This window comes from Wolffia australiana, chromosome 8 (genome assembly GCF_029677425.1).
Source record: "Wolffia australiana isolate 7733 chromosome 8, ASM2967742v1".
Classification (NCBI taxonomy): Eukaryota; Viridiplantae; Streptophyta; class Magnoliopsida; order Alismatales; family Araceae; genus Wolffia; species Wolffia australiana.
The window spans coordinates 15,642,259-15,708,876 of NC_135842.1; the positions used below are offsets into that span (position 1 = coordinate 15,642,259).

Sequence of the window (66,618 nt, forward strand, 5' to 3'; positions counted from 1 at the left end):
GCGAACGGGCCCAATGCCCATATCCACCCATCTGTCATCCCCTCCATTGGCCTCCAGTTGCCCAATGTTTTCTGAAGGCTTAAGAAATCCTCCACCCGCTAATTAGATAAGATGGCCGCAAAAGTTGGACACCACACATCATCCCAACACTCTTCCACCAAAGCTTGTCGATGACGGGCTAGGGCATACAGGCGAGGGAAAAGGTCTCGAAAGCATCCATGCGATGTCCAATCATCCATCCAAAACCTAAAGCCGGCGCCATTCCCCAATTGGGCCCGGAAGAATTCCCTAACCAAGGAAAGACCTTCCTCATCCCTCTCCAAAAGGCCAACTCCCCCCTCACCTTATCCATCAAATTCTCCCAGCCCAAATTGGAGTTGTATCTGTCCCTCAAGACATCCTTAATCATGTCACCCTCCGGTCCCACGATACATTTAACCCATTTTGTCAATAGAGCCACATTCAGTGTATCTATGTGAGGTACTCCAAGTCCACCCTGTTTAGTTGGCGTGCAAATGTCATTCCATGAAACCAACGCCATGCCACACCCCTCCCCTGTATTGGAACCCTTCCAAAAGAATCTCTGCATGAGCCTGCTAGGCGTTTCTCAACACCCACCGGAATTTTAAACACGGATAGATAAAAGGTTGGTATTTCTAATAGTACTGACCGCAATAGCACTAGTCTCCCCCCTCGCGATAAAACTCTATGTTTCCATCCCTCCAAGCGTCTCTCCACCTTCTCCACCACTGGTTGCTAATCTGCTTTTTATAAGTTACCGGCAGAAAGGGGTAGCCCAGGTATCTCATAGTAAGTGATCCCACTAGCTTTCCAAGCGCACTAGCACATTGGGTCTCCTCCTCCGGCGATAGACCAAAACCCACAAATTCTGATTTTCCTCTATTGATGTGCAGTCCCAAGCAATCTGCGAACACCCCCAGGAGTGCCGCTGATAACTTGAAAATTAACAGGATTAATTGATGAATTTTACAATATATTTACGTGTTTTAATGACCATATTTGCATGTTATCATATTAAAATGAAGATAAATGACTTACACTTTAATTTTACTATTATTTCTAATTTTTATCATTTTTTATATGGTATTTAACCTCATTTCATCGAACAAATATTTTTTATAGGGGCTAAAGCTTGGTAAGGGTTTTCCTATTTTTCTAAAAAATTTCCCTTATTTCTATATAATTTTCTGACCATTCTATAGCCAAGAAATGATTTTTCTTATTTAAATAAAACATATTCTATTTATTTGGCATTTTATAATATGTTTATATATATAACAAGGGGCATCCATGTCATTCGCCCAGAATTCGGGCGAATAAGTGGATAAATATTATTAAAATAATATTAAGAGAAAGAGAAAGAGTATTATTGGCTTATTATGGCATCGCAAATCGTGATGCCATAATGAGCCAATCATTAGCTCAGAATTTACGACGTGGCGCGGTCAGCGAGAGAGAAAGGTATGATTTTTAATTTTTAATTTTTACTTTTCGTGCAACAAATGCACACGGATAATTAATCTCCGCATGCATTTATTAAGCATGAATATTCCTTCGGTTAGCCACGTGCATTAAATGCACGCGGCAACCAACACACGTGCATTTATATTTATAATTATTCTTAGTCGTTAGCGCGTACATTTAATGTACATGCTAACTGACACACATGATTCGATGTGCATGCAGCGTCAATTCGCCGTGTGCATTAAATGCACGTGGAAATCGATGATGCATGTGTCAAATATTGCGGCTGATTTTGTCATTTTCTGCCTATTTTACAAAAAAAGATAAAACGAAGGGCGACGTGGCATTTTTGGGCCATTTAAATCAAACATTGTTCTCCAATGATTGCCCCCTACGGACGCAAACAACTACGTGTCACAACGCAATCCGAGAAGGGGGAAAACGAGGAAAATTGTAGCAACCAATCAGAAAGTGCCATTTCCAAGCTTCTTGGAGGAGAGATAAATTAATCCAACGGCTAGGATTAATCCTCAGTAAAACGACGATATCTTGAGATCTAGATGTCCAATTGGGCTGAAATTTTGAGGGCATGTTTGTCTTTTCCCCTCTACAATCCAGACGGTTGGATCTTTAAATAGATTCTAGAAAAGGGCAAAATTCACTTTTGAAGCTCTCCCCTAGGATTTGGCCAGGAAGGACATAGTAGTTGCTTTGGAAGTTGACAGTTCTTAATTCTGCACTCAAATTTGTAAGTTTCTGATTTGTATTTTAGTCTTCTTCTTGAGAGATTCTAAAAGCCTTGGCATGGGCAAAATGTACATGGCCTAGAAGTTGTTTTGAATGAAATTAGCATTGCATTTTGAGTCTGATTCGAGATCTGATTGTTAATCTTTAGTTTTAAATAGATTTGGAACAATTCTGCATTTTTAGATTTTTAATTTAGGGTCGAATTTCACATTTTTCCCAAATTCTTCACTTTCTCTCTCTAGGTTAATTCGTCTAATTTATCTCTCTATATTTCAAATTTTATTGTTTGGAAATTTAACTCAGTATATAAAAACCCTAAATATAAAATTTCATCCATAAATTCGTCCATCTTGAACTCCAATTTCAAAATCCCTTTCTTGATTATTAAATTCCCAATTTTAATTCATAAAAATTTTCTTAAAATTTTATAATAATTGGGAAATTAGTAATCCGAATTAATCTGATCTTATAATTGAAATCATTCTATCTTGAGCTTTTTGACCGAAATATTTAAAATCAAAATTAAGTTTTTACTTGATTTTGATTAATTAAAAATATTAATAAGTATAATTAAGGTTTATTAATTACAAAATTAATTCATCCTTGAATTAATTCATTAAAAATTGGATAAAATTCTTGCTTGCTGCCTCCCTGTGGTTCGACTCCTTGCTTGCTCTATATTCTATTTTTAGTGATTAAGGGTATTTATAAATTTTATTGTATAAGTCTAAACCTCAAATCAACAACATATTTACACGCATTTGTAGGCTTATCAGCCACCAAATTTTTGGCCTCCTCCATCGATCCCTCGATGAAGAACAGTGTATCATCGGCATACTGTAACACATGGATGCCCAATGGATTGCTCGGCGTCTGGAACCCTCTAATACATCCCCTCCCACATACCAAGGATGTACTGATGGCTAATACATCAGTTGCTAGAACAAAAAGCATCGGTGCTAAAGGACACCCTCGTCTGATCCCTCTCTGCGGTCTAATCCACCCCCCTTCTGGGCGTCCATTTACCAACACCGCAAAAGACTGAGAGGTCACGCATCACTTCACCCATTTGATCCATTCCTCCGGGAAAGCCCTCCTTCGTAAAGATGCCCATAGGAATCGTCAATCTAGAGAGTCATATGCCTTCACAAAATCTACCTTCCACGTGAACCCCTTGGTCCCATTCTCCTTCCACGAAGCAATAATCTCCCCTGCCAAGACTGCACAATCAACTAGCTGTCTACCCGGAACAAAGGCAAATTGAAACGGACCAACCAAGTCCCCAAGCACTCCTTGTAGTCGATTGGCCAGTACCTTTCCAACTATAAGATATATGGAGCTGGATAGCGATATGGACCGGTAGTCGCCTACATTTTCTGCCCATTGCCGCTTCGGTAGTAAAAATAGGAAAGATTTATTAATCTTTTCTATATTTGCTTGAGGGTTTCTCAACTCCCCTGATGTGGCCATCACATCCTCTTTGACCTCATTCTTGAACTCCTTGTAGAAAAACACCGGTATGCCGTTCGGTCCCCGGGCGCCTTCGTCATTCAATCCTGCCATAGCTGCCCGAACCTCCGCCATATCAAAAGGCTGCACCAAATCATCTCTCTGGTCTTGGGTTATTTGTGACGCCCCTTGGCCCATCCACCGCCATCTGTTCGGGGCCCCCACCATGACATCGAAAGAAAATGCTCCGCCATTGCTCAACCCACTGCCTGCGTGCCGGTAAAGCTCTGTGATCTGACCTTCACTGATAGAATCTGATTCACTCTTGATTGTCCATTTGCTACAAGGTGGAAAACCCTCGTGTTGGCGTCACCCTCCTTTAGCCAGAGCTGCCGGGACCTTTGTCTCCAATCCATTTCCTCCTTCCTATCTTCCTCTGCCACTACACTTCTCCACCTCTTTCGTTCCTGAATCTCCTCAACCATTAATGCCCGAATGTCCTCCATATCGTCCAGTTCTCTAATCCTTGTGAGGGCCTCGATTCTCGCTCTACATCTCGCCTCCCTTATCCTCCTTCTGTAGCTCTTCAAGTGATCTCTCAGCCCATCTATGCGATTTTCCATTCTATTAGCCCCTGGCTCTTGCTCCGAATGTGTACGCCATATATCCTTTACCTCCTCTCTGAACCCCCTTGTAGCCATGACTTGTCAATTTTAAAATACATGGTCCGCCCATGGCCCTCATGAGACTGCTAAATGGTTGGTGTATGATCTGGTATAGGTTTGGACGGGGCGCATACATCTGGCCCCGGGAACCTCTCCATCAACTCCACTAAGCATAAGAACCTATCCAGTCGCGATTTATATGCCGTTCTCTCCAAACTCCGCCATGTATAACAACAATCATTGGGCCCCATCTCTTGCGACCCTGCTGACGCCAAGAAAGCCCAGAACTCCTCTGACCCCTGGTCACGGCCCCCCGCTCCATTGGGCCTATCATTGGTCTCCAGCGTCACATTGAAATCCCCACCAAGCAATAATGGCATCCCTTAAAATTTATCCACAAGTTCTGCCAGCTCCAACCATAGCCCCTCCCTCAGGCTGGCGTTCACGGGTCCATAAACTGAAGATACTACCACCGTAAATTGACCACGCCATGCCTCCTCCTTCCTAAAGATTGCCTCGTTCCAAGCAATCACCACCCCTCCTGATCGCCCATTTGCGTTCACCGAAATAAAACCCTCCAACAAACTCCCGCCAACCACACGCCAGTCCCCTACTCCACATTCCTCCAACAACCTCTCCTGCAAACACACCACCATGGCACCGTAAGTATTTACCCACGATCCCTCTCCTCTTGGCATCCCGGAGCCCCCGCACATTCCATGATATGCATCTCATGAAACCTGGCACAGCCCCCTCCCGTCCTTTTGAGTCTCCGCGAAGCCTCCAAGCACACCCATGATTGTGTCTTGTGTCGCATCGTCATCCTCGTTCACCACCGGCCCCCTCTCTGGCTCGAGTGACTCCTCGTTCTCTATCTCCTTCATTGCTCTGCTTCTCTATTTATTTGATTTCCTCTCCATCTTGTCGCGCCTTGTCTTTCCCACTCTTACTACCATCCAGTCCCGGGGGAAAGGCATCCTCCCACCTTTCCCAACATCCAGCCATATCTTCACTCCATCGACGTTCTTGATATAGAGTTGCTGCCTCTCATAATCAATGCAACGACCCAATAAGTATCCCTTCAATAATCACCTCCCTCTTGGCAACCGCACGTGCCCTTTCTCTTGGCCCCTTTCTACTCGGTCGTTCCCAAGCTATGTGATTCCATCATGCCATCGCTTGCATTCACATCCTCTGATACCTGCGAGCTCTCCTCTTCATTATTCCCCTTTGCCTCCACCGTCCTGGTCCTTGCCTCCGTCTCTTCCACCACACCACCGACCTTCGCATCCAGCGTCGTCTTCCCTTCCCTTGCAGGCAACCTCTCTCGCTTCCCGCCTTTGACCGTCTAAATATAGGGCTCATGACCCTCTGCAGCAGGTGGGGTTGGTGGCTGGCGCTCCATGACTCATACATTATATGCATCCTTCTTCACCTCCACATTCAACACTGACAGATCTGGGTCACCAGATTCTAGGCCCGATGTAACAATCCCTCGCAACCTCCCAAAAGATCAGACTAATGCCTCCATGTTCTAGGTGGATCGATACGCGGCTGGTACCCCCCTGACATCAAGAATAGCCGGCCTCGATGATCTATCCCTGACCTTATCAATCCAGATGATGCGCTGCCATTTAATTCGTGCTTCACCAATCACCTGCCTCCACCCGCACACTGCGATGCATTTAGTCGCAGGAACTTGTCGGACCAAAACCTCTCCCGTCTCTAGTCTCTTCACCTTCGAACCCTCCAGCTCAAGGAATTTCCTCACCAATGCCTCTCGTACTTCCTCCTCTCTCACTTCACCTGCTTCGATCTCCCCAACAATGCACGCGGCCTGGGTAAGACTTACTCGCCTCACAATCAGTAACTCATTTGCCTTCCTATGGTCTAAGTCTGTGTCTGGGCATTGCGCTTATCGATGGCCCACCCACCGACATCGCCTGCAAATGAGCAAATTTCGACAATCACGTGCATGATGCCCCCAACCAAGACACCTGAAGCATTCTTTCCTCGTCTCTCGTCTCCCCTCCGCCACCGCCTCATTCCTCCTTCGCCATGGCTGTCCACGGCCACCGCCATGCTCCTCCCATCTTGACAGTCTTCCCCCGCGCTTCCTCACCTCCGTCCACCCCTTCTCTTGCCCTGAAATGTCTATCTTGCCTTGCTTAAACTTCCTTCCACAGAACTAAGGTTCCCTGCAGGCTCTGCACCACCCTCTTTTTTGCAATCTTCCTCCGACGTCCCGATGCTCCTCCGACGATCCTTCGAGTCCCAAATCTTCAAGGAAGATCCAGAAGCCGGAACTGGGTAAGAAACGTCTTTGAGCTCCTCCGATCTCCTCCGATGCTCCTCCTTCAACGCCAATCCTCCTCCGGAGCTCCTCCTCCGACGTTGATCCTCCTCCTCCTCCTCGAGCTTCTAATTTTTCCTCCGATGCTCCTCCGACATTTCTTGAACTCCTCCCCCGACGCTCCTCCGATCTCCTCCGACGCTCCTCCGAGCTCCCAAATCTTCAAGGAAGATCCAGAAACCGGAACTGGGTAAGAACCGTCTTTGAGCTCCTCCAATCTCCTCCGATGCTCCGCCTTTGACGCCGATCCTCCTCTGGAGCTCCTCCTCCGACGCCGATCCTACTCCTCCTCCTCTATTTTTATAAATTAAAGTAAAATATTACCTTTATCTTTTATTTTGATTTAAAAGGGACCATAAATCAAATCAATGATCTAAAAGTTTGTTTTCTATTATTGATGTAATGTAATTTCATTAGATATACTTCAAAAAAGTTATATCGGATCATATTATACTGAAACTAAACATGCTATTTCTTTTTTTTGAAAGAAAATAGGGAAGAGCACCCGAACTCGGTGGTCAACCCAAAACTAAACATGTAATTAATTAATTAATATCATTAGTTAATGCTATAAATTAATTTAGTAAGTTCAGAAAATATCATATTTATACGTGGATTTGTGTTCTCCAAGATTTCCAACACATGATCAAGCCTTTTCTTAGCAAAGAAAATAGTCACTTTTAGGGTAGTTTCTTATGACTTATCTTTACAAATTGCTACTCTATTCTGAATTCAGTTTGGACTTTGGTGTATAAAAGTATAACAATATTAAACGCACTATACTTGAAAATACCATATTTCTGTATCACAAGAGAAACATTAAATGCAGCCCAAGGGTTCACTTGTTTATGTAAAATTCAGCAAGAACATAAATATAGACACTTCAAAACAAATTATTACACAAGTAAAGTTTCATATGTCTAAATTAATTATCTCATTTATATATTAAGCCAAGAGTATAATATGTTTCCTTCAATTTTATTGAGAACAAAAATATAATTCATGCAAAGTCTCACAAGTTTCACAATTTGCTGACGCTGATATATCTTCATTAATGAGAGATGCATCAAATTTGAGCGGAGAGTTTCCCTGGCTTTTTAAACTTCAGAGAGAGCATACTTATCGAATGAGAAAATAAATAATTGTTTTGATAAAAAACTATTGATGCCATTAATATTTGAACTCATTAAAATTAGTTTTGATATAATGACATATGCATCAAAGTTAAGCATAGAGTTTATCTGGTTCAAAAAACTTAAGGGAGTTTACATGTGTGTCAAAAGATAAAAACCCATAAAGAAAAGATAGGTCCAAAAGCTGCTCTCATTGCGATTTTAGAATAATGAGAGTATAGTGCACGGGTACGGACGGGATGGTTTTTTCGTCCCAGGGACAATAACCGTCCCGGGCCTTCGCCAAAGGGCAGAACATGGGACGAATATGCTAAAATTTTATTTTTATGATTTCTTAATCAAATTTTAAAAACTTTTATGAATTGGAATGTTTGTCATTTTTCATTCCGGAGATCATATGGAATTGGAAGACCAGGGGCGTGTCCATTTCGCAACTGGAATGTCACAGTCAGGATGGTCCCAAAAAAAGGGACATGGGACGGGGTGAAAAGCATACCTAAATGGCCATCTAGGACAATTACATAAGGTTAATGAGAGTTCACCTAATTCTTTGACCTCAAGGGAAGACATATGATTCATGTCATAAATTGATGTTGCATGTCTGAAAATAAAGTTCAATCATAGGCAGCAAAAAAATTGCTCTCATTGAGATTTGAACTCAAGACCTCCCGCTTACTAAACGGGTGCTCTAACCAACTGAGCTATGAGAGCTTATGTTAATAAACTGAGATTTAATATTATAATCATAATATAATGTTCATATACAAATGAAATCCTGTCGTCTGGAGGTTGAAGAAGACGAAGGAGATGGAGAGCGCTCTGGCGGCAGCGTCCGCCATTCCAGATCAGCGGCAGAAGGTGGAGCAGTACAAGGCGATTCTCTCCTCTGTAATCTCTTCTTCTTCCTCCGATGGCTCCCAAGCCAAGCGCTTCATCGATCACAGTAACCCCCCTTTCCGTTTTTCATTCTGTCGCTTTTACTGTGTTTTTTTCCCGGTTTTTGATTCCTGTAATGGGTTTGATTCAGTGGTCTCGGACGACGTTCCATTGGTTGTTTCGAGGCAGCTTCTGCAAGTATTCGCGCAGGAGCTGGATGGGCTCCAGCCGGATATCCAGAAGGAGATTTCGCACTATTTCCTGTCCCGGATTCAGCCCCGAGTTGTCTCTTTTGAAGAACAGGTTTTTCCTCCCATTTTCTTTCCGAAAAGAACGATGAGAATAATGTGAGAATAATCGCTTCTGAGCTTTGACGAGTTTGAGATGCACTGCGATGATCAGTGATTTTGGGGTTTATCTTTGTGAATTTATCCGTAGTTTGGCGGTATTATTGTTATTGATAACCGTGCTACTTCTCGGCTTCAATTTATGATTTTCTTTAGATTTTCCAAGACTTGAGGATCCCTTCTACTTAAGTTTCTCTTCACGAATCAAGCGTCGTGAGATCCTAATTTTTTTCTTGGTTGTGAACTATTTTCCTATTTCTCAACTTTGACGAGCAAGATTTGTACTTCAATTATCAGTAAATTTGGGGCCAATCTTTATGACTTTATCAGCTGCGCAGCTTCATTATTTTTCTCCATTGATATGTTACTTCTCTGCTGTATTGGGCGATATATATCGACTTTTCTTTTGGATGGTTTCAACAACTGAGGGTCTTTAATTTCTTTAATTTCTTTTTCGTGAAACAATTATCGGGTTGTTCTAAACTTTTCCAAAAATGTGGTACCATTTTCCTGTTTCTGTATTTTAACGGGTTTGAGATGTATTGCAATGATGAATAATTATCCGGCCAACCTACATTCCATCATTTTTTTTCTAGATATCGATCTTACTTCTCTGCTGTGTAGTGCAGTTTAATGAAAATTTTAAAGGTATTTTCTACAACTGAGGATCGCCTCTACTTTAATTCTCTTTATGAATCAATTATCGTATTATTTGGTAACGTTCCATGGCTGGGGAGCTAATTTTACCGTCGCCTTGTCATATATTTCCAGGTATTAGTGGTCAGGGAGAAACTTGCAGAGCTGTATGAATCCGAACAAGAGTGGTCTAAAGCGGCTCAGATGCTTAGTGGGATTGACTTGGACTCGGGAATAAGGTCTGGAGATTACCTTTAAAACTCTCTTGGAATTCATTCTCCGCTAACCCTCACAGTTTGCGACAGAGTGCTTGACGAAACTTACAGGCTATCAAAATGTGTCCAGATTGCTCGTCTCTATCTCGAAGTAAGTCTGTATCATTTTTTAGAGCGAAAAATAGTTTTTTAATCAAGAAAATGGTGTTTCTCAAAGGATGATGATGCCGCAAGTGCTGAAGCCTTCATCAACAAAGCTTCTTTTCTTGTGAGCAATAGTCAGCACGAAGTTTTAAACTTACATTATAAGGTGAAGTTGAAACAAATCATTTGGATTAATTCCAGTGGTTGATCTTATGCACTAATGCCCTTTGCTCAACTTTTTTACAGGTGTGTTACGCAAGGATTCTTGACTTGAAGCGAAAATTTCTTGAAGCTGCTCTCCGTTATTATGACATTTCCCAAATCGAGAAACGTCAATTCGGTGACGAGTGTGTCTTTGAACGAAAATCTTTTAACGGTTATCCATATAATTAGAATAATCCACGTTTCATTCGTTTTATGTTCATCCTAATTTATTAATATGCCTCAAACACTGTAGGGAAATTGACGTAGACGCTCTTGAGCAAGCACTCACTGCTGCTGTGACTTGCACGATACTGGCTGCTGCTGGTCCTCAACGTTCTCGTGTGCTGGCCACTCTGTACAAGGTATGAATATATTTGAGGTTTAATTAACCCAGTCCCATTTTTCAAGTTATGTGGAACGAGTAACATATTCATGGTATTCATGATTTGAATTACTAGATTTTAGCTTTGATTGTGCGTTAATTTTTGGACATAGAGACTCTGCAACCTTTCTAGCTGCATTACCTGGAAACCCTAGATTACGAATGGGGTTTGGACAAAAGAACTCACTTACTCAAAGCATGTAGGGTAATGTATGGCCTTTTTAGGGCACTTTCACAAATACACAAACATATAGGGTAAATAAAAAAAAGAATGAAAATAGACTTCCACGGGTGACATTAACCACTCGAACCACTGACATGTCTAAAACTCTACTCAGCGTCATCTTGTTTTTTCTGTTATGATTCCCTGTTCTCCTTCATTTTCAAGGATGGAAGGAAATAGACCAGCAACCAACTCGAGAGAGAGATCTGAATGTTGCAGCAAGGCTCCGCCAGACCTGTGCAAGAGCTTTAGATCTCCAAGGAGAGAGCTTCGGAAAAATGAGCAGCAGAGGAGAGGGAATGAGAAATAGAAGTGAAAAGCACATACATTGCTAGGGCAGAGAAGCCCTTACTTTATACAACGTTCAATTAAAAATCGAAATGGATTTTTTTGGGTACAACTGTAAAAGATGGGTAAATTAGTTTTGTTTTGTGTCTGAATTTATATTCGTCAACATCCTTCATTTTCAAGGACGAAAGTTGCTAGAAGATAAAGGTTTATTTTGCCAATGCTTTCATTAGCAATTTTAATTTCAATTTATATTTTGTTAGTCTCTCTAATAATTGGCATTTTCCAAATTTTCATCAACATTATCACTTTCTTTTTTTTTGAATTCATCGTTCTCCTTGCTGATTCTAAGGACGAAAGGTGCTCAAAGTTAAAGAGTTATTTTTCCTATTGTCTTTTTATTTTATTTTAAATTTCGCTTTATTTTCTGTTATTGACTTTAATAGTTGACATTTCCAAAACTCTGCTTCGTCATTTGGGGTTTATTCTGATCCTTGTTCCCTGCTTGATTCTCAGGATGAAAGGTGCTCAAAATTGAAGATTTATCCAATTTTGCAGAAGGTAATTGGTAATGTTTACCTTGAGGAATAGATTTTAGTACTATTTGAATGATGTATAATCTCATATCTTCCTTCTCCCCAAAGGTTTATCTTGAGCGCATTCTGAGGAAGCCAGAAATTGATGCATTTGCACAAGAACTGAAGGAACATCAAGTAAATTAAACCTCCTTATTTTGCATTCAATATTTCTTCGATTTTGTTTTCCTTCACAATTGACATGAAATATTTTTATTGAAACTATTGCACTCCATCAGAAAGCACTTCTACCTGATAATTTTACTGTGTTGGATCGCGCAATGATTGAACATAATCTTTTGAGTGCGAGCAAACTCTACACAAACATAAGGTGATGCTTCCGATTCTCATCTAAACCCTCGTTGTTCTTCATTCCATTGCATCAAACAGGAAGTAAAGGTAAATTTCATAATTTTCAGCTTCGAGGAACTGGGCACGCTTCTTGGCATTCCTCCTCAAAAGGTGTGCGCTCATTTCCACGCCAAGGATTATTTTTTTGCTCCCTCTTTTTGCCAAAAGATTGCTAGATGCAGGATAGAATACGATAAAAAAAAATCATTTTGGAGGGTTGTCTATTTTTTTTATCAAGCATGGACAAGTTTGGTTTTTTTGTTTTTTCAAAATCGCAAATTTTGGTGGCCATTTCCGATGACTCTATATTAAATTTCCAGGCCGAGAAGATCGCTTCCCGGATGATTTATGAAGATAGAATGCGGGGATCTATTGATCAGGCACGCAGAATTTAGTTGGTTCATATTTGGTGTGATTTACTTTATTTATGCGATTTAATCTTCCATTATTTTCCAGGTTGAGTGTATGATACATTTCGAGGATGATACTGAGGAGCTTCAGCAATGGGACCAACAGGTAATTAAATTATTTTTTTGAAGAAAAGTCGTGTTTATAAAATTTACTGACATTAAACGAAACCACCTTAAAACTCGTGTCGAATGGGATCAACGGATTTTTCTCTATAATACGTTTCTATGGTTAGGGAAATATATTTCACTTGTATGGATCCACTGTCATTTTAAATGGGACCCCCAGATCATTCTCTTAAATTAATTCTTTGATGTTTTTATGTAATGTTTCACTGCGAAATTCGAAAAGTTCATTCCTTTGCGATTACTAAAATTTGATGTGGAAGTACTTTTTATTATGCCCATCTGCGGGATATATATTGCCTCTTGAATATTTCATAATTAATGTAATATTAGAGCAACTTTGATAATTCTCACTTTCTTGAAAATCAGATCAGCAACCATTCATAATTAATAAAAATAATTGACTTTCATGCAGATCTTCGGACTTTGTCAAGCACTGAACGACGTCCTCGACTCCATGTCTAGCAAGGGCATTTCCGTCCCCTTGTAAAAAAGGTGTAACGAAGATTCTAGAGAGAGAAAATCAGAAATTTTATTGAAGAATTTTGGAACTCTGAAATGTTCATGTGAACTTGTCAAGCGGGCGAAGGAAATCAAATGGAAAAATGTGAGCTTGACATCATCAAAGAAGATCAAAATTCCATGTTGTTTCCGCTGTCAGCTTAGGTTTCTTCTGTTCCTCCGCCAGATCAACGGCCGCTGCAATCTGAAAGTATCTCAAGAATATGAGAGAGATATGGACATAGATTGATATAGAAAGATAGAATGATAGATTGGTAAATAGAGAGGGGGGGGACCAGCCAGAGGACATTGACCATGATTAATGTCAAGTGGTATTTAAATACACGGCCAAAGTTAATGGAAGAAGCATGAAAGACAAGGTCAACAGCTCCAGTCGCATTGATGGGGAATGCCAAAATTGCCCTCCATCAAAGTCTGGTTTACTCTCAACCATACTTTTTTAATCAAACTTCCTTCCAGAATTATTCGCATTAAAAATTGATTTATGCCTTGACTTTGATCATGCCCATTCACTTATGAGAAACTGCTATATTCATACTTTAGAAAATCGAATTGCCACAAAGCCCCAAATTAGATATATATAGCCACAAACACCGAAACCAGCTCATGGGTTGAGGTCCATGGGCAGCCACAATCAACCCACTGCCAGAAATCTTCAGAAAAGCGCTTCTGCCAGCCCATGAATTGCCAATTTTTCAATAACACCAAAACCAGCCTATGAATCAAAGTTCATGTTTGCTAGCACTAATGACGATGACGAAGCGAGGATCATCTGTTGTCGTCATCCCCGTTATTCGTCCTCTTGAGGATAACAATGACGATAACACTGATCCCGTAGTCTCGTCATTGTCTCTTGTCACTCTCACTTTGTCGACCCGATCAATGACAAATTGAGATGACATCGTCCGTCGATTGCGACCAGGGTGGCGACGAGGAAATCAGCATCGTCACTCCAGTTGCCAACGATGACAGGTTTTGGATGATGATCGTGATTTCGGTCATCATTAGGGATCGGCAAACGTCATTCGTTGCGTCCTCATCAAAGTAATTGTTGCCATGGTTGACAATGACAACATCATGTTGATTCCATCATCCTCACTTAGTCACGTCAAGGAGTGAATTACGATGACAACCAATCACCATTAACGAAATAAAGAAAAAAAATAGTAAAATTTGTGGAGCTGACCTTGAAAATGCCGTTGACCTTTGAATCTCTGGACCATTCAAGCTTAAGGTTCTTCCTGGATGTCTCATAGGAGGCTCTGAGCAAATCATCTCCCTCAAATTTCCTGGAAAGCGAGAAATCCCACGCCTTCTTGGAGAAATCATAGCACGGTTCGAACACGGTCCGCCTCAAGCTGCCGTGCGCGTACGCGTACTTCACCCGGCAATTGCTCGTCTGGAAAGCATAAGAACAAGAGAGCTTGTTTGCTGGGTCAACAGTCAACGTTCCATCAAGGGTCGTCCTGTTTGCCCCGTGGAAATGGATGTAGGTCAGGTTCACTGGTTTCTCCATAACCCTGATGGTATTCATAAATTGGAATCTGAAGTCCTGAAAACCCAGAAAAAAATAATTAAATGATTTTTCAGAACGCTAATTTCCTTGGAATCTCTTCCCTCGATTGGAATTAGAAAACTATGGAAAATATGGAAGTAGCAACAATATCAGTTGGAATATTAAGAATTTTAAGCACTTCAGGCTTGTCGGCTTCTTCAGAACCCTAATTATGTTAATAAATAGGAGTCTGAGGTACCGAAAATCCGGGAAAACAAATCAGCATATGAATTTCAAGATCCTCATATTCTCCATATCGTGTGCAATTGCATGCATAAATTGGAAGGTCTTCCTAATTGCGTTCAGAGTTTATAATTACAAGTATTGAATATGAAAATAGAAATAATATTAATTGTAATTCCAAGAAAGTATGCATTTTGAGTTTGTCAGCAACTCCAGAACCCTAATTGAGTTCAGAAGTCCTGAATATTCGGGGAAAAACAGAGAATATCAACTGGAGTCCAAACAAAGGAAGCAATACAGGCTCATTCGATCGTTCTCAACCCTAATTGTGTCCACAAAATAACTAATTGTAATCCCATGAAAGTATGCGCTTCAAGCTCACTGTCTTCTCCAGAACCCTCATTCTGTTCATTAATAAATGATTTTTTTCTTGAAAAGTGTTCAGTAACAAATGATAACCCTAAGAATGGAAAAAAGTGGCCATCCAGGATGTGCTCAATACCAAACCGAACGATCAAAAAACAGAAACTCAGTTGAGTGTTTTCTGGCTATATGCAAGGGATGTAACAGCTCGAGAACAACGAAATATTAGGGTTTTAAACCGAAATCTGAATCTTTGAATCACCAGTTTCATAATGAATTTCATAATAAACTTCTTAAAGAAATAAAATAAACTCAACGACTACTGAAAATAAGAGAGCACAGGCAAACACAGAAGACCGCACAGAATTAAGTAAAATATAAACAAAACCCAGTACCATAAGAAAGAACAGACAAAAACCAGTGCCATGTAGATCTAACAAAATCAAGAAATAGGACGAGGAACAGAGAGAGGAGGATCTGAGAGAAGGAAGAGGTAAGAGAGAAGAAGAGAGAGAGAGATAGGTGATCGAACCCACAAGAACTTCCAAATCAGGAGTTCTTGCAGTCACGACAGAAACCACAAGGTGATCATTCATCAAAAGTTCGTCTAATGACCTTACATTGGGGTATTTATATTATAACCCTTCGATTGTCAAGAATCAGCTATCTTTTCAAGACTCTAACACCCAGGCCCAAAAAAAGAGCAGACGAAATCCACAACGAAAATAAAGAACAAACAAAACTCAGTAACAAGGAAAAGAACAAACAAAATCCAGTAACAAGAAAAAGACTAACAAAATCCAGTACCAAAAAAAAAAACAAGAAAAATCCAGTAACAAGAAAAAGAACAAACAAAATCCAGTAGCAAGAAATAGACTAACAAAATCCACTAGCAAAATAAAAACAAAAAAAACCCAGAAACAAGAAGAAGAACAAACAAAATCCAGTAACAAGAAAAAGACTAACAAAATCCACTAGTAAAATAAAGAACAAAAAAACCCAGAAAGAAGGAAAAGAACAAACAAAATTCAGTCACAAGAAAAAGACTGACAAAATCCACTAGCAAACCAAAGAACAAAAAAACCCAGCAACAAGAAAAAGACGAACAAAATCCACTACCAAAAAAAGGACAAACAAAACCCGGTAACAAGAACAAGAACAAACAAAACCCAGTAACAAGAAAAAGACTAACAAATTCCACTACCAAAAAAAAGAACAAACAAAATTCAGTAACAAGAAAAAGACTAACAAAATCCACTAGCAAAATAAAGAACAAAAAACCCAGCAACAAGAAAAAGACTAACGAAATCAACTACCAAAAAAAAAGAACAAACAAAACCCAGTAACAAGGAAAAGAACAAACAAAAAAAAAAGAACAGGCAAAACCGAGAATCAGGGGAAAAAAAGGGACAAACAAAACCCAGAAACAAAAGAAAAAGGAGAAGAAACAAAACCAAATCAAGGGAAATGCCTTGCGAGGGACATCGCAGTCGAAGATGAAGGTGCCGGGCTTCTCGACGGAGAGGAGGAGGCCGTTGAGCGAGGGGCCTTTGGCGACCGTCTCGTCCGTAACGGAGGCTTTGAGCTTGACATCGCCGGCGAAGAAGGCGACGGAGGCGACGGCCGAGCCCGTGTTCTTCTCGGCCTCGTACTTACCCTTCAACGTCGCCTTCGCCATTAACCCACGATCAGATTCTTGGAGAAAGCGGGGATTTCAGATTTGTTTGGAAGGAGAAGCGAGTAGGAAGAACCTCGCGCTTTATCTGCTCTTCCCCCGAAGAGGTGCTCTGCGCTTAGCTTTGCCTGCTTAGCTGGTCTTCACCGGTCGAATTAGTCCGGATAATTTAATGCATTTTTTCTTTTTTATAAACTCTCTCTCTCTCTCTCTCTCTCTCTCTCTCTCTCTCTCTCTCTCTCTCTCTCTCTCTCTCTCTCTCTCTAGTCTCTATATATATATGTATATATATATGTATATATCTCTCTCTAGTCTCTATATCTCTCTCTCTCTTTCTTTCTCTCTCTCTCTCTCTCTCTCTCTCTCTCTCTCTCTCTCTCTAGTCTGTATCTCTCTCTCTCTCTCTTTCTTTTTTATAAACTCTCTCTCTCTCTCTCGCTCCCTCTTTTCTCTCTTCTCTCTCTTATTTCTCCTCTCTCTCTCTCACTATTTTCTCTCGTCTCTCTCTCTCCCTCTTCTCTCTCTTCTCTCTCACTCCCTCTTCTATCTCTTCTCTCTCTACCTCCTTTCTATCTTCTCTCTCTACCTCCTTTCTATCTTCTTTCTCTACCTCTTTTCTCTCTTCTCTCTCTACCTCTTTCCTATCTTCTCTCTACCTCTTTTCTCTATTCTCTCTCTACCTCTTTTCTATCTTCTCTCTCTCCCTCTTTTCTCTCACTTATTTATGCTCTCTTCTCATCTCTCTATTCTCTTCTCTCACTCTTCGCTCTCTTCTCTTATCTTCTCTCTCTCTCCCCTCTCCCCCTTCTCTGTCCACTCCTCTCTCTCTCTCCTCTCTCTCTTTCTCTCCCTTTATGGATGGCTCCCTGGTGGGTCTACAAAGGCCCACTGACAGGTATGGTCAACGAGGGTGCAGTCCTTGCCACATTCTTTTGGAAGTCTGATTGGCCAAAATTGTGTGGTCTTTAAACACTTGATTGGTTGACCAGAAATAAAGTTCCAAAACTTTCTAGAATTGGTTAAGAAAAAAATATAATGACCACCCACTCGGTTTTCCATTCAAAACCTAGTGGAATTCATTAAAAACATCACACAAGAACAATAATGATCAAATATTTATTTCAATGAACTTAAAAAAATCATAAAAGTGTGGTAGGCTTGATAACCACATAGTAGCCATCAGTTTTCATGTATTTGGAAGCCGGTATATAGGGGAATAACTTGAACAAAAGTAACATGAACTCCCTAGAGTGTTTTACGAATCAAGTCTTTACCTTTGTATCATTGTAGCTTACTTGACAAGGGAGATCTAGATTGGAAACAAATCATCTCATTTTATGGGGAAAACTATGAACACACGAGAGGTGATGGAAAGACTACGGGAATGGTTAAAGAGAATGCAACATATTTTGTTACCTTCCTCACACAATCCAATCACACTCTTGTGGCCCTTAGGAATTGGGAAATACTAGACAGCTTAAACAGGACCATGTCCATCATTCAACTTGTCAAACAACATTATTTGGATGGTAAGTTGATAAAATAAAAAATAAGGGTTTTAATTCATCAAGCTGATAAACTGAAAGCAAATAATATGAAAGTGGTAAGACACGATTGGAGGGTATTAAGATGTAATGTGATGTTGGAGCGTGATGGTGAAATGGTTGTGACCTAACCATGATGCCAAAAAGAACCAATGTAATACCCTTTTGCTTATCGTAGATCTGTACGTTTCACTAGGATCATGACAAGTTGTGACTATAGGTAAGCTCCCCGTCTTCTCGGTTGCCTATTCTCATGAACCCAACACACTAAGAACAATATTGTTGGATCTCATAAACTCACTAGCTTTCAATCAGCCCACAAGTGTACGAAGCAAGTTTAAAGACAACTTTGACAAGGACCGTGACCATATTTATTGATAAGGGGCATGAAAAGTTAAAGAGGGGGTGATGATGAGGAGATCCTCAAAATTTCTGCTCAATCAGCCTTATCGATTATCAGATATGAACCTTTGAACTTGGATTAATCCTGATCATCCAATTTTTTCTATCCTTATTGTTGGTGATGTTGCTTCATCATTTTCCATTTATGGTTAGAACACTAAATCATCATTCATTTCATGATAAGCAAGGATCCCTCCTCTTCCGCGATTAACTGCTCTAGGAACTACATGCGTCCCTATGTAGAAGAAAAAGACAAAAGGAACATTTTTATAATATTTTAAAATCATTTTCATGTGGTGACCCACATCATTCTACTTTTAACCAATTAAGGTGGTACATGTGCACGGCACGTGTACCACCACAACTTTACACATTCCAAAAATGTGATATTTAAAAATATTTTCTCTCAAATTGTATTAATTGCTATTTTCAAGTGGTATTTGTTTCAATCGGTATATGTCAGCCCTAAAAATAAAAAATAAAAGAAGGTGTCAATAATGATTGGGCATTATGGCATCGCGATTCACTATTCCATTATTGCTTTCTTTTTGCAATGGTTACCACATCTTATAATCGTCGAAACTCTCGATTGGTCAACATTCAAATTGAATCAAATGGCGACATGTGGTAGCACACAATTTTAAAATGAAAATAGATTAATCAATCATTATAAAAGAAATTCTAAGTCATAAAAACGTAATAAATATATATATTGACTTACCAATTTAATATATCTTTGAATATAATGTCAAAAAGTTCATAAACATATAATCCAAATAAAAAATAATTATTAAGAATCTGATGTCAAAAAAACCCATGAAAGTGCCATCAAATCCAAAAAATAACAATTTCACTCTATTTCTAATAATAAATAATTATTTTTAATGCATAAACAAATGTGAATTGAGTTATTAGTAGAAAAATATAACCTTAGAACAGGAGTGGCATTCTACTTGACCATGTACGGAATGTTATATTTGTATTTTATATGTTTATGATACTCAAATATACAGTGTTAGTAGAAGCTATGATGACCTGTTCTTCAATGAAAAAAACAGCTTTATAACATCAATTTCTAATTTAATCTGAAGGCATGGGACAGTCAGCTCCATGCAGGTACCTTTGAGATTTGGAGGGAAACTAAAGTGAATGTCATCACACCGAGAAACTCAACACAACAACAATATGCATATAGTGAACCCTCCATCCCAAAGACTCTGTTAATTTAACTGAATGAGCATGTAGTCCGGATGTTGTATAAAATTGTTCCCTTTGTATAAACAAAGAGAGTCATATCACTACAAATATGTTACCTTGAAGATACTAAATGAGAATCAAGGCGGTGCCTCCAACATAAACACACAGATATATGAGCTGTCTCTATAAGATAGTACTTTAGTTTATTATCATATGTGTATTTAACCCCACTTATATGCATAAATAGTCATGGAACACTTATGTCAAGTATACATAAATAACCCCCTTGTGTCTAAGGCAAATGCCATGGTTGGGCCAGTCATCAAAACTATGGTTATGCCGATAAAAAATACCAAATAAGATTTATGGGGCCACGCTCCATGTTTCCCAATAAATCATGACTTAGAATCATATAAAGAAGACATGGAAAACTGGCTTGACCTGGGGTGTCACTGTTGATTCATGCTTTGCTCTCCTAGTTGATGTCAGATAAATCTAAGCAATTAATGGAATCAAGATACCAATGTTAAAATGAGGAATTATTTCAAGTTCAAGAATTATCTATACTGTATCCTATGAAATGACTTGATAAAAGAAAAATGTCAAATTTTTATGGCCTCAAAATATTCTATTTTTACTCCTTCATACACATTAATATTAAATTTTTATTTCAATGCAAAAATTTAAATGTGATCCCCATATCAAAGCAAACATTGTATATTACAAGTTTGGGAGTAAGTATGTTGCCATTATATATATAATGGTTATGCACTATTTGTATTTCACTGCCATAGGTACTCAAAGGGGCCTAAACCCATGGTTTTAGAGTTTGAACAAAAAACACAAGGGAAACTGCTTTGATTAGTCAATTTATTTACATGCAAGCCTAAGCAAAGTATATTTTTTAATATCCATAAATATGTCATTATATGTAGGCATATTCATTGTGTTGATCCTACAATACATGCCTTGATTTTTTTAATGACAAAAAATAAATTATCAGCATGTATTTTCATATGCTAAATCATAATGTGTCCATATAAAATCACACCCTCTTGTATGTGATAGTAAATGTCAGGAGTTAAAGCTTAAGCGCCCTCCAAAAAGCCTTCACTTGTGTTTGGGGTTGCATAAAAGTTAAGTTCATTATTGTGAAATATATTTAATAATTGTTGAATAAGTGGGACAAATATGATTAGTGGGCTCATTAAATGTCAGGAAACAAAAACTAGATCCAACATGGGGCTTTTCCTATGTACGGCCCAATACATATCCAAAAAAGATAAAAACGAAAGAAGAAAAGGTGTGGCATGTTGACAAAATTTATTTTTAAAAATAAATTTCCTATAATAGGAGTTTACCTAATTTTATGGTAGGATATGTTGGGTTCTAAGGCTGCGATGATCATGGTCTAATACTATTAATGTAAATAATGACAAAATGGAATCGTGATGAACCTTCAAAATAGTCAAAAACCCTTTTCATAAATCATATATGTGATTATTCAGTTCCTCAAGTGAGATGTGTTGAAATGCCTAGCCTCTATAAGTATCCACTGCAATCTCAGCACATCAAATCTGCATCTTACTATCTCAATGAACCCCTTTATTGATGGAAATATATGTGTCCGGCAAGCTAATCACACATTCCATATCTCGTTCCATGTTCATTAATAGAACATGTTCATTATAGTGCACATGTGATGATTATAATGAAGTCCATGAATGCATGATCAGATTTGCAGAATTATGATGAAATCGTAAAAAGGAGATCACTGGTCTTTAAGCATGTGTTCTAAATATTCACATTCAAAGGATACACGAGAAGGACATTGAAGTATCCAGATAGAGGAACACTATATAGCCTCACTCATATGATGAGTACGGTCGTTCATGTAGCCATTAGTGTGGAGTGATGGGGGACCATCAAGCTTCGAAGACCGGTCACACCAATTCGGCGAGAGAGGGCTCACGCGCGAGACCCAGCCTTCAGAGTATCCGGCCTAGTCAACGAGCCATAGAGGTTTGACGTTATCTTTCCTTATATTTTCCTTATTTAGTAGGCCTTGAATGTCGGGCGCGTATGTGTTTGTTTTTTGTTGATTCGCATGTGGTTGGGCCGTTGTACGGATCCACACATTAGAGCGTATATGAGCCCATGTGTGGGCGTGCTAGAGGGTCTCTCTCCCTCCTATTAGTAGGGGCCCTAGGACATTTTAAGTGAGCCTTCTCCCCTTTAATTCTAAGGGGGAAGATCCAAATTTACCCCTAGAAGAGGGGGGCCGGCCATAGGAAGAGAGGAGAAGAAAATTGAACATACGTGTTTTTTGGGCTTATTTATTTGATTTGTAGGCTATTATTTAGTTTTTTAAGTTTTCCCTAAAATTATGAAACTGCCACCGCAACTTCAAAAACCCTAGCTTCCTCTGCAGAAACTGCCACCGCCACCTTCGCCAGAGCTCTGGCCGTCGTCTCCTGCTACGTTCCACGGCCTCCTACGGCTGCCCGCGGCTTACTATCTCCTCCTGCAACCGCCCATGGTCTCTTGCGACTGCCTGAGCCTCCCCCTCAGCTGCCCATGTAGCCCCGCGGCCACATGTGCAACCTTGTGACCGCCGCTTGGCCTCCCACGACCACGGCTCGGCCTCCCACGGCCTCTCGCGACCATGGCTTGGCCTCCCATGGCTGCCCGTGGCTACCCTACAATCGGCCTTAGGCGCCCGCGCCACAGCTACGGCTGCCCGAGCCACTTAAACTGCCTCCATGGCCATCATGATGCCTAAACCGCCCCCTCGGCCTCCTGAATTGCCTCCACGGCTGCCGGAACTACCTCTACAGCTGCCAGCCCCCTGCGTCGTTGTGCCCTGCCCCCGTTGCACTGCCAAGTCCATGTTGTTGCTGTGACAGAATACCATTTCACTTTGCCGCCACTGCGCCGTTGTGCCTCGCTGCCGCCGCACCCTGGCGCTTCTGCTCCACTAGGCCTCCGCACCGTGCAATCATGCCCATTGCTACCCCAGTGCCTCACCCACTACTGCGCCCACTGTTGCGCCCGTCGTCATGCCTACTCACGCCGCTGGGCTACCCACGTTGCCCGCCTACCCACGCCCCTGTTGGGTTCTGGTGGCCTTGAGATGGATGAGCAACGCAAAACAATGCACAGTGGAAAACGTAATTGTGAATCGAACGACATCAACAAAACCATTAAAATGGCGTACCTTTACACGAATCTGATTCGTGATTTCTTCAATCCCGGAGCGAGACGAGTCGAGCTGCTCAAGTGTGCAGCCTCTAGACGTATCCACGCGATCCTCGACACGTCGGATCTCCTCCTTCTCGTAGACAAGCCCCGTTCGATCTCCGTCGGCGTCGTTACGTCGTCCCGATCACATCAGGGGTAGAGAGGGGGTGTGGGGAGAGTGGAGAAGAAGGGGAAGGGCCCTGAATAATTCTGGCCTGGGTGAATTTCGTTCAGAGCCTTCCCCTATTTATACTAAGCGCGTATTTTTCATAAAAACCCCCAAAACTTAAGTATATCTTCCAACGTCCAAAAGACCATTTGCGTGTGACCCTCTAGGCCCATGTATCAGTCTAGTTAACGACTCCAGCGTCCCAATAACCTTTATTGGCCTTACAAATTAATTAACTATATCATCATATCGATTAATTAATGTCGAATCGATTTAACCCAATCGATAGGTCGAGACTCCGACACGTGGGGTGCCAAGCTACACCTCGTGTCCTAGAAGATACAAAGGAGTGTGTATCGACTCACTCATGGAACCTGTTCATCATCGGTTACCGTGTATGTATAATCTCTCATCCACTTGATGCTCCTTGGACGACTTAGGGTATGGTCAACTGTCAAACCCTAATTGATCATCCGAGTTAGTACTGATGCATTCGGAAATCATCGGAGAACTCTTCTCCGATATTTCACTGCCTTGGCCAAGGACTTCATCGCATCATCTTCCTTGAGCTGTTACCTCTTATACCGAGGGTGGACGATCCCATCTTGACCACTTAAACGCCTTCGTATACTTCTTGATGCACCCGAACTAAGACCGTTTAGAATCTCATGATTAGAGACTCGTTGGCCATAGCCAAAGTACAACCGTCCGTCCACAAGACGTCTTTGGTGTCTCAGATCTAAGGACCACTTACACAACCTTGACGTGAATCAACCTGATTGACAGTTCGGTATAATACCATTCAGGGATTCGTACAGATCAATTCAGTGAACTCTTTTCACTAAAGAGCACCCACTATCTATCCTTAGTGTCGGCACACTAATGGCTACGGGACCGGCCATACTCATCATATGAGTGAGGCTAGATAGTGCTATTCTATCTGGATACTTTGATGTCCTTCTCGTGTATCCTTTGAATGGGAATATTTAGAACACATGCTTAAAGACGAGTGATCTTTGTATTACGATCTCATCGTAATTCACTAAGTCCGATCATGTATTCATAGACTTCATTATACGCATTACACGTGCACTATAATGAATATGTTCTATTAATGAATATGGAACGAGATGTGGATTGTGTGATTGGCTTGCCGGCCACATATATTTCCATCAGCCCCGTCGCGCATACTTGTTGCTTGCCTTCCACGACTGCTGAATCAGACATCACCTCCGTCTACTATTACTGGTACACTCTTTAACTCCCCTTGATGTTATATTATTTCTTCTGGTGCCTTCGAACGTTTTCTCCACCACCAGGGTTAGGTTAGTGATAGACATGACTACATCAGTGAGAATAGGTTTCCATTGATATGATCTTGGTTGGCGCTTCGAACAGTGCACGCACGAGTGGCAATAGTCGTACTCGCATTACCCGCACTCAACCCGTCGTCTGGGGCCTTGAGAACCTAGTGGCATTCTCAGGTCACGCTTAACGTAGCCTAGTGGTCATTGGAGTACGTTGACGATGGATTTATACTTCTCACCGATTTGATCATCGCATTATCACTTGCATTACGTCTACATTATTCGTCTCCACTACATGACATGATTGCTCTCGCTCTCCTTGTGGTGTAACATTAGTTGTTCAATCATGGCGTTCGTCGTGTTACATCATGGAGACACTAAGGATAGATAGTGGGTGCTCTTTAGTGGAAAGAGTTTACTGAATTGATCAGTTTGAATCCCTTAAAGATATTATACCAAACTATCAATCAGGTTGATCCACATCACGATTGTGTAAGTGGCCCTTAGACCTGAGATACCAAAGACGTCTTGTGGATAGACATTTGTACTTTGAATATGACCTACGTGTCCCTAATTATGGGATTCTAAATAGTCTTAGTTTGGGTGCATCAAGAAGTTCATGAAGACGATTGAGTAGTCAAGATGGGATCGTCAACGTACTCCAGTGCAATGCGACAACTCAGGGAAGATGATGCGATGAAGTCCTTGGCCAAGGCAGCGAAATATCAGAGAAGAGTTCTTCAATGATTTTTTAAGGCATTAGTACAAACTCGGATGACGGATTAAGGTTTGATAGTTGACCATACCCTAAGTCTTGGGGGCGTCAAGTGGATGAGGGATTAAACGTACACGGTAACTGATGACAAACATGTTTAAGGAGTGAGTCGATGCACACTCCTTTGTATCTATAGAGCACGAGGTGTAGGTTGGCACCCCATGTGTTGGAGACTCAACCTATCGATTGGGTAAAATCGATCCAACATTAATTAATCTATATATGATATAGTTAATTATCTCAGAAGGCCAATAAAGGTTATTGGGTCTTTGGAGTTGTTAACTACACTGATACATGAGCCTAGAGGGTCACAAGCAAATGTTAGACGTCTGGAAGATATACTTAAAATTTGAGGGTTTTGTGAAAAATACCCACCAAGTATAAATACTTGGATGCCTTGACGAAATTCACCAATGCTAGAATTATTAAGGGACCTTCCCCTTCTTCTCCATTGTCCCCACACTTCCTCTCCATTCCCGATGCAATCGGAACAGCGTAATGACGACAACAAAGATTAAATGGGGCTCATCAACGAGCATCATGAGATTCGATGTTCGAGCATCAAAAGAATCACATATGCGATCTGTGAACATGTTCTTTATTTAATGTTTTTGTTGAAGATATTGGGCCCTCTCCTTATCTCTCTCTCTCTCTTCTCTCTCTTCTCACCGTCGGACTCTCTCTCCTCACCGTCGGAATCTCTCCTCACCGTCGAACTTGGTATCAGAGCTCCAGACCTCCCGCGGCCTCCTCATCTATCGGCGGCGGCATCAGGCGGCGCTTCTCGTCTGCATCCCTCCTCGTCCGCACTCCTCAGATCGACGTTGTCTTCCTCTTTCAGCGGTGACGTTCTCTTTTTTTTTCGGCAGCCTCTTTCCGGCGAGAGTCCTCCTCTTCTGGTGGCCTTTCATCCTCTTCCGGCGCCGTTTTTATCATCGTCCGTGCTCCTCAGATCGATGTTGTTTTCCTCTCTCGGCGGTGACGTTCTTTTTTTTCCGGCGGCCTCTTTTCGGCGAGAGTCCTCCTCTTCCGGTGGCCTTTCATCCTCTTCTGGCGGCGTCTTCAGGCGGCCTCTTTCTGGCGGAGTCCTTCTATTCCGGCGGCCTCTTTCCGGTTCGGTCGTGCTCCTCTCCGGTGGCGACTCCCTATCTTGGAGTCGTCCTATCACCAAATCCGGCGATCTCATCTCTCTCTCGGCGACGCCTCATCAAGCCGGCGGAGGTGTTCGTCTAGGCGGCATCCTCATTCCTCTATCTTGGCGGTGAGAGTCTCATGGCTAACGACGCTTCTGAGATTTCATCTACTCCGGCGGCTCCGGCGGCACCGTCTAGGAAGCACGCAATTGTTATGGCTCTCACGCGCCCGATGTACACATTCGACATCACCAAATATGGCTCCTAGTCCACGGCATTCCTATAGTTCCTCAACGCCCACCGAGTTCGACATCATTTGACGGATCCTCCGCCAAAGGAAACTGATCCGACCTATGTAGAATGGAGCTCTCTGGAGTCCGCCGTGTGCACCTGGCTATGTCAAAGCGTCATGAACAATATCATGGAGCCAATCAGCCAGACTCGTCCCGCTCGCCTCTTAAGGCAGAAATTGGCGACGATGTACGCCAACAAGAGCAATGTGAGTAAGACCGTGCGCCTATATGAAGACTTATTCGCTTGCAAGCAGTGTTCCCGGTCTCTCCAGGCCTACTATGGTGTGACCGAAGCCATATTCATGAATTTGGAGGTATATCAGCCTTCCTCGACTGATCCCGAGACACTAGCCTGGTACAAGGACAAGCTTTGGGCAGGAGCTTTTCTCAATGGGCTTCGTCCAGAGCTGGCGGATATGATACAGGGTCAAGTGCTCGGAGGCACCCGAGTCATGCCCACTGAGGAGATCTTTGCAGCCGCACTTTGAGTGCATGATAGTATACCGCCACCATCTGCTCCTCCCTCCACCGAGGTGTCTACGCTTGTCGTCTCGGGGGGTTCCTCGAAGCCCTCTGGGAAAGGGCCATCATCCGGGAAGAACCAGAACTCCTTCCCTCCCTGCAAGTACTGTGGGAAGATGTCTCATCCTGCCAACAAGTGCTGGAAGGAGTTTGGGAAGCTTGCTTGGGTACTCGCAGCTTCGGGGGGGAAGCCAACTTCGGCCTCATCGAGCGCACCTGCCCCTTCTGCACCAGCCCCTGAGGCAGTTGCTCCTCCTGCTTTAGGTAGTTTCCAGATTGTTGTCTCTCCAACTGAGCTAGCATATCTCCAGGCCTCTCGTGCATCCACCTTGCACACTCGGCCATCGACCTCCACCAGCCTAGGTTCATTGACCAGCAACCTCGCATCCTATGCCAGGGGAAAAGCATCCACTCCAGGTACGTCCGCCCTCATTGTTTCTAATGATGTCTTGGGTTATTGACTCAAGGGCTTCGGCCCATATGACGGGTACCCCTTCCATCCTTACCTTCTATCATTCTGATTCCTCCATTCCTGATGTCCGCATCGCTGATGGATGCTCCTGTCCTGTTCGTGGTTTTGGAATCTCTCACGCCACTTCCACTTTGCCTCTCCATAATGTCCTCCATGTCCCTGGATTCCCTACAAACCTCCTCTCCATTAGTGCCATAACTAAAGCCCTAACCTATGGAGTGTTCTTCTTTCCTTATCACTGCGTCTTCCAGAATCTCAGTTTCAGGACGGAGGATTGGTCTGGGCCGTGAGAATGGACGTGGAATCTACTAGCTTGTGGCGGACACTCCATCGGCTAGCATTCATACTCTCTTCTTGCTATCTACTTCCTCTAGTTCTTCAAAAACTTCCTTTTTGTGGCAATGCCGGTTGGGGCATCCTAGTTTCGCTAAACTTAAAGATACTTTACCGTGGCTACATCTTTCAGAGTTCAAATGTGAATCATGTCGATTGGGAAAACATCATCACTCTACATATCCTGCACGTACTAGCATTCCTTCCTCGCGTCCGTTTAATCTCGTGCATTGTGATGTGTAGGGTCCTGCGCAGCACATCTCACCATCAGGAGGAAAATACTACATTGTTTTCGTGGATGACTACACCAGACTTATCTGGACCTACATTATCAAGAGCCGAAAAGAAGTCCTCTCACGTGTCCAGTAGTTCATGGAGATTGTCACTCAGTATGATACCACGGTGAAAGTACTGCGCACGGACAACGCTCTGGAGTTTACCCAAAAGGCTATTGGAGAACTTTGTGCAGGACAAGGGATTCTCCACCAAACTACTTGTCCATATACCTCTCAACAGAACGGTGTCGCTGAAAGGAAACAACGCCATCTTCTGGATATGGTACAAACCTTGCTGGTCGGCATGCATGTCCCCATGTATATATGGTCTGATGCGGTTCTCACGGCCACTTTCCTTGTGAACCGTCTACCCTCAGCTGCACTTGGGGGTGCGATTCCAGATCAGAGGTTGTCTCCGAATGCAGAGCTCTTTTCCCTACCTCCAAGGGTATTTGGGTGCACAGCCTTTGTCCACGATCACACACCAGGCTTGTCAAAGTTAGCCCCCCGTGCGCATAAAGGGGTGTTTGTGGGTTATGCTCGGACCCAGAAAGGATATCGCATATACTTTCCCGACACACACCACTATGTTACCTCCACAGATGTTACCTTTCATGAGGATGTTCCCTACTTCTCCCCGTCTTCTCTTGTTCCGGCACCTCCCTCCACTACAGTGTCTCCTCCTCCAGAATCGGCCACGATAATCCCGACACCATGATCTGAGTCATCTCCTGATCCGGCCTCTCCTGTGTCTCCCCCCTCGCTCCCTACCTCTGCACCATCTCCCTCAAACCCTCCTTCCCCATAGCCTTTTGAACCATCTCCATCACCATCACCATCTCCAGCCTCCGCTCCGCCACCATCTTCCACTGACCTTGACCTCCCCATCGCCCTTCGTAAGGGTTCCCGCATGTGCACCAAGCATCCAATCGACAATCATGTCTCCTCTGTCTGTCTCTCCTCCCCTTATCATGTCTTTGCCCTCTCCGTCCTCTCTGGGTCAATTCCCAGGACACATCTTGAAGCTTTGCAGGTATCGGAGTGGAAGGCTGCTATGGATGCGGAATACGCCGCATTCCTTCAACGAGAGATGTGGACGTTGGTACCTCACCCATCGGATGCTAATGTGGTGTCATGCAAGTGGATGTACTCTCTTAAGTACAATCCAGACGGATCTATCTCTCGTCATAAGGCACGTCTCGTGGCTCGGGGGTTCTCTCAAGCCTATGGTCTCGACTATACTGAGACTTTCTCTCCAGTGGCTCGTCTAATCTCCATCCACGTCCTATTCTCTGTTGCTCTCAATCAGGCCTGGCCACTTCATCAACTGGATGTCTCTAATGCCTTTCTTTATGGTGACCGTGCCTGATTTCAAAAGTTCTCCAAGCTGATGTTTGCGTACAGCTTCATCTCCACAGTCTCCGACCCCATCGTAATGCGCAAGAGTACTCCTCATGGTTGTGTGGTGCTGGCTGTCTACGTTGACGATATCATCCTCACTGGCAGTGATGAAGCTGAAGTTGCTGCCACCAAAGCCTACTTGTGTCAGCATTTCTTCACGCATGATCTCTCGCCTCTAAGGTACTTCCTCGGTCTTGAAATCGCTAATCGGCATGGTCAGATGGTTCTATGCCAAAGGAAGTATGCTCTTGACCTCTTGGAGGAAACGGGGATGCTTGGCTGCAAACCCGTTGCCTCTCCTATGGAGATGAACGTTGACTGGTGGGACAAGTCAACTGAATTATTGGAGGATACGGGCCTGTATCGTCGCCTTGTAGGCAAGCTGATATATCTCACAATCACACGCCCTGACATCGCATATGCCGTCAATGTGTTGAGTCAGTTTATGCAGGCTCCTCACACTATTCATCTGGAAGGGGTGTATCGTGTCCTGGCCTACATCAAGCGAGCTCCTGGAAAAGGCCTATTGTATCAGAGACAGGGACATCTACGAGTCGAAGCCTACTCGGACGCCGGTTATGCAGGGGATAAGGAGGATCGAAAGTCTCATGGTGGCTATGCCACTTACGTCGGGGGGAACCTTGTAACCTGGCGATCACAAAAGCAGTGAGTGGTCTCTCATTCCTGTGCCAAATCCAAATATCAGGCCATGGCTGACACCACGGCAGAGATTCTTTGGCTGAGGTCCCTTCTCACTTCCCTCCTACTTCACCTATGAAGATGTATTGTGATAACGAACCCACCACCTTCATTGCCAGCAACGACACCTTCTATATGAGAACCAAGCACATCGAGATCGATTGTCTCTTCATTCGCCAGTATGTCATGAATGACACCATCTTTACGCCGCATGTCGCTTCCGCACATCAGGTGGCTGACATCTTTACAAAGGCTCTTGCAGGAACAGCCTACGAGACTATCGGAGGCAAGCTGGGCATGTTCGACCTCCATGCTCCAACTTGAGGGGGCGTGTTGAAGATATTGGGCCCTCTCCTTATCTCTCTCTCTCTCTCTTCTCTCTCTTCTCACCGTCGGACTCTCTCTCCTCACTGTCGAAATCTCTCCTCACCGCCAAACTGTTTTTAATGATGTTGTTCAGTTTTGTTGTAAGTCTTTCGCTTCACGGGATCCTCGTCTTTATCCATGTTAAGGCATGTAGAACCCAACATTTTTTAATCCATCATCTCTATTTCAGCTTTATAGTCGTATCAAGAAGGGAGGAACCTATGGATATAAAGGATAAGAATTACATGCACTTGAAGAACTCCCACATGGGCAAATTTATTAAGGTCTTTCTCTTACTCTTACCTAACAATATTTTTTCATAAAAATCCTTAGAACTTTAATAATATATTTTAATGTGTAAAATACCCTTTGTGTATACCTTCTAGGCCCATGTATAAATATGTTTGATGGATCCAAAGGCTCAATAACCTTTGTTAACCAAAATTATAAATTACATTTATAAATGCATGAATCAATTAATCAAGGACCAACTTAACGAAAGCTTAGAGGGTGCTAGATATTATGTGGTTATCACACCACTTATTCTAGCATGTTTTATTTAAATTCATTGAATGAAATATTACTTCATTATTATTCCACTATGATGTTTGTAATGAATTCCATGACTATGTGTAATTACCCAGTGAATTACGTAAAAACATACTACATTGATCATTATTCTTTAACATGTATTATAAATATTCTTATTTGACGGATAGTTGAAATGAGCATCGAACTATGCTGGTAGAATAACGCTATTTAATCCCACTTATACTATAAGTATGGTTGATAATGTGGCCACATTATTAACACTATTTAATACTATGGAGGCAATAAGGACAAATGGTGTGTACTCTTTGAGAAAGAGTACACTGAATTGATCTGTACGAATCTCTAAATTTTATTACACCCAAATGTCATTTATGTTTATTCGTGTCACGATTTTACAAATGCTCTATTGACCTAAGACACCAAGAACATCACCGTACATGCATAATCATTCGTTGACGCCATACTCTCATATGACTTAGGGTATGTTAATCGTCAAATCCTAATTTTTCATTCATTAATTTATGATGTGTAATGGGAATCATCAGTGATCGTCTTCTCCAATATCCTCAATACATTGTCTAGGATTTAGATGCATCATCGTCCTTGAGTCAATTTCTTCATATACCGATAGTGGACAATCCCGTCTTGGCCACACAATAATCTCTGTAGACCGTCTTGACCGCATAATAAGTTTTTGTAATTGATGATGGTCAAGGTTCCATAAGAGATTTCAAAGACTACTCTATATCTTCTGGAGCACTAGGTGTAGCTTGGCACCCCATGTGCTGAAACTTAATCTATCGATCAGGTTAGATGGATCATTTATGAATTAATTTATATGTTAATATTGTTAATGAATAAGGCTGGTCATTAAACATTGTTGGAATTTAAAGTTGTTGACCTGAATGGTATATGAGCCTAGAGGGCCACATGCATAAGACTAAAAGGATGTAAAAATATATTTTTTATTTCGAGAGTTTTTATGAAAAATCCTTAATGAGTATAAATAAAGGGGGGGGCACCCATTTTAGGAGCCCACCCAGCCAGATATGAGCACCCCATCATCCCCCCCCCCTTTTTCTTCTTAATCTTCCCTCTCCACTCATTCCACCAGCAAACGATGGAGAGAAGAATCATATGATCTTCAAGTAGTGGTGAACAATGAGAGGAGATCAAACAACCTTTTCTAGTCGCGTGGATACCAATGGAGGCCGAGTAATTTATCGACTTTAAGAAATCTCCCAAGAATCAAGTCAAGGATGGTAAAGTTTTCCAAAAGGTATTCAATGCGTTACATGTTTAAGAAATCATTTATGAAATTATCTTATGCTTCCTTTGTTGAAAATTTATTTCATGTATGAAAAAGCATAGCTGCAGATCACAATAATTGTATCATAGCCAGGTTGTAGGGATGTGGTTTTGTTTTAAAAGCTATAAACCCAAAAATGACAGCTAAAATTTTATTTTTGGATGTTGTTTAGGGAGTTTGATGTCATAAGCAACAACCAGTGCTAGCGCTCTAGCAATGAATACATGAATACATGAGATGCTTATAATGAAGTCCATGAATACATGATGAGACTCAATGAACTATGATGAGATCATAATATGGAGATCACTAGTCCTTAAGCATGTGTTCTAAATATTCATATATTGAATGATACGAAAAAAAGGACATTAAAGCGTCCAGATAAAATAACAGTATCTAGCTTCACTCATATGACGAGTATGACTGGTCACGTAGCCATGAGTGTGGTGACACTAATGATTGATAGTGGGTGCTCTTTAGTGGAAAAAGTTCACTAAATCGACTGGTATAAAATAGGTGCATAATAATAAAATTTATAAATAATCTTCCTTTAAATCACTTAGTCATTTTCATAAAGACATCTATAGGTTTATTTTAAAATTTGTGATCACTGTGTTGACGGGAGTTGACATTACCAATGTGTTTTTATGTAGTTGATGATTATGGTGGAATATGGGTACTGATTATGATGATGGGGGAGAGGGGGGAAGACCATCGCACCATGATGGATTGAGGTTATAGAGGCATTGGTTATGGGGTTGTGGGTGTTAGAGATGATTCGAGGTATCTGAGGCATGTGGGAGGTCGGTGCTGAGAGTGTGGCATCATAGAGGGGTGAGGGGCTGTTAGAGACATGAGAGGGGGTGCCAAAGACAAGTGAGGAGGTTAGAGGCAGGTTGGGTGTCATCGTATATCCAGTTGAACCAATACTATTAATAGTCATTAAATCTTTATTTATCTCTCTTTTATTATTACTAATTAAGTATTTATAAATATTTATTAATTTTTAATTTTTGATTGACCATCGTGTCTCTCCTTTATATAATTTCATCAACTAATGCTTCAGTCCGTGGGTTATTATCTATCCTTATTAACTTGTATCATTTTTGTAATAATTTGACTTCTAAATAGACCTATAGATAATAATCCATGGACTAAATATGAATATACTTCTGTATTCCAAAAAAATAAACTCTGAATAAAAATCATTCTTTATTTTTTCCTTCTCTATGAATATTATACTATATTTTTAAATATTTTTGTCACTTTAATCTTTAATTTTGACCACTATATCTCTTTTTATTCTTAAAAAAAAAACATCAATTTCCCCTTCCCCCCCTTTTTCATCATTTTAAATTCCATCACCATCGTCATCCATGATGCCCGTCCTGTTACGTCAACGTTCTGAGACCTTCAATCACCATCACTTCATCTGTCTCGGGTATTTCATCACATCATCCATCACTGTCACAAGGCTAGAAAGGATAGAAAACATAATACATCACCATGACCAAGGATGTGACAGAGGACGTTAGCCATTCTCTATTCATGGCTGATGAAATTTAAAATTTATGTTATTGGGCCGGGCCGGAACTGATCCCAGTTTAGAAAATTAGTAGAGAGGGAAATTTGGAAATAAATAAATCGCAATATTAAAGCTCCGATTTTCCCGCCCAGTTTTGGCGGGAATATCATCAGCCCCCACCCTCTCTATTTAGGCTATTTCTACGCCAAGAATTTGATAGATCTGAGGAAGAGCGATCGATCGAGCTTGCGCTTTGCTCGTAGATCTCGTGCTGTTCGTACCGCGTTCGATTGTTCATCTCAGTAATCGTCCGATCTATCAGATCCGGACGGTGTATCTAGGGTTTATGCGTGGATTCTGGCACAGGCGTGGTGTTTTCTTTGATTTATCGTCTATTTGGCGATTTTGCTTCGGCGCTCGTAGAGAACATCGGGGGGAGACAGGTTAGCGTCTGATCACAAATCTATCGTTATTCTTCTCCATTCTGCTTTCATTTTCGTCGCGTCTGCGTTGGGTTTTTCGATTTTTTTCTTGGTTTCGAGGGAATAGAAGGATTTTTTTCCCTGCGTCTTGCCCCGTCTTTCGTACAAACGATGTTGTTGTATGTGATATTAGCGTCTTTTTGCTTGGTTTCCGATAGTCCGGTGGTTTTAGGGACCTTCGTTTTGGGCACCAAAGATGACTGGTTTTTAATGCGACTCATTGAGACTCGTCTTGGTCCATTTGCGTTGTCGTAGATGGTATTCTACATCGAATAAGAGTATTTACGTCTACGCAGTACAATCTTATGATTTCTGTAAACGTTGAGACTTCTGAGCAACGATTTTTCCGATTCGAACCGGGAGGCTTGGATATTACTGCATTCTTTGTTTCTCAAACGGTTAAATGTTTATAATTTGCGTAGTTACTCGTGAAATGCTAGTTTCCTCTGACGAAAAGGCTTGTTTAAGAATTCTTAAGTGATCTCTGCTTCGAATTGTCATAATTTATTCCTTATCCGAAGCAGTCTTTTGGTAATGATCATTTTGAGGAAATCTTTGTGGCCATCGACATTTACTTCACACTCTGTTGCAAAATAATACTTTTTAAATTTTAGTAATCGGAAAAAATTGTACTCCTATCTTTGTCCTCGATGCCATTCTCCCGCTTAATACATTTAAGATGATTCTGATTCTGTATCTCCAATTTAGAAACTTTTTTCAAAGTTTACCGTTCGAAACCTTATCGTTTAATTTCAAAGTTTTCGCTTGATTTCTCTATTTTCTTCTCATTTGGCATGCAGCCCTATAATTACGTCTCTGTTCTTTGTCATGGGCTAACCTCTTATGCCCTCTCCTGTAACAGCTCAATTCGACATGACTCGAAAGAAATATGGGAAGAAAAGAAAGGCACCCTTGGAAGATACTACAGATTTCCCTTATCCCTTTGACTTCGGTACCGAACACTCAGTTCTTGCAGTTAGAATGGGAGTTGTGTCAAGGTTGCCAAACGTTGACCCTGATGGTAAACCAACTCTCAAATACAAGGACTTATCGTTGATCTATCACGACGGTCCATCATCAACAATGAACGGTGCTAATTCAGAATCAGAGGACTGTGGAGATGATCTAAGCGGGATGACATTAAATGAATTGAAGATCAGATGCAAGAGGCCGAGATTAGAGCCCATGGAAACAGATTTCGACCTTGACGAGCCTCTGATTTTATTAAGGCAAAGAACGTTGAATAATGCGAAATCAGAGAAAATAAAGAACAAGGAAGCAGTTCTTATTGAAGATCAGGAAGATCAGCCTTCCACATCTGAACCGACTTTTCAACTTATTAATGTGAAGGAAGAGATCTCGGTGATCAACAGTTCTTTCTGTTCATTTACCGAAGCCATCATCCCTGATAACAACGAACTGGAGCAAGTGGAATCGGTTTATCATGAATGTGAGAGTTCAGAAGCTACAGAAACATCAGATGTTTTTGCAATACAACCCCATGAAAATATGGAATCTCCTGAAGTGCCCTCATCTCATGAACGTGAGAGTACAAGAGCTGCAGAATCATCGGATAATTTTGCAATCCAACCCTTTGAGAATTTAGATTTTGCTGAAATGTCTCCATCTCATAAATGCGAGATGACAGAAGCTACAGGATCAACTGATAAATTTGCAGTCCAACCCTTCGAAAATTTGGATTTTGCTGAAATGCCTTCATCTCATGAATGTGAGATGGCAGAAGCTACAGAATGCTCTGATAAATTTGCAGTCCAACCCTTTGAAAGTGCAGATTTTGCTGAAATGCCTTCATCTCATGGATGTGAAATGACAGAAACTGCAGAATCATCTGATAATTTTGCAGTTCAACCTTTTGAAAATGCGGATTTTGCTGAAATGCCGTCATCTTATGAATGTGAGATGACAGAAACTGCAGAAGCATCTGATAATTTTGCAGTTCAACTCTTCGAAAATGCAAATTTTACTGCAATGCCCTCATCACCTGGTCAGCAAGAACCCATCGAAGTACCAGAAATCAAGTCAACCCGTGCTGTTGCAGAGATGTCACAGGCCGACGAAAGTCAACCATTCCTATCTCCGGATCCTGGTCAAACCCCCTGCAGCGGTGAGATCACAGCCGTTGAAAACTCGACTCCACCTTCATCAGAAGATGTCCAGTCTAAGCACCCTCCGATCAGGCTTCTGTCGAACAGAAAGGTATGTCTAAAATTTTATATTAAAAATAAAAGTGAAAAACGCTGACCTGGAACTGTTTGAAGGTTCTGTCTCCGACGACCCAGGAAAAGCTTTGCCTGGCGGTCAACTCTGACGAGCCTGTCCGAGTTCCTCGTAAGAAGACTCTCGCAGCCCCTTTCTCCGTTGACTTTTGGTCATTATGTTGACTTTGGGTCAACACTTCTAGGAAGCGGCAAGAGGCTCTGCTTCGAGAGGAGGTTGCCTGCGCCCGTCAAGTCGAATGGGGACACATCGTCTAGGTGTCCCACGAAGGGCATTCTGAAGGCGGCAGGTGCCAGCTCACCGCTTCGGAAGCACGGGCACGAGGCCGTGGCTTTCTCGCAGCGGCAGATGAGGGACATCGAGTCGCTTGCCACGAAGCTGGTCAAGGGGCTGCAGTCTATGAAAGGCGTTGTCAAGGAGGTGTTGACCTTGGAGGGGTCAAAGGTCAACCCTGACAAGGTATGAGAATCTTGGGGGGTTAGTGAATGATAGTTTGACCCCGTTGACTTTTTTTCTCTATGTTTGAGCAGATGAGAGCGGCCATTGACGATGCCTCTGAGCTCGAGGAGGTGACCAAGAAATGGCTGTGCATGATGGGGAAAGATTGCAATCGTTTTTGTAAAATCATGGTTAGAGTTCTCTTTCTCATTCTCCTCTCATTTTCTCTATCTTTTCTAACCGTTTTGCCAACTGTTCTCTCTTTTTTGGCTCTCTCTTTTCTACCCCTCTTCCCAACTGTCCCTCGTCTTTGTTTCTCTCTTTCTCTCTCTTGTTTACCCCTTTCAACAACTGTCCTCTCTTTGTTTCTCTCTCTCTCTCTCTCTCTCTCCTCTATCCCTTTTAACAACTGTCCTCTCTTCTTTGTTTCTCTCTCTCTCTCTCTCTCTCTCTCTCTCTCTTCTCTACCCCTTTCAACAACTCTCCTCTCTTCTTTGTTTGTCTCTCTCTCTCTCTCTCTCGTCTACCCCTTTCAACAACTGTGCTCTCTTCTTTGTTTCTCTCTGTGTCTCTCTCTCTTCTCTACCCCTTTCAACAACTGTCCTCTCTTCTTTGTTTCTCTCTCTCTCTCTCTCTCTCTCTCTCTCTCTTCTCTACCCCTTTCAACAACTATCCTCTCTTCTTTGTTTCTCTCTCTCTCTCTCTTCTCTACCCCTTTCAACAACTGTCCTCTCTTCTTTATTTCTCTCTCTCTCTTCTTTATCCCTTTCAACAACTGTCCTCTCTTCTTTGTTTCTCTCTCTCACTCACTCACTCACTCTCTCTCTCTCTCTCTCTCTCTCTTCTCTACCCCTTTCAACAACTGTCCTGTCTTCTTTGTTTCTCTCTCTCCTCCTACCCCTTTCAACAACTGTGCTCTCTTCTTTGTCTCTCTCTCTCTCCCCTCTACCCTTTTCAACAACTGTGCTCTCTTCTTTGTTTCTCTCTCTCCTCTTTTCTCTACCCTTTTAACAACTGTGCTATCTTCTTTGTCTCTCTCTCTTCTCACTACCCTTGTTCCCAACTTTCTTTCTTTGTTTCTCTCTCTCTGTACACCTATTCTTAACCATCCGCTCTTCTCTCTTCTCTCTTCTCTCTTCTCTCTTCTCTCTTCTCTCTTCTCTCTTCTCTCTTCTCTCTTCTCTCTTCGCTCTCTCTCTCTCTCTCTCTCTCTCTCTCCTCTACCCTTTTTCCCATCTGTCTCTCTTTATTTATCTCTCTCTATATTTTTTCTTTGCTCCTCGCTCTTCTCTCACTCTTCTACCGCTTTTCCCTACTGTCATCATTTTCTTGTTTTCTCTCTCTCTCTCTCTATATATATATATATAAAGTCTCCCTTTTCTCCACCCTCTCTCTCTATGTCTTACTGCTGCAGTAGTTTCATTGAACCCTCTTCCTCTCTCCTCTCTTCCTGCCTCTTCCTCTCTCTTGCAGCTGAAATAGTTTCTCATCTCTCTCTCTTGGATTATTGATTCTAATGTGCTCTGGCATTCCGCAGAGGTCGCCACAACTAAAATCTCCAAACGGGCTTCGCAAGGACAGTAAGAAAATAACTTTCGCCGACGAAGCAGGAGGCATGCTCTGCCAAGTCAAGCTTCTGGAAGAGCCTCCATCCTAACCCCCCTCTCTCTCTCTCTCTCTCTCTCTCTCTCTCTCTCTCTCTCTCTCTAATTTCCCATGTGAGAGATTACAAATGAAATGCTACATTTTCATGTCCAAGTACCCAAATTGGATGAGATTAGTAAAAATTATCAGAGTGTGATAGGAGCAATTGGCAGCATATAATCGGCAAGTCCTAAAGTCTTGCCGTTGGATAAAAAAAAAGTCTTGCCGTTGGATAAACTCGCGCCTTCTGAGATCTGTTCTCAAAACTAGATCTATTGATCAATGTAAAAGAGATTGATCTAAAGATATGTTTATCTGTTTCCCAAATTGACTTTATTATTGCCAGTGAAGCAAAATAACAGATAAAAAAAATAGCATTTAATAGAATAATAATTGAATAAAAGTGTCCATAATGATCATGGACTCCTTTGTGATCACAAAATGATTATACTGTGATTCTGGTGAGAAGTTGACTCTTATCAAGTAACAATCTGAGCATATGTACACTCTAATCAGAGGCATAATGCATTATGAGAAGAAGTCAACTCTCATCAGACTCATAATCTGAGAAGACTGTCTCTGATTACATTTGACTTCCACTCAAGAGCTGGAATATGATGTGGATCATAGTTTGATTATCTTTCATAGTTTGATTATCTACGGCAATGAGAGCCACATTAGTGTTGGAATGTGATTCTATGCATTAGTCGGCTATGACTAGAGTCACCATCATATCAGGCAGTGATTTTGAGCATAATCAACTTTGATAAGAGTCACAGACTGAGCATACGAAAAATATGATCATAGTCGCATTCATATCAAACTGTGTCTCTGTCATATGTATATTATGATCAGAATCAAAGTCTGAGTAGACTGTGACTCTGATCTTTGTCTCATCAGATTATAATTGTGATCAGAATCAAAGTCTAATCAGATTGTGGCTCTGATCAAAATCCACTTATGGTCAAAGTCATACCCCAATCAGACCTTGACTCTGATCATTACTTATTTCTAATCATAAGTGGACTCTGATAATAATACCATTCTATCAAACTAGGGCTCTAATTATATTTGACTTTTGATAAGAAGTTGACTTGGATCATATATTTCTCCTGACCAATCACACATTAAAGACAATCACAGATTTACCAGAGGATGATATGACAACTTCATCTTGACAATCTGAGTCCTCAATGAGGAAATTTGTACTGCCGCTTATTGTCTCCTTGGGATCAGCATTTCACCGTGATGAGTGATTCAGTGCTTATAGTTGATAGGCATAATCTCTTGTATGTGACCACATCATTCTCAGTTTGGAATGATCTTATGCTTACAAAAGACAGTGGTTATAATAACTTCCTAGCTCTTATTGAATCATCTCAGGTTGACGTGAGATGGCCCTTTGAGATATAGCAAACTATAGAATTGGAACAATGAGTAAAGCCATGTTCTCACCACCATGATTATTGACGAGCTATTGGATGGCACTTACTTGCTCGTGTTACCCAATGGGACACTATGTTCTATGCAGTCCATGCATCTTTGGTGACAGACGCTTATAATAGGACCATAAATTCTTCACTTCCTCCTCCATATGCCCCTACATCATTACTATCTTACTTTATGACCTTTTCATTGAGAGGCTCTAGATTGGCGTGCATCACATGGCATCACATCTCCTTCAATTCCACATTCTTGAAAATGCACCACCCAGAGCTTGACTGATTGAAGGCTGTTGTGCTTCAATGATATCTTTGAAGTCATCCTGTTATCAATAATGAACAACCTTTAAATGTCTCCAAAAGACAGCATGGAGACAAATGATACAAATAGAAGAATGTAATCATACTTTGTTGGCTTATTAAACCATTTGAATTTAAAATCAAGTACTTATGCATTATGTGAGATACCATTTGAATTTTATTTTAAATCTGAATGGCCCAAGAAATGTTAAAATCTCATCAGATTATTTAAACCGATGATTGGGGGACCTAAAAGAACAATATGGGAAAATCAAGTACTTATTCATTATGTGAGAGACCATTTGAATTTTATTTTATATCTGAATGGCCCAAGAAATGTTAAAATCTCATCAGATTACTTATAACGATGATTGGGGGACCTAAAAGAACATTATGGGAAAATCACGTACCATATTCTGGTGCTTTCTCTCTTGGAAAGGAATAGAGAAGACATACGTGTGAAAGTAAAGGTGATTTGGTGCCTCTCTCCTTCAGAAAATCAAAATGTGATGAAGCCTAAACATCATCCAGTCTGATAAAATTTGATGAATCTCATTCTTGGTTTGATTAAATTTTATTTTTAATAACTGACTTTTCTCTTATTTAAATTATTGATCACATTCTTAATTTTAGGTTTAAAAAGTAGAGCTTATTATTCTTATCCTGAAGTATTTTTAAAATGGTAGAATCATTTTGTATTTCATTATTGAGTTTGACAACACTTACATTTTCTTTAAAATTCAAAATAGTGACGCTGAAATTTGGAAACTATTATTTGTGTACTTTGAAAAGTTTCTAAAAATATTTTTTATTGAAAAATGCAATGCTCGGTATGACTGACCCGAAGGTCATGCTTGTAGACCAATCCAGGTGTACTCTGCACTCCATCCAAGGAATTTTAGATATTTTAATGTTCATGGGTTTTGGGGGCCTTTTTCTGGATAAACATAATCATTCCTTGCAGTGGAAGTGTTATAAATAAATCATAACGTCATCAATAAACTATGAAACAAATCACCTATGCACGGATCACATCCATGATTCCTTGGATCCTCAAGCATCACGAGTTGAGCTGTTCATATGTGCAGCCTCCAGACGTATCCCCACGGTCCATGGCACGTCGAATCTCCTCCTTCACCTTGATGAGTGTCTCGTGCTTCCTAGGTAAGTCCTTCCAAGTGGGAACGAGAGAGAAAATATGAGTGTAGTTGATAAGCATGCCCATCGCCCGATTCCCCTTGAGTAGCAAGTGAATGATACATGTAAGTCTCGTCTTACAACATGTAATGTCCTTTTAAACACTCCATAGATACTAACGGGATCAAGAACATGTACATAGAATTTCAACTAACAACTGTGAGTCAGATTCTATGATGATACCATAAAGCTTTTCCCTACACAAAGAAGCAAGCCACCACATATTGCCATAGTATCTTTTGTAGTGTTGGTTTGAATATGATGCTCTATGTCTGATTTCATAGGTAGAAAGCATTGGAAATTGATATCTCTTTGAAAATTTTGACATGATTGAAAATTAATCTCTCTGAAATTGTCTACATCATTGAAAAGTAATATCTCTCTGAAATTTTTCGACATCGTTAAAAGTAAAATATTTGAAATTGTGAGGGTTGACTTGACTCATGTTCTAGAAGCTTTCAGAATGATCTAGAATTCTCTGGACTCTTCTAGAATGTTCTCGATGCTTCTAGAACCATCAAGACTCTTCTAGAACCTTCTAGATGCTTCTAGAATATTATGGAGTCCTCTAGTCCATCCTAGAAGCTAATGAATCTTTCAAGAAGCTTGTCGGCCTTTCTAGGCGTTCTAAAAAGTTGTGGAAACCTTCTAGAGAGGGAGGTTTCTAGAAGCTTCCAAGGAGCTCTATAAAAGGAGGTGTCTTCCTCATCATGGGTGGAATTCTGAAGGAATTCTTGAGAGCATCCTGTGATCATCCTTGGAGGATTCAAGCTTAGCTAATTGGAGAGTTGGAGAAGAGTTAGGGACAAAGCATCTTGCAAAGAGGCTTTTGGAAGAAGGCGACACCATTGGCGTATCGTCTTATTGGTTACTCCCTTTGGAGAACTTGTTCTCTTTTCTCTTTTTGTACTAGCTATTTTGGACCACTGTTGTGAACACTTATCATCCTGTTCAAGAAGGTTATTTTCTCCAAATCAGTGTGTGGGTTTTGTTTACTCTCATCCCTATGTTCTTGGTGGATTCTTGAGTTACTTGGATACATACTTAAGGCTCCATTAAAATAAGATCCTCAACAGAAATTTACTCTAGTGCTGGAAATTAGATATATATGAAAATTTTTAACATCATTTAAAATTGCTCTCCACAAATTTTAAAAGCAGGAAAAATAGCTTTATTCTAAAATTTTATGCAATAGAGAGCATTCAATTTTTCTTTGCAACTTTTGACAGCTGTGAACATTAACAATTTGTCTGGAAATTTCTACTGTAGTGAACACTAGCTGTCTTTCTGTCATTTTGTACAGTGTTGAATATTAAAATTTGAATATTTAATATAGTGAACATTACAAAAAATTTGAATATTTCTACCACACCAAGCATCAACTCTCTTTCGACAAATTTTGATAACATTGTACATTACATCTCTCTCTAGAAGTTTCTATAGGATTTAATTTGGAAGTTATATGTAATTTTCTGAAGCATTAAAATAAAAAATGTCTATCCAAATTTATTTGAGTAAAGTCAAACTTTCTACATATTCAATTTAAAGTTTCCTACTGAACATATTCATAGAAAAAAGTGAAATTATTTAACTGAACTCAAAATTTGAAAACCATGTTTGCAATATCTTTGAAGCTGAGGTATATTCTGTATGATATTTTTAAAAAGTTATGTGGAAATTCAAGTTTCTTATGTTTGAAATTAACTGAAATTAAACATATTGTATTTTGAAGAAGTCTTTGAATAATAAGGAGAAAACTATAGGAGAGCTATAGAATGGGACTACCGTCTTGACATTTCAGATTGAAGCACCTATGTCGGGAAGACTTATCTAGAAGTAACATGGCAACAGATTGAAGACATGGGATATTCAGAGATGTGGATAAGATTCATGGGAAAGAGTTGAAGACCTCTCCATTCTAAAGATTTAGAGCGCTGTGAGATGAGAGTGTGCGAAGAGTACAGATTGTATCTGTATCTTGAAAGGTTTGTTTGGTTCTGGCTGAATAATTTTCAGAGTTATAATGACTCATTTCTGGATTACGGAACCAAGACAGTTGGTTTTTGAATCAGGGTAAATCGTTTCTCATACTGAGAAGAGAGGTGGGTAATGATATAAGAATATAGCAACTCCGTTTATAAGAAAGACAACATAATATTTTTAAAACACTAATTTAACACCACGTCTTGGTGTTTTCACTATCACTGATTTGGAAATACAGCATCCGGCTTCTTTTTTAACTTCTGTATTGTTTATGGGTCCTCCTATCCTTGAAGGTGGATGAAAGAAAAAAATGACCATTTGCTCGAAGTGGCAAGAGCTTTACTCAAAGTCAAGAAGAATCTATGAAGTGAAGCAATTATGACACTTTGGTGGCACACACGACCATGCCCCATCATTGGATGTGACACCACCACCGCAGGAGGAGATGACCCATGTCATGACACGTGTCTGAGTTTCATTTACAATTAGATTTGATTTCTGAAATTCGTTTGAAGTTTCTAGTTATTTTCTCTTTCATCCAAGGCCTATAAATAGGCCAATGCTGTAATGGATCATTGGTGATTCTTTGAAATTGAATCTTTCTTTTCAAAGATTTCCCTAAGCCTCCTCTCTGACGCTTTTGTTACCAATTGTTGCCGCTGCAGACATAGAGAGGAAGCAGCCCGTCTCGTGTGCTGCCATCGCTGCCTCCAAGTGCCATCCGCGCCACCGCGCATCGCAGAGCCACGATGCGCAGCGCCGCCTGCGCGGCCATTGCGCACCACCGCCTGCACACCGCTGACCATGCAGTCTACTTCCGGTACTTCGCCAACAGCACATGACACCTGCATTTGCATGCCCCGTTTACCTTTTAGGTTTCCGGATGCTGCCCCGAACTCTGCAAGGGGGTGACTCCCCCTTAACCCCCCGCCAACTAACCGCTTAGTTGGATCCTCGTACGGCCCTGTTGAAGCCCACATCATCTGCTCCCGCCACCGAATGCCTCCACAACTTCCTGCATTGCCCTATTGCGCTACGCCTGTGGTAAAGGTCCAGCCTTCCCTCTTTGGTGATCCACATTATTTGATCCAGTATTTTCACGTGTGTTTTTTCCACTGCTGCCGGACTTAGTAGAATAAGTTAGTGGAATAGGTTTGCGTCTTCTCGTAGTCGACCATTCGGGATATTGGATTTGGAGCTTTGTTTTCACTACGGTGGTTATAAGACAGTCCTCCCAACCTTGACCGAGGAAAGGGGCTGCACCATCATCATTTTCTCCCGATTTAAATGTTCAAAATCAATCGTGTTGATTTGTGGTCTGTTTTATACATCCTTAGTAGACCTTAGTCTATCCTACCCGCATCAGTCCTAGTCATCTTGCATCACACTTCGAGTTGAAATTTCGAATGGTTGCTGATTCATTTGGGCTTTGGAGCTTTAATCAGCTACCATTTGAAATTTTGTCACTCCAGAGCCCAAAGAATTTATTGGAAAATCATTTTCAAAAGGTCCAACATATATAATCAATGGAAATGAAAGCCAAGACTGCAAGGGGTCATTCAGGGATTCATCTTTTAGCTACTATCCCAATGCTTTCATAAAGATATAATTGCCCTGTGATAAGATTTAACATCAAAGGAAGGTTTAGACTACAGAAACGCCAATGCATACTAAATTACCATCTGAAATTTACATTTCACAGAAAAGATAAAAAAAATCGAGCGAGATAGACGGAGGAATGTAAAGAGTTATGACTCCCCAACAAACGCAGCGCATGGAGTAACATCAAAACCAACCAAAACATAAATCTGTCCAATCAGACAAAATTTAATTCAAAACCAATGAAATACTTATAACCCAGATAAGTAGACCAAGCAGATATTTCACTCAGACCCAAATAAACCTATCGATTGAACTGCTAAGAATATCACAAGTAAACAAAGAAATATATAAAACGATCAAGATACATCTACAACAATAATTTGACTGATGAAGGCACTAAAGATGAATAAAAATACCACCTTATTATAACATAATAAATCATGAGATTACGACCAATAATAGTACATTCCACTATCTTGGACTCTCTCTCTCTCTCTCTCTCTCTCTCTCTCTCTCTCTCTCTCTCTCTCTCTCTCTCTCCTTCCTGAACTAGCTCCACGGAATGAGAGGCATAAAAGAGCAATACATTCCGCTACCTTTCCCTAGATGAAACTACAATTTTTTGGTAAGGAAACATACGATCTCTCCACTTTTGAACGGTTATTTCTTAAGGAATTTTAACGAGGAAGATACTCCAGCTTTCAAAATTATGGATAAAAACTGAACGATCAAGATTATTCCTTAACAGTACATGATAATCTTAGTTTCTGACGGTCCTCGCGTGACGATGACGAAGTAGGAGTTAGAAGGCAAGAAATCTGACATCATAGCGTTTTTTTGTCCAGTCACAAAACGCCACGTGGTCTGGGTATCGCTAGGAATAGATATAAGCCGGTATGCTGGGAGAGACCCTGGGCTGCGTCGCCATGCAGCGGCTACGTCGTCTGCACCAGAAATAGCACGTCAAAGAGGAATCACAGGGAAGAGAGAGAAACAAATCTAGAGAGAGAGAGGGAGAGAAACAAGTCTCGAGATATAGAGAGACATGGAGAGGAGAGAGAAAGAGGGGGTGGGGGAAGGGAGAGAGCCAAAACTGGCACAGAACATCTCCTCCCTCGCCCTTCTCTGACGAAGAACCCTCTCTCCTTCGCAAACCAGGTACACCCCCACTCCTCTCTCTCTCTCTCTCTACAATCCCTCTTCACGTCTCAGAGTTTCAGGGAGGGCCCCTGATCGGCCGGGGGTGGGTCGGAGTCATCTCTCTCCTGCAAATTCCTAATTGGCAAGGAAGAAGATGGCTTCATCCCCTCAAACGGCCCCCCCGCCTGAAGTCACCATCGCCGCCGCCCCGCCACCGCCGGAGAAGACCTCCCCTCCACCACAAATCCAGCCTACAAACTCCTCGTCAATGCCGTCGCCGTCGAAAACCTCTGCGCCGCCACCCACTGCCGCCCAATCTCCCCCATTGCAGCCAATTATCTCAAACTCCCCACCATCTCCACCACCTCCAATTCTCTCCAATTCCCCGCCCTCGACGTCAAAGAAAACTAACCCATCTCCATCATCTTCCTCTTTCATCTCCCCGCCGCCGCCGCAGCAGCATGCATCTAAATCGCCGCCATCAAAGGCCAGAGCCGCCGCGGCGCCGTCTTCAAGCTCAGTCATTAATGCCCCCCTTGTGGCGGGTCTCGTAGTGGGACTCGCCTTCTTCTTCATCCTCCTTGCGGCTGTTGCCATAGTCTTCTCCGGAAAGAACAAAAGAAAACGAACCCCGAGGTACTTTGCTAGGCCCGTGGTGGACCCCACCCAGGGGGTTAAGATTTAGACTAGACATGGTTGTTCCGTTCGTTTTAAACCAACAAAAAATTCCCACAAAGCAAACAAAAGAACCGTGCACACGGGTCTGTGAGATGTTCTGTTCGAATTTGTTTTTGTTCTGTTCGGAAAACTGAACAGAACAAACAATTTGCACAAATTCGCACAAAAAGAACATAACGACCATGTCTAGATTTAGTGTTTATAAGAGTTTATAGGCGTTGTTGTTCTTCCATAGGTACTATCCCAACAACCGGGGACACTTCTATGGTGGAGATCCCCCTGAGCACCAGGTGAAGATCCCGCTGCCGCCGGCAGCAGGGCCGCATCACAGCAGCGAGATGAGCTCGGCTTATTCCGGCCCGCATGGCCCAGTTCTGCCGCCGCCGTCGCCGAACATCGCCCTGGGCTTCAACAAGAGCACTTTCACTTACGAGGAGCTCGCCACGGCCACAAAGGGCTTCTCTCAGAATAATTTACTGGGGCAGGGAGGGTTTGGGCTGGTTCACAAGGGAATTCTTCCTAATGGTAAAGAGATTGCTGTTAAGTCTTTGAAGTCTGGGAGTGGGCAAGGAGAGAGAGAGTTTCAGGCAGAGGTGGAGATTATCAGTAGAGTGCATCATCGTCACCTTGTCTCTCTTGTTGGATATTGTATTGCTGGTGGGCAGCGGATGCTTGTTTATGAGTTCGTCCCCAACAAGACACTTGAGTTTCATCTGCATGGTAGGGTTGGGTTTATGAATAATAGGTGAAGGGGGTTGCACGAGGTGGATAAGTTTGGTCTGATGTTTTTGGGCTGCTTGATCTTTCAGGGAAGGATCGTCCCACCATGGATTTCCCCACGAGGATGAAGATCGCTCTTGGTGCCGCCAAAGGCCTTGCTTACCTTCATGAAGACTGTATTCTCTCTCTCTTTCTCTCTCTCTCCCTCGTTCTCTCTCTTCTTGTCTCACCCTCGCTTTCTCTCCGTCTCTCTCTCTCTCTCTCTCTCTCAACTTCTCTCTCTCTCTCTCAATATTTTAGTCTCTGTACCTCAATTTCTCTCTGGCTTTTCCTTTCTTTCCTTTACTCTCTCTTCCTCGTTGTCTTTCTCTCTCTCTCAATGTATATGTTTCTGTACATTTAATTTCTATCTGGCTTCCTTTCTATCTCTCTTCTTCTTCATCTCCCTCTCTCTCTTTATCTCTCTTCATCAACATTTTGGTCTCTGTGTCTCTATCTCAATGTTTTGTCTCTGTATTTCTCTCTATCTCTCCATCTCTCTTTCCGTCGCTTTCTCCATCTCTCTCTACCTCAAATGTTTTTTCTGCTTTCTCTCTATGTATATTTATATATATGTCTCATTTTTATGGATTTGTATATCTATCTATTAATTTTCAGCTAATGCCGTCGGGTTTTGTTAAATGGTTTTGAAGGTCACCCGAGGATAATCCATCGGGACATCAAAGCTGCAAACATCCTCCTCGACTACAAATTCGAAGCCATGGTCAGGAGCCTAACCTATGTGAAGATTGATGAAGAGATACCGCACGTCATTCCCGTTTCTGATTAATGATCCTCTTTGGTTGTAGGTAGCAGACTTCGGATTGGCGAAGCTCTCCTCAGACAACTATACCCACGTCTCCACTCGCGTTATGGGAACCTTCGGGTAGGTTCGAGAGAACATCCCATATCTTTATTTTTATCCCTTTCTCTGTCTCCATCTCAAATCCTTAATCGCTATCTCTATCTCTATCTCTGTCTCTGTTTCTATCTCTATCTATCTCTATCTCTGTCTCTGTTTCTATCGCTATCTATCTCTATCTCTGTCTCTGTTTCTATCTCTATCTCTGTCACTACCGCTATGTCACTGTCTATGTCGCTGTCTCTACGTCTATCTCCATCTCTACCTTTATCACTACCGCGATCTCTATCTATGCCGCACTCCCCATCTCTATCTCTATTGTTCTGAATCCTTTCCGAAGTTGCAGATGAGTTTTCAATTTCCATTTCCTGAAAATTAAAACAATCGAAGTGTTCGTATTCAGCTATCTTGCACCGGAATACGCGTCGAGCGGGAAGTTAACGGAAAAGTCGGACGTGTTCTCTTTCGGCGTAATGCTCCTCGAGCTCATCACCGGCAAGCGGCCAGTCGACACCGCCCAAACTTATACGGAAGACAGCCTTGTCGACTGGGTTCGTCCTCTCTCTCTCTCCCTCTCTCTCTCACTGCCACCGTATCTCTCTCTCTCCCTCTCTCTCTCACTGCCACTGTATCTCTCTCTCTCCCTCTCTCTCTCACTGCCACTGTATCTCTCTCTCTCTCTTTCTCTCTCTCTCTCTGTATATCTTTCTTTCTCGCTCACTGCCTCTGAATCTCTCACGCACCGCTTGCGTATCTCTCATTTTCTCTCACTGCCTCTGGATCGCGCTCTCTCTCGCTGCGTCTTAATGTCTCTCTTTCACGCTCACTAACTCTGTATATCTCTCTCTCTCTCTCTCTGTGCATCTGTGTTAGCACTGATTTTTTTCTTACTGCCTTTGTATCTCTCTCACTCTCTGTTTCTCCCTGCTTCTGTATCTCTATCACTCTCTCTCACCTGCGTCTGCTTATCGCTCTCATTTTATCTCGCTGTCTCTGTATCTCTTTCACTGTATATGCATATATATCTCTCTCACTGCCGCTGAATCTGTCTCACTTTATCTGTGTATCGCATTTTTTCTCTCTGCATCTGTATATCTCTCTCTTTCTATCTCACTCCCTCGGTATCTCTTTCACGCCCTCTCTCACTGCCTCTGTATCTTTCTCTGCTGGTGGCTCTCTCTCTCTTTATGTTTTTGCTGCTGTATCTCTCTCTTCTTGTTCGGCCTTTGTTCACGCTTTTTTTTCTCAGTCCTTCCGCCTCTATCTTTTCTTTCTCTCTCTTGAATTTTATCATCTTTCTCTTGCTAAGGCGAGGCCCCTGCTGGTTCAAGCCTTGAACGAAGGGAACTATGAAGAAGTTGTAGATTCACGCCTGGAGAACGCTTACAACCCCGTCGAGATGGCACGCTTGATCGCTTGCGCTGCCGCTAGCGTCCGGCATTCTGCCAGGAGGCGCCCCAAAATGAGCCAGGCCCGTATCCATCCATCTATCAATATATCTATCTATCTATGTATCAAATATCTTTCTCCTTATATCTATCTATCTATCTGTCTATCTGTCTATCTCTCTATATATATATCTAACTATCTATCTATCTATCTATCTATATATATATATATATATATATATATATATATATATATATATATATATATATATATATATCTGTCTATCTCTCTATATATCTATCTATCTATCTGTCTATCTGTCTATCTCTCTATCTATCTATCTATCTATCTATCTATCTATCTCTCTATCTCTCTATCTCTCAATCTCTCTCTCTATCTATCTATCTATCTATCTATCTATCTCTATCTCTCTATCTGTCTATCTGTCTATCTCTCTATCTATCTATCTATCTATCTATCTATCTCTCTATCTCTCTATCTCTCAATCTCTCTCTCTATCTATCTATCTATCTATCTATCTATCTCTATCTCTCTATCTCTCTATCTCTCTATCTCTCTATCTCTCTATCTATCTATCTATCTATCTACCTATCTAACATTTACCCATCAATAGTTTGCAACTCTCGCTATTTACTCCGGCAAGCCCAGTGAATAGATACATATCTTTCTATCAATCCATCTATAGAGATATCTATTTATCTATAGGTCAATTTATTTATCTATCCATCCATTTTTACTGAATCGTGCAGATTGTGAGGGCCTTGGAAGGGAACTCATCGCTGGAGGATCTGAACGATGGGTTGAAACCTGGCCAAAGCGTGGTTTTCGCGAGCTCCAACAGCTCCAACTACGATTCCAGCTCTTACACCTCCAATATGAGGAAGTTCCAGCGAGTAGCTCTAGCCAGCCAAGAATTTAATAGCAGCGAGTACGGTGCGACAAGCGAGTACGGTCTCAACCCCTCCGTTTCTAGTAGTGGGGGCAACTCCGGGGAATTGAATGGCAGCGTTGGCAGGAAGAAAATTTGAGGAACCATTGAAGAACTCTTTGTGGGCTGGGGAATGACTGGCAGGGGAGGGAGAGAGAAGAGATGTGTTCATTCTTCTTTGTCGAGAAAAAAATACCATATTTAAAACTATTTTATGAGGTAAGTTATCAGGTGAAATTGATCCTTAGACCCTTGTCGTATAGATGACATTTTCTTGGGTTTGTAGTGCATTTACTTGATTTAAAAAAAAAAATGAGTTTGCTGAACATGGGGAAGGAAACATAGCATTAGACCATTGGTGTCACAGAATACAGGGTCTAAGAATTTGTTATATTTAATTTTTTAGCCTTGCTTATTAAGATTTGGGTGATTAATGTCAATTTTATATCCAATTACTGATGTGTGTGTTTAGTTTTTTGTGAGTTTTGTGAGTAAACCCTTTTCGTTTTTGCTACTTGCGTGATCATCTTTTTTTTGCTGGGGACAATTTGACATAGGATTCATGGATGGGCAGGGGACAGTGGAATGGGATGGACAAAATGGAGCTGAACAGAAATTCATTGAGTCATATGTCAACTAACCTAAGGTTGCATTCCATTCCCGTCTGAGGCTCAATTCATAATGGCTGGTGGAAGCACTTATGACGACCGTAAACCTAGACTAATCGACCAGCACCCAATGACAGAACAAAATGCAGAGGGATGTGACTGTACGCAGAAAGATGTTTTAATTACATTTTATGATGCAAGTTCAGGTTGATAACTAATGACAGATTGGCTTCATCTCTTCCCTTTGTCATCCATCATCGAATCTGAATTTGACAAGGGTAAACCTTTTTTTCAAGGAGTGAGTAAGCAGACAATTACATCAGTAGTCAGCGAATGATGAGAAAAAGAAGACTCAGCCTAGGGCATGTTAAGGGTTGGTTAGAAGCTACAAGCCTCATCCAAAGACAAATTTATTCCCCTTATAGTTTTTTTTTTCCAAAAGAGATGTACCAAGGATACATGACACAAATTACAAGGTTGATTTTAGGTATGAATAAACCCCTTTTCTCAATGTAAAAAGTACTAGCAATAGAGTGGAAATTACAGAGCACATGAGAAAGTTGGTAAAATAAGTCATACAATGAAGATTTCGGAAGACAATTGGAAATAAAGAATTAAAATGGCACGAGACAATTTTCTACTGTTATTTCTGAATTTCCACAGATAATATACTCTTGCAAATATATTCCCATGGGAAAGTACTTGAATGAATTTAAAGTAGATGAACCATGCATCATTATAATTAAGTAGTCAAAAAATGAACTTTAATATTGTGACAAGGTCAGTCGTGTTGGCTGCTAAATTAAGGAATATACCTCACGGGGGAGTGAAATAGTTCCATTTTAACGTTTTCTTTTTTCTAATTGTATATGCCTCGCACTCAAATATCTTTTGTATTTCCCAAATTATCTAAGGTTCTCTCCATCTCCTATATAATTATCTCACTAAATGCTAAGCTACTGGTAAGATATCCTTAAAACTTATGTGTGTGACATAGTGTTAGGCCCCTAACTAGGCGGCATTCCTTGCCCAGAGGCCTGCGTGCTTATTGGGAAGGAGTGTCCATGTAATTTGGCTCACGACATTAAAGGACTGAGTCATTATGGGTAGCGATGACCAAATATCTGATCTTTCAGGCCATTGCCACTGTACGTGGTGATACACTGCAGACTGTGCACGTGCCCGTCCGCGCCCAAGGAGGGATGGATCAGGTACGGACCGCGTGTGTTGGACGCGCGGGCTGAACGGTGTGTGCGCCAAGCACCGCGCGCCAATGCCAAGCGCCACACGCGGGCGCCAACGCTACGCGCCAACGCCAAGCGCTGCGCGCGGGTGCGGGACGCGCAGGCCAGGCGACGTGCCGCGGTTGCAGAGTGCGGAGTTGTGCGGGGTGCCACGTAGTGGCTGCACAGGCAGCGAGCGCATTGCGTGTGCGGGGCGCGTGGCCGGGTGACATCCGGCTAGGAGACTAAGGCATGTGGCGCACTGAGAGCGCCGAGACGGCACAGGGGGGGCGTAGCGCCCCTGTGGGTAGTGCTGGGCGTGCTGCGTCCAGCTCGGGGGCATCGAATGCGACGGCGTCGTGCAGACTGCACGCTAGAGTGTTGACACGGGTGCCAATGGCGTGTCTGATCGTCAAGGCAGGGGTGGCGTATGTGATCGCCAGGCTCGCTGGCGTGTGGCGCCAGCCGGGGGCACTTGTGTAGCGGCAGAGCAGGCATGCGCGCGCGGAACGGCGGCCCTGAGGCGGTGTGGCGACATTACCTCGGCGCAAGGCTCCTCGTCTCATTCCTTGTATCACCCCTTGTCTTCCCCCATGTAATTATCCCCCATGATGATGTACTCGTTATGATATAAATGCAATGACCCTATTCCCTGACGATGCTAAGCACCACCATCTCCTCTAACCCCTTCTATGCGATCTTAAGCAATTGCGAAAGCTTGCGCTGCAAGAGATCAAGGCTGCTCAGTGTTTTTCCATGAACATTGAGGCCGGCACACGACAAATTCGAGCAAGAGACCTAGCTCGGGATTTGACCGTGTGACACATAGGCTTATGTTCTAGTCTAGTTAATGGCCCTATAAGCCCGATAACTATTTATTGGCTAGCCCGATCAATTGACCATATTTAACATATACTCTGATGAATCACATCTCAATTTAATCGAACCAATAAGTTGAATCACCTACGTGTGAGGGGCCAAGCTACACCGCATGTCCTAGACAATGAAGGAATCAACCTGTGTTCATCAACTCTTTCATGGAACCTATCTATCATCACTTGCCATGTAAATATAGTCCCTAATCTAGATGACTCTTTAAAGTCGTTTTTTATACCTTGATTTCAGGAAAAAAACAGGAAATAACTGAACTCAAGACGCATCGCAAATTTTCAGAATCATTAATGCTCTATGACCAAGAAAAACGATGATTATTAGGATGATTACAGACAAGCAACCGATCACCACTCATTTATGTCCTCCGCTTGGATGATTGAATGATTCAAACGCCCTCCTCCCTCATCTCATCAGCTACGACCCTTTAAACTCGTTTAACACGGATTGATTTCAGCAAAGAAATAAACGCACACGACGCATCACAAACTGACCGCATCATAATTCATAATCGCTCAAAAAAAAGAAAAAAACGAGGATAATCAGGAAAACGAAAGAGAAGAAACGGAGACCCAAAGTCTCAAAGCAGGCTAAACGTATCACCGTTCATTTGTGTCTTCCTATTGGGTGATTAAAACGCCCGCATCCCTCATCTCACCAGCTACGACCCTTTAAACTCATTGTAAACGGATTGATTTCAGCAAAGAAATAAATGTACACGACGACGCGTCACAAACTGACCATATCATAATTCATAATCGTTCTAAGAACAAGAAAAAAAAGAGGATAATCAGGGCAACGAAAGAGAAGAAACGGAGACCCAAAAGGTCTCAAACCGGCCATTTCATTTCACTCCAAAGAGCCGGGCGAGCCACCAACCACGCCACCATCGCTCGCAGACTGAAGCTGCAGAGCGTGCTCCAAGTTCCAGAGCACATCCCCCATCGTAGGCCGATCCACGCCGTGCTCGGCGAGGCACTTCTCCGCCGCCTCCACGAACTTGTTCAGCGACTCCTTCCCCGCCGTCCCAGCAATGGCGGAATCCACAATCTTCTCCAACTGGCCCTTCTTCTTGCACTGTATCGCCCACTCCGCCAAGCTCACCTGCTCTCTGGGCAGCGCCGGGCAAAGCGCAGGCCTCGCGCAAACAACCTCCAACATCAGAACTCCGAACGAATACACATCAGACTTCTCCGTCAGCCTCTGCCGCCGGAAATACTCCGGGTCGAGGTATCCGAAGCTGCCCTTCACAGCGGTGCTCACCGCCCCACCCGCGGCCGGCGCGTCTTTGGACAGCCCAAAGTCCGAAACCTTCGCCACCAGCTCCTCGTCCAGCAGAATATTCGTCGACTTCACGTCCCTGTGTATTATCCCCTGCGCCGCGCCGGTGTGCAAGTAGTGCAGCCCTCTCGCCGCGCCGATACAGATCTCCAGCCGCTGCTTCCACGACAGCGCCGGCAGCCCTTTGCCGTAGAGATGGTCTCTCAGCGGGCCCTTCGCCATGAACTCGTACACCAGTATCATCTCCGAGCCCTGGTCGCAGTACCCGATAAGAGAGACGAGATGGCGGTGGCGGAGCTTCGACAGTATCTGAATCTCGGTCTGAAACTCGTTTATCCCCTGCTGGGACTGGGGATTGCCGCGCTTCACCGCCACCGTCTCGCCGTCTTCGAGGTGCCCGAGAAAGACCTCTCCGAAGCCGCCCACCCCGATAATATTCTCCTTGCTGAAGCCCTTGGTCGCTTCGTTCAGCTCATGCAGAGAGAAGTATCGCCCTAGGCCGATAGAGGAAGAAAAGGAGACGGAGCCTTTGCCGGAAGTGAACGTGGCGGAGGCGCCGTTGTTGTGGAGAGGGAGAAGCCACGAAGAGAAGCTCTTCCTCGACTCCCAGTTTCCGGGGCGCTTGTTCCATCTCATGGCTACGGCTCCCATCCCCGCGAAAGCTCCGAACATCATGGCAATCCTTAACGCGGCCATCGTTCCCGTCGAGGGAGACGACGTCGAAACGGAGTTCCCGTTCACGCCGAACTCTCCGTCGAGGCTTCCCACCGAGTTGCTTATCTTCATGACTTCGATCCCGTTCAGGATGGCGTCGGCGGAGCCCCCGTCCTCGGCGGGGCCGACCTGGACGGTGATCCGGTCGCCGGCGGAGGAGGCGTTGAGGAGGAAATCGCGGTAGAAAGCTCCGGCGAGCTCGCCGGCCGCGGTGGAGAGGTCCAGCGCCGCTACGGCGACGCGCTCGTTGAGGTACACGTTGAAGTAGAGCGAGTTCAGGGACTTGCTGACGATATCGCAGAAGTGGAGGCGGACGAGGTAGCCGAAGGAAGGGTCCACGTTAAGCAGCCAGGTGATGTTGAAGTTCCGTCGGCCCACTCTATCGTCGGCCATTTTCTGGGCCGTGGCGTAGACCCACGGCGGCGCGGCCAGCCGGGCGGCGCCGCCGTTGGGGAAGGAGACCGCCGCGGGGCGGACGGAGACGCGCTGCGCGGCGGAGCGGGACTGGAGGAGGCCTTCGTCGTCGGCCCAGGCCCGGCCGAGGGAGTCGTTCACGGCGGGGCCGCCGACGTTGACGCGGTGGGCGGTCTGGAGCGCGGTGGCGCCGCCGGTGGCCGCGGCGGAGAAGAGGGAGCCCGGCGCGGAGACGAGCTCGATGGCGTTCACGAAGGCGAGAGAGTTTCGCTGCGGGGAGAAGCGGAGGGAGAGGAGAGGGGCGGTGGCGTTGAGGAGGAACTCTCGGGAGGTGAAGTCCTGCGCGGAGAAGCTGTGGAGGAGGACCAAGTCGGCCGTGGCGACGGAGAAGACGGCGGAGTTGAGGTCCAAAGAGGGGGCTTGGAAGGGGAGGAAGTGGAGGCGGAGCCAGTGCCAGCCTGCGCGGGTGAGTTTGAAGGTGTAAGTGGCTTCTGAAGGGAAGATGCGAGCGGAGAGGAAGACCCGCGATGGGCCGCCGGAGGTGGCGGTGGCCGCCGTCGCCGCCGCGGCGGAGGAGAAGAAGGGGGCGTCTGGAAGGAAGATTCGGCCGTCGGAGGCGGTGGCTGGAGTGGTTGCACCGCAGTTTAAGAGGAAGTTATCGGCGGGGATGAAAGCGGAGGAGTCTGAGGTAGAAGGCTGCCCGGCGATGGAGGAGAAGAAGAGGAAGACGACGAGGAGAAGGACGTTCATTTCTCCGTCTCCGGCCTTCCTGGCGAGAGGAAGAGGACGACGATCAGAAGGTCATCGCCTTGTTTCTCTCTGTATCTCTTTCGCTATCTCTTTCTGTGCTGCTGTGGGGTGCGGGGAGGGGGGAAAACAGTCGGTCTATCTTGGGTGTTGGACGGTTTGAGAGGGGCTGTCTCTGTTTGCTAAAATTGGTTGATGGCTGTCTTCTTTGGTTGGTCTTGGGTTTATGTGTTTGCCCTTTTGTATATCCAAATGTAAGACCACCGTTATGCATGTAAAATGTGAGCCGCAAAAAAAAGTGAGATTGAATCAAGCTTAAATATATCACCTAAATGAGTTCAGATCATGATTCATAAGTGGGTTTGGAATGTTTTTGGGAATTTGGCGTGGTTTTATACTCTCAGATCTTGATTCCACCGCGAAATTGTCTTTGGGCAGTCATTAACTTTAAATATTAGGATTGATGGTTCCAAAAGCATATGTTTTAGCTTTTGTTCATACTGAATAGAGAAACAAAAAGGCATGGTATGACCACACCGGGTATAATAATATATATTTTAATGAAAATGTGAATATTGATTAGTATTCTTTGAATTTTATTGTGTTGAATATATGGAATGAAATAAGTGTTTTAGATATCGGATGAACTAATGTAGGAGAAACAGGTGTCTCTTCTAGTCTCCAGCATGTTCTTGAATTCAAGGCATTGGAGCTTGTCCCTTAGAATGTAAAATAAACGAGGGGTGATTCCAAACAACTGATAATGATTACCACTAGGCTTTGACATTTTGGACTGAGGACCGGTCGAACCGGACCGGGAACAAACAAGACCGGACCGAAACTGGACCGAACGTTGGGTAAGGTTTAGGTCCACGCCAAAAAACCGGACCGGACCATACCCTGTCCCATGCACTACCCATCCCCCTCCCCGTTGCCCTTTCCATCACCGGCCCCAAGCGCTCATCACCGCTGCTCCGCGTGTACAATGCCTCCGCAACCCCCTGCTCCTCCGCCACCATTTGCACCAGACCAGACGGGGACGGAACAAGACCGGACTGGAACCGGACCAAACTTCGGATAAGGTTTAGATCCATGCCAGAAAACCAGACTGGACCGAGACCGTCAAACCCTAATTACCACATTACCCGTAAAATAGGATAACACAAAGGTAATACCAAAATGATGTCACCAAAAAGGCTATCAACACCAAAAAAACCTTTTAGATAGTAACATAGTCGTAGAAATAAATAAAATGTGGTTTTTAACAATAACTTGTATTATTTTAAGAAGATAAGGTTCTTCCAAAACGTAAAAAATATAATTCCATAAATTAAAGATAGGAAAATACAGATTATTTCTAGGACTACATGAAATGAACTTGCATAAATTTGATAATCTAGTTGAGGAGATTCATGTGTTAAGTCAAACAAAAATTACCTCTCACGCCATAAGTAACCTGTAATAATAAACAATCTACTTTATTTGATAAGGAATAATAATAGCCAACTGGTTTGGAGTTTTGATTTATATTTGGAATCTACATACCTTAGTCTAAAAATAAGTAATATTATTTGACTTTTGATTAGGCACTTACCAAAATTTTGAAATTATACTGGTTTCTCATGCCTTCGAGGATTGATTTTGAAATTTTATTTTATCCATCTAGATTTTATATTCATCTTGTCTTGGAATACAATTTTCATAAAACATAAGAGTATTCAAGTTTCCTTATGTTTCACTTCATTCATATCATTCTTATGATAAATAGTTGAGAATTTTAGTGGTGATATGTCTGAGTCATTGTTAGGTTAATGGACTTTAGAAATACAAATGGCATACTGTTTCACCATAAATCTAGGTGGATCAACATTTGATAAAATATCACCTAGTGTTGATGGAAAAAAATTTAGTGCAGGTGGAATGGTTCTACGAGCCCTGATCACACCTTTAAATTTTCTAAGGAAATATTTCATTTTTATACTAATATTCAATCTCATAACATTTATTGGATCATTACAAGTCTCTGATGGACATATTCAAAAGACCTTCTAAGACTACAACTGCTATAATAATGCCATATCTATTTCAGGATGTAAATGTGATTGCACATTTAAATAATAGCATATAAAAATATTTATTTAGACTATTCAGAATAAAAAATATTTTTATAATGTAATGAATGAAAAATGAAAGGACAATTATGCTTCTTCCATTTTATTTTTTATTAAACTATTGTTTTTACGACAATAATTGAAGGAAAATACTGCCAAATCGGCCATTGAAGATTTTCAACCATCATGGGGCGACATGCATCTACTCCTGTTTTGAAAATGTTCATCAATTAATGCCATTGTAGATTTTCCCTTGAGATGTAGCAGTTTCCTCTTGAGACTACGTATATAATAACACATGAAAGTTAAAAAACTAACATAGATTACTACATTTGGTAAGTTATGAGAACAGAAGTGTGACACCATAATGATATCACAGAAAATATTATTACAATAGAATTTTTTTTATCTGGCGAAATAGTTTCATGCGGTCTGTTGGCCTTATCTTTGTGAAAGTTTCATGTAGTGCCGTCCTAGGTTATGCATGGGTTTTTAATCAAAAAGACATTATCTTTTTGAAGACCAACATCTTAACCTTCATACTCATGGAACCCTTATGAGATGGTCCCACCAATCACCACGATCTAGTTATGCCCCAGGTGAGCTCCCTGTTTCTATAAACTATTATAAGAGAGATAGTATATTTGATGGTCAATTATTTTTTATATATTCCCTATAATCACCTTAGATACATGATCTTACTATTATTTTTCACCATTGGATATCCATCCCAATATCCAATATTGGAAGAAATGATATATAATATTTAGGAGAATCCGGATAGATGCATACACCCATATCAAATATATTTTCAGATATTGATATTATAGCGGATATAGTATATCAATCAAGATATTGGTACTGTCGCGAATACCAGTTATTGGTTCATATATTTTCTGACTGTGTACGATGGTGGGTATCTGTGGTGGATATCAAATATTTGATTAAATGAAAGAGAGAGAGAGAGAGAGTGTGTGTGTGTGTACCAACCATGTGCATACTCGTTCTCTTGCCTAGATGCGTTCCCCCCCTCTATTCTCTGCCATCAACCTCACCTACTCCACAGCTCCAAAGTCAATTATTCAGAAAAACACCAAACCAAAAATATAGATTTTATTACATTTGCACAAACCAAAACTATGATCAAAATATTATTTCTCTTTAAGCCATTTATATGTTCAGCCTCGAGATTTATCCATGATGGATGGAAAGAGGTGAGAAAAAAATATTTGTTCAACATTTCAGCCCGAAAGTCCTTCTCCATCGTCAGATATCGAGATTTGAATCTAGATCATTCTCAGCCCTCCAGTTCTCTCTCTCTCCTCTGATTTCAGAAAACCAAATAAAGTCAAAGAGCCATAGAATAATTCCATAAAAATAGAAATTAATTCATAAATATATTATAGATATATATTTTAAAAAATAACATCTCTTTGAATATAATGCCAAAAGATTCAGGAAAATTGTATTCCAACCCAAAATGTTATGTTCATTCAGAATATGTTGTCAGAAAATCCCTAAAAATTCTTGAAATTTCACAAATTTCAAAAAATCATTCTAAAATGGATATTAGCATTCATAAATGAAAACTTTAAAGTTAATGATTTATGTTCATAACTGAATATCACCATGAATTTTGATAAGTTCACAAAAATTTGACATCAATTATGATCGTTGAATCATTCATATTGTCTCATTATGTATATCACGGACCAAATGATCTCGAGAACTTAGATTGTGTAAAAATATTGGATCATAAAAAATATGGAAGTAGATGGAGTAATTGTATGGCTAAACAGTTCATATTTATCTGCCCATTGGATTGCAAATCAGTTATTTAATGGTTTAAATAGTTTATCTGTCCCAGGAATCCCAATTTTTTCTATCATAAATAGTTTTCTTAAAAGGCTTTTATTTGGTGGATCTTGCACAACTTATATTGAAAAGGAGAATGACAAAATGAAATAGTTTGACAAGTCTATCATCAATAAATAAAATGATATTTTTTACTTATTATGAATCGGAGTAAAATTTTAATTAAAAATTAAGTTTAGTTCAATTTTGAGAAAAATTCATAAACTATTTGAAAAATATATTCGGGCTTAAATTTTAATTAATGTATTCTGACATATAAAATTACGTTGTTTAAAAATATGATATCAAAATATTCTAAAAATTATATTTATGACTTAGAAAACTATATTTCAAGAAATTTTTTAAATTTTAATTTTAATTAATTTTACTTAAATATATTTAAATTTTAATTTTAATTAATGTATTCTGACATATAAAATTACGTTGTTTAAAAATATTTATATTTATGACTTAGAAAACTATATTTCAAGAAATATATTCTGAATTATATGTTAGTTTCTTCATGAGTATGATGTCGAAAAATTATATACTAGTGCATCATGATGATGATCAGATCATCTGATAGACCTATTCACATCTGTACCATCATGTACACTATATAATCAAAGCTTGAAAAAAGAGAAACTTGAGGAATCGTTTTGTCCGGTCATCTCTAGCTTAATCGGAGACACTTGACAATCGGAAAACAATATCTCACTCCTTCACTAGTTATAATATTATAGTTGCCCTCTGTTTATCATTCTATCACTCTCTCTAACGTTTTGGGCACAGTGCACCAGTGACCATTTTCCTTCTCACAAGTGTTTGTCTCCCACTGTCCAGCTCATTCTTGCTCCCCTTGTGTGTGGTGCAGGTGGTCATCTATATCTAGGGTTGTGAGCGCCAACCTGACAAACTACTGAATTTTTTTATCTATTATTATTCTATCAGAATTATTTATTTATTTGATTTTGTTACTTCCATTGTCATTTATGTTTTACTGTATGTTCTTCATTTTATTGTCATGCTCATTGGCATGTATCATTTATTACAAATTCCTTCATATTTTTTAATCATTTAGCATTAGTTTTACTATTTTAAACTCTTGACTGTTGTTATCACTTCTTTTTATATTCCTTCATTTTTTAGTGTTTTATGGATTTAAATCCATTCGTGTGTCATCACTCATCCCTTTATCTTTTTTCATCTTATACTAACTTTGGGGTTTCTTTATTTTATTCCCGGATTTATTCATTTTATTTATTTATTTATTTTTGTCTACCTTTCATATCTGCATTATCTTATTCCTTTATTATGGTCTTGGTGTTATTTGCCAAATTTATTAGATGTATTAGTTTTTGTGATCGTTCTGATTATGCAGTATTTAGTCCATTGTGTTATACTGTTCGGCCGAATTAAAACACTTTATTTCATTTTCTAATTTATTATTTTGATGTGACATCATTATTCTATGTTTCATCATCTTATAATGTTTCCAGCATTATCATTTGTGTTATTATAGTTCATCCTTTAAAAAATTATTTTACTTCTGTGTCTTCCTCCATAATTAACCAATTAATCAATACCTTAATATAAATTCATGTTTACAATCTTCACGTTTTTAAATGGTTTAAACATGAATTGTAAATTATTACAACCAAAGGGAGGTCATGCGCAAAACTACAAATTGTAAGCATGAATTTGTATGAAACTAATTACAAGTCTGTGAAACTAAAACAAAAAATGCTTCCAGAATAGGAGGATGATGCAAATTATTGCAAACAAATTAAAGGACACAAATCCCAAATGTTCCAGCTCAAGCACAAAGCTGATAAGACCCTGGTCGGGATCCTATCAAACTGTAATCTTTAGCTTCTGAAATGAGGAAACTATCCTTGACTTATCAGAATGAGTGGGATATATGATGATGAGATAAATGATGAGATCAGGAGTGACATATATGATGAGATCATCACCGGAATGAGTGGGATCGGAGGGAGGTCAGGAGAACGGCATGAATAAAACTATGCAGAATTCAAAATTAATTATACTAATCTATAGGTACATGTTACACTGCATATCTAAAATCTGTTTACTTGACCACTATTGGGAAAAACCAGATGCTTTAAAGCTTTATATCGACTCCAAAGTGTTCCAACACGGCGGTGCCTGACCTATTCTGACTCGGCTGCTAAAGCCTTATCTTGTTCTGCTCACAAAGCCTTCACCTAGTTGACCCCCAAAACCTATTAGGATCTACTTGAATTATGTATATTGAAGTATTTCCAACAGGGAAAGGAGAGGAGAAAGGGGACAGAGACACAGAAAGGGAGATTCGGTATATGAGACAATCACTCTTCTTCGCTGCCGGCTGCCCTGTTCAAGGGGAAACATGCAGGGAAAGGAAATTATGAAAATACCCCAAACATACAATGGGGCTCATATCAGAAGCCTTTGCGCGAAGAATAACTGAAAGTTGTATCACTCAATCAACTCTTAAGCATGCAATTGGATTCAACAATTACTTTGATAAACGGGCCAAGGAGGACATAGACTATCTTAACGATTAGCAAGGATACAACGTGATACAAACCTTGCTCTAGGCTCGTCTCGAAGGGGAGTAGAGGATGGGGTAGAAATTCCCAGGGTAGAGAGAAGTAATGGAAATGATCCGAGAGCAGGTCGAACTGATGAGGCAGGGATCGACACGAAACAAGCTGCCTGAAGATGCAGTGAGGTAGAAACAATCACTAGGGATGGGGATCGTCAAGGGAGAGAGGACCTAGACATGGACATAGGAGACAAGAGACCTTACTTCATTCTTCTTGGCTGCCCTCCTAAAGGGAAGGCATCCCTATTTAAAGGAAATACACAATGACCAAATGACTGAAATGCCCTTGTGGGATAACATGACAAGACTACCACTAGACAGGTTGAGGATCCTGTCAAGAATCCTATCACAATGGCGCCTGCATTAATTCATTTCTCTTTTCACTGCACTGTTAGAGATAATGCCCAATTGATTTCTAATTACTTACAATGGCCTTACTCTTGGAAGCTTTGGATGAGCAGCTAAAGATGAAAGAAGGCAAAGAAAAATGCAAGAAACTTCACGACAAAATGCCTATTTTGCAATTTTGCGTTATCTCTATTTTAAATAGTAGAAGATGAACTACGTCACCAGTCTATGACATTTACAGAATTTATGTCATCGAGGAATTTACCAGGAAGTCTTACTCCCATCAGGGGAGCACAAGAAAAAATGTACATAAACATAAGGAAAATGAAAACAGCTACAAACCAGCAGCCAGAAAAATGGCCAAACAAGAGTAGAAAATAAGTATAAAGGAAATAAATAAATCAATAGGAAATTAAAAGATGCATAAATGAATAAAATAAGATAAATAATGCCAACAAGAGAAAGGAAAACAGCAGAAAATTAACTAATACTCAAAGCCCTTTTTAAAAAATAAAAAAGCATGGTACTAGACGCAATAAAAAATGCGTAAATGAACATAAAAAATATCAATAATGCCAAAAAGAAAAAAGGAAAACGGCAGGAAATTAACTAAGACACAAAGTTGAAATCTAGACGCAATAAATGACGCATAAATGAATAAATTAAGATCAATAATGCCAAAAGAAAAAGGAAAACGGTTGAAAATTAACTAAGACTCAAAGCTGAAATCTAGACGCATTAAATATTAAGAAAATAGTTCACTCAACGAATCTTCTTTGCCCTGGCATTCTTTTCTCCAATGCGTTTATTTCAGTACTGATAGAATATTATTTTTTGACAAAGTAGATGTTGATTTATGAACGATGTCATATTTGTCATTAGGGGATGTGATGCTGACTATTTGATAAAGCCAAGCGAATTCAGTTCAAGGCAAAAAAGAGTTTAGTCAAACAAATAAAGGAAACGATATTCCAGTGGATGCAACATGGACAGATGAAAAGTTATCAACACATCACGGAAAAGTACAAGGGAGAAGGAGGAACACGAAATTACAAAGAAATTCAGATGGATTTCGGTCATGTCTACTTTTATTTGTCAACGCCAATAAAGTTTCGGGGTCAATTTGACAGAAATGTTTTAAAATCATAGATTTTTTCTAGCTGGATTCAAGAAAGTCAAATTGAATGAAACCAAATAAGGCTACATTCAACAGGATCCAGGAACGTGAACAGATGTAGAGAAGGAAGAAATTGTAGGCTAAAATTTTGGAAGCAGACTAATAGACATTAAAATGAAATTTCAAATTAATTTGTTTAGTTTAAAACCTATAAGTAAATATTTGTACTGATGGCATTCGTTATTCTTAACTTTAATTTATAAATACACAAGAAATGGCATTTATGAGTTTAAGAGAAGCATTGCCAAATAGTATTCATGAAATCTTGGCAAAACCCAGTTTTATCCTATCAAACAACATCAAATCGCCATTTACTTCGGTGGCCGAAGCCCTCTGCTCAACATCGTAGACTCCACTCTCCGCAGAAACTAAATTTTTCCCCCAGGGCCGAATCCACCGAATTGAGACAATTAAGGAAATTCTACAATCATTTCTGGCTAAAAAAATATCCATAAACTCTGAAAAAAAAACTGAATAAACGGAACAAAATTCTGGGTCTAGACAAAAAGTAGAGAAAGCTCGCACAGAAGAGAAAAAAACCTCATTTGAGAGGAATGAACCTGGAAGAATGGGTAGCACCAATACCGGGCCGCCCGTGCTTGACTGGCTTATAAGTGATGGAGAACTCCGCCAGATAATGCCCGATCATCTCGGGCTTGATCTCGACCTGATTGAAAGTCTTGCCATTGTAAACGCCAATAATGCTGCCGATCATCTCGGGCACGATGATCATGTTGCGGAGGTGAGTCCTGACCGGCTCCGGCTTCTCCCCGGCGGGGGCGTCCTTCTTGGCCTTGCGCAGCTTCTTGATGAGCGCCATGGGCTTTCTCTTGAGCCCTCTGCGGAACCTTCTGCGGGCGCGGGTGTCGAAGAGCTTGACGAGCTCATCGGTGCCCATGTCGAGAAGCTGGTCGAGGTCCACACCTCGGAATGTGAACTTCTTGAACGTCCTCTTCTTCGGCTGCCCCCCCGCCCCGGCATCAACATCGGCATCCGCCATGGCCGCCGCTTCAAACCCTAGAACTCGCTCTCGCCGCCGCTGATTTCAGAAAAATTGGGAATTGCGGAGTTTTATGGAAGACGGTTTTGTAGTTGGGCCGGTTCGGTTCGGTTTGGTT

The 66,618-nt window shown here is 41.6% G+C and overlaps 5 protein-coding genes, 1 non-coding gene and 1 pseudogene across 7 annotated transcripts; 3 read left to right on the top strand and 4 right to left on the bottom strand.

Moving 5' to 3' along the window:
- Nucleotides 1–8,469: 8,469 nt before the first annotated feature.
- Nucleotides 8,470–8,543, bottom strand: TRNAT-AGU (transfer RNA threonine (anticodon AGU)). Its single transcript has one exon. It is a non-coding gene; the product is annotated as a tRNA-Thr (tRNA).
- Nucleotides 8,544–8,622: 79 nt separating this feature from the next.
- On the top strand, nucleotides 8,623–13,165 carry COP8 (Proteasome component (PCI) domain protein). 2 transcript variants are annotated; one of them, XM_078579328.1, is made up of 14 exons: nucleotides 8,623–8,775; nucleotides 8,860–9,011; nucleotides 9,827–9,930; nucleotides 9,997–10,057; nucleotides 10,124–10,216; nucleotides 10,297–10,397; nucleotides 10,508–10,616; nucleotides 11,664–11,708; nucleotides 11,792–11,860; nucleotides 11,962–12,053; nucleotides 12,142–12,184; nucleotides 12,394–12,453; nucleotides 12,530–12,589; nucleotides 13,022–13,165. In XM_078579328.1, exons 1-14 carry the CDS (start codon nucleotides 8,640–8,642, stop codon nucleotides 13,094–13,096), a joined length of 1,200 nt encoding a protein of 399 aa, XP_078435454.1. In that variant the 5' UTR covers nucleotides 8,623–8,639; the 3' UTR covers nucleotides 13,097–13,165. The 2 variants fall into 2 exon arrangements, with proteins under 2 accessions (XP_078435454.1, XP_078435453.1); XM_078579327.1 differs by having other exon boundaries at nucleotides 8,623–9,011.
- LOC144706403 (outer envelope pore 24B-like protein) lies at nucleotides 13,121–17,040 on the bottom strand. The gene is made up of 3 exons (XM_078579330.1): nucleotides 16,701–17,040; nucleotides 14,315–14,680; nucleotides 13,121–13,312 (listed from the first exon to the last, which is right to left on the bottom strand). Exons 1-3 carry the CDS (start codon nucleotides 16,905–16,907, stop codon nucleotides 13,229–13,231), a joined length of 657 nt encoding a protein of 218 aa, XP_078435456.1. The 5' UTR covers nucleotides 16,908–17,040; the 3' UTR covers nucleotides 13,121–13,228.
- A 17,544-nt stretch (nucleotides 17,041–34,584) lies between these two features.
- On the top strand, nucleotides 34,585–39,386 carry LOC144707014 (uncharacterized). The gene is made up of 6 exons (XM_078580125.1): nucleotides 34,585–34,861; nucleotides 35,763–37,117; nucleotides 37,180–37,249; nucleotides 37,323–37,597; nucleotides 37,669–37,767; nucleotides 39,114–39,386. The coding sequence occupies exons 1-6, from the start codon at nucleotides 34,765–34,767 to the stop codon at nucleotides 39,231–39,233; spliced, it is 2,016 nt and encodes a 671-aa protein (XP_078436251.1). The 5' UTR covers nucleotides 34,585–34,764; the 3' UTR covers nucleotides 39,234–39,386.
- Nucleotides 39,387–46,844: 7,458 nt separating this feature from the next.
- Nucleotides 46,845–51,621, top strand: LOC144707146 (putative proline-rich receptor-like protein kinase PERK6). Its single transcript, XM_078580263.1, has 8 exons — nucleotides 46,845–47,520; nucleotides 47,798–48,282; nucleotides 48,372–48,458; nucleotides 48,975–49,045; nucleotides 49,131–49,207; nucleotides 49,587–49,734; nucleotides 50,493–50,654; nucleotides 51,343–51,621. The coding sequence occupies exons 1-8, from the start codon at nucleotides 47,039–47,041 to the stop codon at nucleotides 51,619–51,621; spliced, it is 1,791 nt and encodes a 596-aa protein (XP_078436389.1). The 5' UTR covers nucleotides 46,845–47,038.
- Nucleotides 51,622–55,092: 3,471 nt separating this feature from the next.
- On the bottom strand, nucleotides 55,093–57,469 carry LOC144707147 (putative receptor-like protein kinase At4g39110). Its single transcript, XM_078580264.1, has one exon. It carries the CDS (start codon nucleotides 57,400–57,402, stop codon nucleotides 55,093–55,095), a length of 2,310 nt encoding a protein of 769 aa, XP_078436390.1. The 5' UTR covers nucleotides 57,403–57,469.
- Nucleotides 57,470–65,910: 8,441 nt separating this feature from the next.
- Nucleotides 65,911–66,556, bottom strand: LOC144706837 (small ribosomal subunit protein uS19 pseudogene; annotated as a pseudogene).
- Between the last annotated feature and the right edge of the window lie 62 nt (nucleotides 66,557–66,618).

Coding starts and splice junctions, on each gene's coding strand:
- COP8 (XM_078579327.1), top strand. CDS start 8,640: ATGGAGAGCGCTCTGGCGGCAGCGTCCGCCATTCCAGATCAGCGGCAG. Junction 10,058..10,123: donor TTGCTCGTCTCTATCTCGAA/GTAAGTCTGTAT, acceptor TGTTTCTCAAAG/GATGATGATGCCGCAAGTGC. Junction 10,617..11,663: donor TGCTGGCCACTCTGTACAAG/GTATGAATATAT, acceptor CTTGATTCTCAG/GATGAAAGGTGCTCAAAATT.
- LOC144706403 (XM_078579330.1), bottom strand. CDS start 16,907: ATGGCGAAGGCGACGTTGAAGGGTAAGTACGAGGCCGAGAAGAACACG. Junction 14,681..16,700: donor ACTGCGATGTCCCTCGCAAG/GCATTTCCCTTG, acceptor CTGGGTTTTCAG/GACTTCAGATTCCAATTTAT. Junction 13,313..14,314: donor AGGTCAACGGCATTTTCAAG/GTCAGCTCCACA, acceptor AGATACTTTCAG/ATTGCAGCGGCCGTTGATCT.
- LOC144707014 (XM_078580125.1), top strand. CDS start 34,765: ATGCGTGGATTCTGGCACAGGCGTGGTGTTTTCTTTGATTTATCGTCT. Junction 34,862..35,762: donor AGAACATCGGGGGGAGACAG/GTTAGCGTCTGA, acceptor CTCCTGTAACAG/CTCAATTCGACATGACTCGA. Junction 37,250..37,322: donor CGAGCCTGTCCGAGTTCCTC/GTAAGAAGACTC, acceptor CAACACTTCTAG/GAAGCGGCAAGAGGCTCTGC.
- LOC144707146 (XM_078580263.1), top strand. CDS start 47,039: ATGGCTTCATCCCCTCAAACGGCCCCCCCGCCTGAAGTCACCATCGCC. Junction 48,459..48,974: donor TGCTTACCTTCATGAAGACT/GTATTCTCTCTC, acceptor ATGGTTTTGAAG/GTCACCCGAGGATAATCCAT. Junction 50,655..51,342: donor GGCGCCCCAAAATGAGCCAG/GCCCGTATCCAT, acceptor TGAATCGTGCAG/ATTGTGAGGGCCTTGGAAGG.
- LOC144707147 (XM_078580264.1), bottom strand. CDS start 57,402: ATGAACGTCCTTCTCCTCGTCGTCTTCCTCTTCTTCTCCTCCATCGCC.